Source organism: Aphidius gifuensis, linkage group LG6 (genome assembly GCF_014905175.1).
Source record: "Aphidius gifuensis isolate YNYX2018 linkage group LG6, ASM1490517v1, whole genome shotgun sequence".
NCBI classification, from domain to species: domain Eukaryota; kingdom Metazoa; phylum Arthropoda; class Insecta; order Hymenoptera; family Braconidae; genus Aphidius; species Aphidius gifuensis.
In genome coordinates, this window is record NC_057793.1 from 16,388,540 (window position 1) to 16,460,628 (window position 72,089).

At 29.9% G+C, this 72,089-nt stretch overlaps 4 protein-coding genes and 2 long non-coding RNA genes across 6 annotated transcripts in view; 4 read left to right on the forward strand and 2 right to left on the reverse strand.

The window, feature by feature from the left end:
* Positions 1-11,144: 11,144 nt before the first annotated feature.
* LOC122859895 (putative nuclease HARBI1) lies at positions 11,145-15,131 on the reverse strand. The gene is made up of 3 exons (XM_044163578.1): positions 15,126-15,131; positions 12,168-12,339; positions 11,145-12,077 (listed from the first exon to the last, which is right to left on the reverse strand). The coding sequence occupies exons 1-3, from the start codon at positions 15,129-15,131 to the stop codon at positions 11,164-11,166; spliced, it is 1,092 nt and encodes a 363-aa protein (XP_044019513.1). The 3' UTR covers positions 11,145-11,163.
* Positions 15,132-18,784: 3,653 nt separating this feature from the next.
* Positions 18,785-19,812, forward strand: LOC122859610. The gene is made up of 5 exons (XR_006374372.1): positions 18,785-18,918; positions 19,010-19,152; positions 19,229-19,334; positions 19,400-19,636; positions 19,713-19,812. It is a non-coding gene; the product is annotated as an uncharacterized LOC122859610 (long non-coding RNA).
* A 1,193-nt stretch (positions 19,813-21,005) lies between these two features.
* On the reverse strand, positions 21,006-22,352 carry LOC122859600. The gene is made up of 3 exons (XM_044163293.1): positions 22,258-22,352; positions 21,439-21,947; positions 21,006-21,203 (listed from the first exon to the last, which is right to left on the reverse strand). Exons 1-3 carry the CDS (start codon positions 22,273-22,275, stop codon positions 21,083-21,085), a joined length of 648 nt encoding a protein of 215 aa, XP_044019228.1. The 5' UTR covers positions 22,276-22,352; the 3' UTR covers positions 21,006-21,082.
* Positions 22,353-35,003: 12,651 nt separating this feature from the next.
* LOC122859606 lies at positions 35,004-38,419 on the forward strand. The gene is made up of 3 exons (XR_006374368.1): positions 35,004-36,091; positions 36,331-36,984; positions 37,334-38,419. It is a non-coding gene; the product is annotated as an uncharacterized LOC122859606 (long non-coding RNA).
* Positions 38,420-60,301: 21,882 nt separating this feature from the next.
* On the forward strand, positions 60,302-61,188 carry LOC122859896. The gene is made up of 2 exons (XM_044163579.1): positions 60,302-60,756; positions 60,954-61,188. The coding sequence occupies exons 1-2, from the start codon at positions 60,302-60,304 to the stop codon at positions 61,186-61,188; spliced, it is 690 nt and encodes a 229-aa protein (XP_044019514.1).
* A 10,661-nt stretch (positions 61,189-71,849) lies between these two features.
* LOC122859897 overlaps positions 71,850-72,089 on the forward strand; it is a 567-nt gene continuing 327 nt past the window's right edge. Inside the window, exon 1 of the mRNA XM_044163580.1 lies at positions 71,850-72,089. This exon is cut by the window's right edge and continues 327 nt beyond it. Within this exon, the coding sequence (XP_044019515.1) occupies positions 71,850-72,089 (240 nt within the window).

Sequence of the window (72,089 nt, forward strand, 5' to 3'; positions counted from 1 at the left end):
TTTTATGTTACAAGGGCAGTGGGAATAATGTGTGAATTTCCAAAGCGTAAGAGGGGTAGTGCGCTTTTTGGAAATTCACACATTATTACCACTGTCCCTAGTAACATAAAATATGGTTCGTTACATGTGCCCAATCAGAAAGCCCGCTTACAACTCATTTGGAGGGGAAACACTCGCCAAGGCTCGTGCTTGCCCCTCAAAATTCGTTGAGAGCACACTCTCTGAGTGGGCACTTGTAACGAAATATACTATTTTATTTTCAGTAATATATAAGGAGAAAATAATATATACAACAATTTTTTTTTTTTTTCATGTACATGATTTGATTTATTTATCTTTTTTTCTTTCTTTTACATATTATTTATGATTTATTTATGATTTATTTATCTTTTTTTCTTTCTTTTACATATAAATATGGGATTGGTAAGTTTACGGGCATATATTAAACGAGCTTGCGTACTGAACCACTAATTGGATTATATTCAACAATTCGATCATGTAAAATCAAGCAATAAGCTGATGTTTGAGCTGGAAATTGTGTTGTTGATTCAAATTCAAGTCGAATATCTACTGGTCCAGATGTGTTGTGGTGTTTCTGTGTAATAGTAGGAAACTTGGAAATATGCAAACATATCATATAATAACGAGAATTGATTATGAGCTAAATCAATATTTAAATTTCCATAAGGATATGATTGTGAATTTAAAAACAGCTTAACATCACGCAAGTTACAATGATCAAAAACACTTGAATTGTTTGTTACAGAGTTTTTTCGTCCTGTTTGGAAGCCTAAAATTATGTATCTCGGTTTTTCCAATTGTGTTGATGTTTTCACACTCCAATTTTGTTCTGTAGTTGCAGGTAATAGTGGATACTCGTACAATTCCCATGTACGAAAACTGATTGCTATGGATGGATCCTTGGCAATATAACTTAAAAGTTGAATTTTCTGCGTATCAGACACTTTGATATATGGAAGAAGCCATTCCACTTTTTGAAGTTTAATTTTTTCGCCACTTTTTCCTTCCGCAGGTTGTTCTTATAGACAGGCATTCACATCACTATTTGCTATTTCTAGGATGAGTTCTTCAGCCAATCCTAGCAGCAGGCTCAGTGGTATTGATATATCAAAATAACCACTCGAGTCGAATAATGATTCTTCATCAGACATTAACCATCCGGCATTCTCCAATAATGATTTTCGATTTGGACTTAAGGAAATATATCCTTTCATAAGATTCGTAAGACCTACATTTTTGCTCCGATCAATTTCAATAGCATTTATCTCATAGCGAATTCTTCAAACATGTGTGCTATTGCCATTTGTACTAATGAAGTTGTTTTTAGCACGGATTTTCCGTCACTTGTAAGAAATTGTACAGTAATATGTAGTGAACTTTTACTTGGTAGTACACATAAATCTTGATGTTGAATTCCAATCCGGATTTCATCGTTGTTATTGAATGTTGAAGAGCCATAAGGCTGATGAGCATGTAGCTCACAATGGGCAATCGATTCATCAAAAATGATCGGTTCTTGTATACTTAAAATTTCATCCATGGTATAATACAAAAAAAGCAACAAAATGACACTTTTATTTCTGTAGATGTTGTTGACGTGGACTGAGACCAAGACTCTCGAGAAACTGAATACTCTGATGTGTTATCGCTTTGCTTCCTTGCTTTTGACTGATTTTTTTTTGGCCTAATGTCTCGCATTTATAGCTTTGCCCAATTATTTTATTATTATGTTTATACTTTTTTTCTTTTTTTTTCTTAAAAAAGATGCCCATATTTTTTTTTCCTATTTGACACTTTTAATGTGCAGTCGAATTGTAATCGTTTCTCCACGGAAATTCACAATTTCACCATCCTGATCGACAATTTATAATTGCAATTAATGTATTGCTTGCATTGGACTGGCAGATAAATGACATGAGATGGTACTTCAACAATCTTATATCCAGGAGGCACATAATATCAGCTTCGAGGATTCGTTTTGTAAAGCCCAACAATCTTCTCATCGAGTCTTCTATTTCAAAATGAATACGTTTCATACATTTAACCTCACTATGTAGTTCATTGTTATTTGGTTTAATACTAATAGTAACGTCATTCTGACATATTGCTTTTTGGATATAAATTTCAATATCCTCAATTTCATACTTTCCTGTTGGAATTGTAATCAGTTTACAACCTTCAATGTAGACTTTATTGTTACCAACGTCAATATTCGGTATAGAATTCAATGTTGTAAACTCGACAAGCCCAGCAACGTAATTTTTATTTGCTGACAACTCAATCGGCGGGAAGTATTGTGTTTCAAGAGTCGATGACCTGCCCGACAATGTCAACGTAAATGAATCATCCATGACTAATGATTATTTTAGGATCTGTCAAGATTATTTATAGTCTCTTGCCAGCCAGAAATTTGAGACATAGATGACCGCAAACAATTGTATTATAATTTTGATATTTTTCATAATTATATTTAATGCTACCAACACCGAGATAATTAATAAGTTCTTGTGGAGGCTTCAAACCACCAAAGCTATCGAAATAAATGACATCATTGAGCCGTTTTTTGTATGCAACCCAATGTGTACCAGCACCATCTTTATCATCAAGATCTACAATTGCTGATTCATTTTTACGAGGACCAGTTATTGGTAAACAATTTCTCATGAAAACTCCTCGGAAATAAGGAAGTTTAAAAGCTTTGGCGTATTTGATGATATCAATATTTGTGACAGCTCGATGTGGTAGCATTGCAAGCTTTTTTTCTTATTTACATTTTTTGCGGGCTTTGAAAAGAGACCTAGTCCTTTTTTATGAGGAGATAAAAATAATCCTTTGCCCAATACAATTGATTCGATTTTCTTATTATGACGTTGATTTTCTCGTAGTAATTTTTTTGCTGCATGTACAACATTTATTGTCTTTAAAATTGTTGCTGCACCACCCGTCATAGCACCAGATGCACATAATCCAGCAAATAGTGGTATTAAAAATGGTAGTATACTACCATCACTGTTATTTTCTTTATTCAATGGAAGAGGTAAAATTCGTGGTGAACGAATTTTTTTTTTCCACCAACTTTTTTGACAGCAACACGTGTACTTTCCAGAACCGTCTTTATTGGATTAGTGGTTTCAGGCTTTATAGATTGTTTTGATATATCTATAATCCTGTTGAGACTTGTTAAATACTTTTTATATTTTTTTTTTGGGATGATTTTATCTCTTTATCATTCTTTTCAGTTGTTTGTATTTTCTTGATTTTGAGGCTTAGAAAATCCAAAGCAATACGTATAAGGCTGGAAAGAAATTAAAACAATACGTATGAGGCTGAGAAAATACAAAGCAATACGTATGGGGCTGAAAAAAAATTAAAGCAATACGTATAAGGATCAGAAAATACAAAGCAATACGTATGAAGCTAAAAAGAATTGAAGCAATACGTATGGAGCTAAAAAAAAATTAAAGCAATACGTAGGAGGGTCAGAAAATCCAAAGCAATACGTATGGGCCTAAAAAAGACTTAAAGCAATACGTATGGGGATGGAAAAAATTAAAACAGTACGTATGAGGCTCAGAAAACTCAGAGCAATACGTATTAGGCTCTAAAAAATCAAAGCAATACGTATGAGGCTTAAAAAATACAAAGCAATACGTATGAGGCTCGATAAAATTAAAGCAATACGTATGAGGCTTAGAAAATCTGAAGCAATCTGTATGGGGCTAAAAGAAACCTAAAGCAATACGTATGAGGCTTAGAAAATCCAAAGCAATACGTAGAAGGCTGGAAAAAAATTAAAGGAATACGTATGAGGCTCAGAAAATACTAAGCAATACATATAGACCTAAAAAAATTAAAGCAATACGTATGGAGCTGAAAAAAATTAAAGCAATACGTAAAGTATGGGGCTAAAAGAAACCTGAAGCAATACGTATGGGGATGGAAAAAATTGAAACAGTACGTATGAGGCTTAGAAAACTCAAAGCAGTACGTATTGGGCTCAAAAAAATCAAAGCAATACGTATGGGGTGGAAGAAAATTAAAGCAATACATATGAGTCTTACAAAAATAATTATTTCTTATTGTTTTCTAAGTTTATAACCACTCCAATAAGTTCACGGTGCTCCGCAATACAAGTAAATTCTATCTATTTATTTTTAAATAGCCTCATACGTATTGCTTTATCGAATAAAAAAAAATCATATAAAATTATTTCATGCTATGAAATATTAATACAAAATAATTTTTTCTTATTGTTTTCTAAGTAAATCAACATTCTATAAAATTCAGTAACCAAAAAACCTATAGGCTTCCAGATACCCCTTATTCACCCCTGCCTATATTTAGCTATCCACAGTAGTTGAATTCACGAGGTAATAGGGTTTTTTTTGAATCCTTCCAATTCATTTGAATATCAACAAATTGAACAAATTGTCTGTATCATTATTTTGAGTATTATTTTGACTATAGTTTTTGGTTAAAAAAAACTCACAGAAAAAAGGGCGGGTATGCCCTAGTTGAAATAAAAAATCATGATATTTATGTGAAAGATAAAATTTATCCGGCTATTCAAGGTCTCTTGGAGTTATTATTTCAACAATCACCTGAAGCATCTATTATTCGGAAAGTTGATCGAGAAATTTTTATTGAAATTATAAAATTAACAAATGCACATCGTAAAAATTTCAAACCTGATGGTGCATTTCTGACAAACAGGACAGAAAAATATAAAAATAATGTAACACTGTTTGTCAAGTCTTTGAGAAAACAAAAAGTAGAGAGCAGAAAAGGTTCAGCACTTGTATTACCAAAATACAAAACACTACAAAAAAATAAGAAAATAAATAATACAAATTATATATACTGGGATGATCCTAATGAGCTTGTCAATTGTCTTCGATTACTTGTAGCTTCAGCTGATATTATTTGTTAATATATATGTTCATTCAGTCTTTAATGTACAGTCATTAAAATGACTTCGGAGTGGAATAATGTCTAGTGTTTATATATTCGGACGTCAATTATCAAATAAACAAAAATATTCTATCGGAGGAAAAAGTGATGGCGATGCAATAAGAGGACCACCTGGAGAAGGTTCCAAATTTACAGAAGACGGAAATTATGACATTGCAGAAAAAAAATTATGTCACATTGCCAATGCTCAAGACATGAATGATGCTGTTTCAAAAAAAGTAGCACTGATTCTGATTAAAAATGAAACTAATAATCTTCTCAGACTAATGCAAGAAGATAGTCAAAAATATAATACTGGAGTCATTAGTAAACTGACAATCAAAGTGGACACATTGCAAAAAAGTGTTGAAAAATCACGTCATACATTAGATGAGCTGAGTACAGAAGTTGCAAGTATATCTCACTATTTAATAAAAAATTTGAGAGTACGTTTAGAAAATCAAAAATAAAAATGAATAAAACAACAGAAAATAATAATAAAAAAGAAGACAATAACTATTTGAGAAGCGTTGTGGCACATGAGCTACACAAGCCTGCTCGCAGATATTATCAACGTAGACATGTTGGCATTAGAGCTCTCGATGAAACATGGCAATGTGATCTTGTTGATATGAGTGCATATGCTTCCGTAAATGGAAATTATAAGTTTATACTTACATGGGAAAATGAATCAGAATTATGAATGATTATATTTACAATGTATATAGGTATAAGAATTTTTTAATAAAAAATTATAACAAAATAAATTTTTTCAAATGTAATTTATTTATTGAATATTGTGTGTATAGGCTCAGGCCAATTTTTTAATAATACAACTTGATTATTTTCTCCAATACATTGTAATGTTAAAACTCTTCTTTTAATACCATCCTCTAATTCAAGGAACTTTTTTTTCTTATAAAAATAATATCCAGCATTATTTTTCGGTAAGAAAACAGTATATTTATTATTTATTTCGACTGATAGTCTTGCACCAGACTTTTTTTCACAGTAACTTTGAATTTTTGTCACAGCATAGTAAACATCTTTTGTCAAATCTTTCAATAATTTACAGTCGCTTAGTCTTGGTGTTTATCAGTTTTATATTATAATCGTTTTTTTTTGTCTAGATAATAATAATTACATTTGAAAAAGAGCTCACAAACTTTTTCTAATTTTTTTTGTTTTATGAGAAAATGAACTTACATTTGTTGTATTTTCCTCCCAAAAAAAGAAGATCCAAGCATCTATCGATCGCTGCTTTCTCGATTTTTGTAAAATAATCATTATTTTTCATAAACTTGGCGATTCTGCTGGGTAGAAAGACATTAAATTCATCATTAAATGTAGCCATAACTCCATTGTATTCATTATGAATCTTCTGTAGAGCTGTTACTTTGTACTCTCTATTAACCTCCAACTCAGACATTTTTTTGGCATCCAATTTGCTCTCTATTTTAGCAACATTATTCAATTGTTGTTCCATTTCTATTGAATGCTGTTTTTCTACAAACATTTTAATTTCAAGCAAATAAATATGTGTAAAATATAATACTGATAATCAATGTATATATAATATATATGTATATTATTAAATTGCTTTCTTACCTTTCCTTACAGTCTTCATATTCGAATGATAAAATTTCAGAAGAACTTCTCGTTTATATAGGGATAAATACAATAGTAGGAGTACGGGTTATTCAAATGACACGTATTTAGAGTCAGCAAATTCTCACGTGCATATTAATTATTTGCAATTAATATTTATTCTTTATCATAAACAATTAAATACTACGACAGCATTTTATTAGTTTATATTTGAAAAATTCCACGTATCGAGAGTCGGCAAATTTTTTTGCAAAGTTGTACTTATATATATGGGGCATTCCAGGTCAAATCACCGAGATGGTGCCTGGATTTCATTTCGGTGTATTTTGGACCAAAAAACGACCTTATTTTTGTTCAATTTTTTTCCACCATTTTTACACCATAAAATAATTTTTTTTTTTCTACTATCGAGTATTTCTCAAATTAGACCAGCTTTAAAATTCTGAAATTTTTCCCATATCATCTCGAGGTAAAAACAAGTCACCCATAAAAATTTGGGAATGAGCCGAGAATAATAACTAATTTTTTTATAACTGATTAAAAAAAAAATTTTTTACCAATTTTAAAATAATCTAATTTTAGAATAATCTAATAATGGTTTCTTGTAGAGAAATCAAAAATAAAAATAAATGATATCTGGGCAAATTTAGGTTCTTTCCATATTTCGAGGGTAAAAGCTTCAAAAATTGAATTTTAAGCATCGCAGTTTTTCTATCTTTCCATCCTTAAATATAGGGAAAAACAAAATTCATCGAGATATCATTTATTTTTATTTTTGATTTCTCTACAAGAAACCATTATTAAATTTTTCTATTTTTAAAATTCGTAAAAAAAATTTTTTTCAATCAGTTATAAAAAAATTAGTAATTATTATCGGCACATTCCCAAAATTTTATGGGTGACTTGTTTTTACCTCGAGATGATATGGGAAAAATTTCAGAATTTTAAACCTGGTCTAATTTGAGAAATACTCGATAGTAGGAAAAAAAAAATTATTTTATGGTGTAAAAATGGTGGAAAAAAATTCGAAAAAAAATAAGTTCGTTTTTTGGTCCAAAATACACCTAGAAAAAAATTTCCAAGTGAATCGGTAGGGGTCAGGCCGATGACTCGGTGATTTGACTTGGAATGCCCCATATATACATCGGTCGATTTGAAAAAAATAACACGTATGGAGAGTCACTATTTTTTTTTGGAAAATTGTATTTTATATATCTTCATACATGAGTCATGAGACATGAGACTTGAGCTATGCCCCAGGACATGGGACATGATAAATTGCATGTTAAAATAACAAAATTGAATTTTTATCGGTCAAGTCTGTATACTGACACATGACAATTGGGAATTTACACCATCAATGATATATGGGACATAAAACATATGACATGAGGCATGAGACATGAAAAATCACACGTTAAAATAACAAAATTGTTCCAAAACTGTATTACTTACACATGGCAATTGGGAATTTTCACCATCAAATGATAAATTTTTTTACCATCTCTGCATTATCAACAACTGGGAATTCAAATAACAAATTTCTTTATCATCCCTGTTTTACCGACAGAGTTGCAGTCCCCTGTCCCCTCGCCGATCTACCTTTTTTCGACCTCCCTCTGGTCTAGAACTCTGGTTGATACACTACTTGCTCCTATTCACGATCGTGAAGATTCAGTAACTCATTGTACCTCTACCATCATCAACATCAGTGGTAATTATTGAATAATAAAATCCCTAACTTGTAGACTTTGGGATTTTGGCAATAATGTTAATGGATGTTAATTTTATTAAACAGTAAGCTCAAACGACCACAGCTTTGATTCGGATAATTAGTGATACAAATCATAATTTTCAACTTCAGAAGCATCATCCATTAAGAGTGATTCTGATGACAATGATGATAATGAAGGTGATAATAACGAGGATTTTATCAATAGTGATTCATCTGATGACAATGTTTATAATGAAGGTGATAATAACAAGGAACCAGAACAGGAGTCACCGTTGTATCCTGCTGCAAGATTGACTTCATCTGAAAGTATAGTGGCAATACTTATTTTTTGATTACGTCACAGCTTAGCAGGAGTTGCACTCGTTGATTTATTGGAACTCATAGACTGGCACTGTTTAGTTCCGAATCGTTGTAAAACTTCTCTATATTTCTTTAAACAACATCTCAAACATACTAAGACACCTGCATTCAACATTTTTATTTTTCTAACTTCTTTTGTCCATTAGAAAATTCAGCTTTATCTTGTGTCCAGTCAATGAAAAACAAATTAGCTATTTTATTTTAATTTAAACTATCCACCGCGAAGTATTTTGCACTGAAAGTATTTAAGAAAATTAACCGTCCAACTCGTGCGGTTTTGTATGCATACAACCAGGTATGCATAACATGAAGTTTCAGTGTTAAATCAAATAGAACTTGAAGTTTATTAGTTTTTGAAATTTCCATATGTCGTAGTTTCATAATTGCTTGATTTTTTTTTCTTTCCAATTAGCTGATTTTATAAATATTATAATTTTTTCGTTTATTCACATTCAACAATTGAGTTTTGTCTGAATAGTATTCAATAATGATCATAAGATTAACTAATTAAAATTTCGAGGTTGACTTACTTGTTATATGGTTAACAGGATATAATTTTTTACAATAACTTACAAGAAAAAAAGAGGACTTTTTTAAAAAATGCACTCGTTTATATAGTGCTCTATAGTTAAATGATTTTTTATGTGAATGTTGTAGTAATATATAGGTAATATCTTTTTCAAGGATTACCAGCCTCACGGATTATAAAGTAGTATTTTTTTAGTTAAATGTTCAGTTTTATTACATTATTAATATCATCAGCTTTCTGTAGTTCTTCAAGATTGTCAGGATTTTTTGCGTAGCTTATATAGTGCTCACGACAATGTTCATCCAATGGATCAACATCAACATCGTTCTAGGGCTACAAAGATTATACTGCGGAACGTGTAGTTCGAATAGTAAGCTATTCATTGTAGTATTTAAAAGTCCTTTTTTTTATTTTTTTATTTCAATCGTACGTCATTGCTCAATTATTGTGACTAATGGAATAACTTAGTTAAATAAAATCCCAGGTATTTATATTATAATATACAGCATCTCTTTTCGGTAAGAAAACAGTATATTCATCATTCATTTCAACTGATAGTTTTGCACCAAACTTTTTTTGGGTGTACTTTTTTATGTTCCGTGGAGCATACCCAAAGTAAAGTCTGCTTGCGCAAAGTGTACCCGCTGAAGTTAGCCCCGCATGACCTGAATTTTTTTAAATTTGTTATTTTCTATTTTCCCAATTGGTCAAATTAAATTTATTTCTTGATGATCTTTATTTAGTATTTTACACAACAAAAAAAAAAAAAAAACAAAGTTTTTTTCTACAAAAAATATTTAAGTGTTCGAAATTGTCACTATGCTATGTAGTTGTAAGTATAGTTGCTTTCTTTCACTAAAAAGGAGCAGAGCTCCAGATAAACGCCATCTGTTGGATTAGAAAGCGTCATCTACCAGTGAATATATAAAGTATAATTTCTGAAATAAAAAATGGCTGTACATGGTCAATTTTTTTTTAACTTAAGATAATATTTATGTGATATGTATACATATATGTTTATACATATACATATATATTTAATGTCTTTAAAAAAAAGAATTTATGTCTGGTACACTCTACAACTTTAAAAAAAGTAGTGTACTTGAAAGTACATTGTTAGAAATTAAGTGTTTAAGTGATGTTTAGAAACATTTATATCTTGTTGGAAAAACCAACTTGGTAAGAAAGAAGACTATTTATTCATTACACATAGTAGAAAGAAAAATATACATTTCCCAAAGTTATTATTATTATTATTATTCATGTTATTTTTTTGCTTTTGAATAATTTACTTTTGTATAATTATGCTGTTTTTCGTTGATGAGCCAGTTACTGAGAAATCATTAGTTTCTTATTTTTTTTTTTCTAAACATTTTGAATATTTGTCTTCATCATTGATGAGATATTTAATGAAAAATTATTAGTTTTTTCTTTTCTTTCAATATCAATAAGTATTATTTTGTTTTTTTTTTTTTTATAAATATTTTGAATATTTGTATTTATCATTAATCGGATGATTAATAGAAAATTATTAGATTTTTTATTTTTTTTTTTCAATATTATTAATTATTATTTTTCGTTTTTTTTTTTTCTAAATATTTTGAATATTGGTATTCATCATTAATCGAATGATTAATAGAAAATTATTAGATTTTTTATTTTTTTTTTCAATATTATTAATTATTTTTTGTTTTTTTTTTTCTAAATATTTTGAATATTTGTATTCATCATTAATCAGATGATTAATAGAAAATTATTAGATTTTTTATTTTTTTTTTCAATATTATTAATTATTATTTTTCGTTTTTTTATCTTTTTTAAATTTTCCTTGATTGAAAAAATGTGATCAAAACAAAGCAATTGATTATTAATTAAGTAATAGTATAGAAAATAAAACTAGTGACTTTTATGATGTATTTATATTGTTTATTTTAACCAACTTTCCTTAAACACATAATGACTATTCTCTGTCAACAAACATGTTTTGAAAAATATATTGACGTCTATCTTCAACAAAGACTCTTTCGTTATCATTATAATCATCATTGTCATTATTATTGTCATCATCACTATCGTCATCAATATTAATATTGTTTATTCGAGCTATAGTTAAAATATTATGGAGAATACATGAAGCCATGGTACATCTAATTATTATATCCAATAGTAAGTTATTGAATTTATTTAATCTTCTAAATCTGCATTTTAATAAACCAAAAGTGTGTTCAATTCTAACACGAGTTGATGAGTGCCTGTAATTAAACTCGCGTTCTTTATCAGTCAAATGTCCATTATCTCTAAATGGAGGAACAAGCCAGGGTAAATTAGCGTAAGCTGAATCACCGAGTAAAAAATATCCATCAAAAAAATCAGGGTTATCATGAGCTGCTGCATAAATAGGTGATCTTCTCAGCACTCGTGAATCATGCATTGACCTTGGCTCACCAATGTGCACATCTGTAATTATATTATTACTGGTTGCAACTGCTTGTATTACAATACTGTGAAACTGTTTCCTGCTGAAATAATCACGTTGTTGCTCCATTGGTCTTTTGATACGGATGTGACAGCCATTAATTGCACCAATTACTCCATGAATATTTTGTATTTTGCTAAACCTTTGACTTATTTCTCTCTTATCTTCTCGATTATGTGGCCATACAAGATACTCATCTTGTAAAGAGATAATAAAATCTAATGTGTTTTGCAAAACGCGGTGAGCAGAACTCATTGACAAATCGAACCGATCAGAAATCTCAAGAAAAGTTTCAGTATTAGCCAAATAATATAAAGTTAATAGAAAAGCTTTTTCATGAGTAATTGCTGTTTCATTTGAATCATTGTTTACTAAATAATTGGTTTGTTGATATCGTTCTAATAAAATGATTTACAACTTTTTTTATATTTTTATTATATTTATGATAATCAAGTATAGAGATCTATCAAGAAATATTGTAAATTTACCAATTAATCTATATACTTCAGGCCTTTGAAGTCTGAAGTGACTTTGAAATGTCTCATTATCATACAAAGGGATAGTGTGTTCAACGTAATTTTGAATTTTATGAATATGTTGACGTTCACGTACATCATCATCATCATCAGAAGTATCTGATTCATTATCACCTATTACACCCTATATATAACAATTATGAACATCAATTATTTGTCAACAGAATGAAAACAAAAAAAAAAAAACATTTGAAAATTGCTCCAAATTATGGTCTTACGTTAAATATAATGTCCACAAGTTCCCCAGCTATTTCGCGGGTACTCTACCAGCTTCTTCAATATTATTATTGTCAACTTCCATTTATTTAAAAAACTTTGGTATTATTGCTCAATGACATTGATGTAAACAAGTGTTATTCAGGTGTTTCTAGGTTAATCCTTGTCAAATGACGACCACAACAATAACAAATAAACACAAATAAATAACAGCGTTGACGCCTATGTACAGCCATTTTTTATTTCAGAAATTATACTTTATATATTCACTGGTAGATGACGCTTTCTAATCCAACAGATGGCGTTTATCTGGAGCTCCGCTTGAAGATTTTAGTGAAAGGAAGCAACTTATATTAATTTAGACATGACACTAAAAATTCAAGAAAGAAATATATATTTTTGGCGCATGTAATTGAGTCTAAACTATTAAAAAAATTTAAACTTGACCCCACCAGGTTTTTCCTAAATAAGATTTTAGTATTTGAGACATATATGTTACATCAGGTGGGATCAAGTTTAAATTTTTTTTTTTTTTACGTAAAGTAGTCCGTATGAGGCTTAGAAAACTCGAAGTAATACGTATTGGGCTCAAAAAAATAAAGGCAACACGTATAGGCCTGAAAAAAATAAAAGCAATACGTATGGAGCTGGAAAAAATTGAAGCTATACGTATGAGGCTCAGAAAATACAAAGCAATATGTATGAGGCTTAGAAAATCCAAAGCAATACGTATAAGGCTGGAAAGAAATTAAAACAATACGTATGAGGCTGAGAAAATACAAAGCAATACGTATGGGGCTGAGAAAAAATTAAAGCAATACGTATAAGGATCAGAAAATACAAAGCAATACGTATAAGGATCAGAAAATACAAAGCAATACGTATGGAGCTAAAAAAAATTAAAGCAATACGTATGAGGCTTAGAAAATCCAAAGAAATATGTATGAGGCTCAGAAAACTCAAAGCAATACGTATTGGGCTCAAAAAAATCAAAGCAATACGTATGAGGCTGAAAAAAAAAATTACAGCAGTACGTATGAGGCTTAAAAAAGTTAGAGCATTACGTATGAGGCTTAGAAAATACAGAGCAATACGTATGAGGCTCAGAAAATTCAAAGCAATACGTATGAGGCTTAAAAGAATTAAAGCAATACGTATGGGGCTAAAAAAATTAAAGCAATACAAATGAGCCTTACAAAATAATTATTTCTTATTGTTTCTATCTATTTTAAATAGCCTCATACCTATTTCTTCATTGAAAAAAACAAAAACCTAATAAAATTAGTTCATGCTATGAAATATTAATACAAAATAATTATTCCTTATTGTTTTCTAAGTAAATCAACATTCTATAAAATTCAGTAACCAAAAAACCTAGGCCCCCAGAGACCTCTTATTCGTCCCTGCCTGTATTTAGCTATCATCAGTAGTTGAATTCACGAGGTTATAGGGTTTTTTGTGAATTCTCTCAATTTATTTAAATATTAACTAATTAAACAAATTATCTGTATCATTATCTTTAGAATTATTTTGACTATAATTTTTGGTTAAAAAAAAACTCACGGAAAAAACCGCACGAAGCGCGGGTATGCTCTAGTTTAATAAAAAAAATATTTTGAAAAAAACCATAATTTTTTTTCGGAAGAGAAAATATATTTTATTTTAATCGTACATGTTGTTGGTTAATTAATGAATTAAATATTTTAACCTCTGCTGAATTAATTCAAACAAGAAAGCTACATCTATTCATTTATTGAAATAAATTAAAAGCTATTGACAAATGGCTAAGGAATGGATGTAGCTCTCGTGTTTATTTTTTAATAAATTAATTTAGACAAAGAAATTAACAAGTAAGCTCAATCTTTTTCCTAGCCATTAGTAATTAATTTTAATTATTATTTTGCAGTGTTGCGCTCGTGCTGGTATAACGTCTTAAGCTACTAACTTGGCATCAATATATTATAAAATTCAATTATTAATCAAATATTAAATGTTTAATTCACCTAATAGTTTAAATCAAACCAGTAATAAGCCTTAATAAATAATCAATTAAATTTCTTGTGATAATATTATTGCTTGACAGTTAAATTAAATTTCCAATTTTCTACTTGGCAACCTAGCCTCTAAATCAACATTCATCAATATCCGAATAGTGTATTGACTTGGAAATTAATGAGATTTATCTATTGTTGAGTGATTTTACCCAAGACATATATTTATATAATTATCTAGATTGAATAAGTAAATTGATTGTGAATTAGTGTCCAACATAACATGTGCTTCTTGTCACTCTAAAGTGTACTATTCAAATTTTAAATTCAAATGATCTCCTCGAGAGATAAAACAGTATAAGTGATCTACTAATTTATCATCATTATTATATAGACTAATTACTACGTGAGTGACGCATAAATTGCATCATTTGACGACTTGGCTCCATTTTGTCATCTAATTGTCAGTGGCGCCATTTCTCGTATATTCTAAGTGCCGATTCCGGAACCTCAATCCGACTCGGCTGATCATACAGGAGCGTACTTTACCGACTCTCATCTTATATTTCTTTGACACATCTCTCATACATTCTACACCATAATGGATTCAGGCTCCAATAACACCAGTATTACATGTGGACGATGTAAATCTTAAATTACTGGAGACAATATCAAATGTGGGAATGCTGTTTGCAACACTTACTTCCATCCTGGATGTGCAAAACGTGCAATGAATGCTGACTACACTATCAGCGCCTCAACAACTCCTACAGTCACTGATAAAAATATTAAAAATTTTCAATTTGATACTGCTAAATATCAAATTAACTTTGATACAAAAATAAATAAGCTTACTAAAAACCTTAACTCCAGAATATCTGTCATGAGAGAAGATAACATAAAAATATCTAACGAGATGAAGCAAATCTGAGACATTCTCCGACTCTCTATTGGCAGTTGTCAATGCCCATACTGAGGCTATCGGTAAATGATATTGCTAACGTCTCTGATGACCTTTAAAAGAACATGAGGTTAACTATTTCTGAGATTGAGGATAGAATCCAGCGTAAAAAAATTTACTCATCTTTAATCTTGCTGAATCTCAATCACCTACTGTTGCTGAACGTCAAGCTGATGATTATCGTAATATTAGCCAACTGATTCACGCTACTGGCTCTGCTCCTATTATCAATGCTACTGACAACAGAGTTGGTAAAATTAAAAGTCCTGGTAACCCTAGACCTTTTCGGCTAATTTGTAACAACCCTGCAGACAGCCAAATGTTGTTACAGGAGCTAGTTAAGTTGAAATCAAGGCCTCAGATATTTAATCACTTGGTGAATGCAGTATTTACCAAAAACAAAACTGTGATGCAGCAGAAAAATTACCAGCAAATAAAAATCATGATGAATCAACAATTGGCTTCAGGGGAAATTGATCTTTGTGTAAGAGAGGTTAATGGATTTCACGTTATCGGATCCAAACATAAAAGGTCCAACTCTTCACCTCGTCAAGGTCAAATTGATCAACACTTGCTGGCTCATCAACAACAACATCAACAACAAACTAAAAACATCCCTATGAACATTTAGAATCATGCAGTGTCATTTGCTTAACATAATTATATTCTTTGATGCTAAATATTGTTATACACCCATTTGCTTCAACTAGTAAATACGTATTTGAATTGATTTTAGTAAATTTAAATTGATTAATAGTCTATACATTTATATATGTTTGATGCTGGTATACATATTGAATTATTGTGCTGGCCTGTACTGCAATTGTCACCTCCCACTGGACATTATAAGATCTATTCTACATAAAATTGCTACATATCCTATACTCTTTATGAACTCAAACTTTCTACTCTCCAACTTCAAACTGATCTACAAAACATTAGATTTTGTTCCCTTGCTGAATAATATAATGCCCTACGATTGGAATGGTGTTCTTAAATAATTCACCCAATAGCCATAATAATAATCAGTATACATATGGATTATGAATTTATCATAAATAATTTAATATAAATGAACTTTGTTTATATATTCTTCCCGGGGAAAAATCGTCAGATCAAATTTGATCTGGCTCAGATAAGATTTTATCTTATCTGACCACATCTGACTAGATCAAACTAGCTTAAACTTGATCTGGACCCAGATCAAATCGTAACTGACTAGATCAGACTTGACCTGCAACAAGATTAACTGTTACCTGACCAGATCAAACTTGATCTAACCAGATCTGACTAGATCAAACTGGATCACGGGCAATCGAATCATTTATCGTGAAAATATAGAACTCTTAATTGTATTTTATTAAAATTATAAGAAGGAAAACCAAATTCTTCAATCGAGCATTGACTAATTTGAAATTATTTTTATTAAATTAATAAATTTTTATCCAGATCAAGTCAGTATATAAATAATTATATAATATACTACTATAATATATGTTAACCTACTTACATCGAACACTAACGTCAGCTTCAACTGAGCTGCCTGGTCTGTTTGAAATAAAAATAAAATAAAATAAAATTATTGTGGACAAATGGCAAGTGAACGCCCGAACAGCGTTGCCAACTCTAAAAACAGCAATATGGTATGAAGGAGGGGAAAATATGGTAAAATGGATACCATTATGGTAAAAAAGGAAATTTTAAATTTTTTATTGAAATAAATTAAATGAAACCATGCAATTAATTTTTTTTTTTTATTATTTATTTATTTATTCATATTTACTTATTTTTATTAATATAATTATTTATTAATAATGACATTTTTCATATTAATTTTTTTTAATTTTTATCATATGAATTTTAGTACTCTTTAATGTAAAATATATTTTTAATTAAAAAACAATGGGTGCATTCCTTTAATAAAAAATTTTTTTTCGTTTTGCAATTTCGCCCTGTAATACCGGCCAAAATTTTATAGGAAAAAGCTGTTTCGTGTAGTGGCAGTACTGGCACATGACATTATTTTTTTTGGCTTCCAATTATTAGATGGATAACTGTTCAATGTTTATATCAAACTGAAATCAATAGAAAATTGACTTGTTGTGATTGTTTGTTATTGTCACATAGCTCATACCACACATTATCGTAAACTGTAAAGGCTGGAATATTGCATAGAGAAATTTATCACTTTTGTCGTTTTTTCTGTTTTTAGTTTTTAGTCGGTATTACAGGGCGAAATTGCAAAACGAAAAAAAATTTTTTATTAAAGGAATGCACCCAATATATATTGTTTAATTTTTTTTTTAATTATAATATTTAGTTTGTATCAAACAAAACTCCCGATAACTCATCATCATCATCATTAATATAATTTTCTTTTTCTTTAACATTTGGTTTATAATATAAAGTACTTGTAGTCATACGTGAAAGCATTTCTTTGGATGGCTTAAATTTAATGCAATTTCAATTGGAAATAACATGTTGACTAGCTAATAATATTCCACGCATTGTTGGTACAGCTAATTTATTTCTTATTTTTGTTTTAGCCAAGTTAATTTTACTGAAAGTTCTCTCACTATCAGCATTACAACTAAATTATGGTATATGGTAAAGTCGTTATGGTATATGGTATGGAAGATCAAAATATGGTAAACATACCATAATTATGGTATGGTTGGCAACGCTGCGCCCGAAGGGCGTGAGCAGAGGGAGGCTTAGTAGAGACAAAATCGAAAAGTTTTTTAAAAAAAATTAACAGGTAAGTAATAAATTGAAAAATTTATAAAATCGTAAATTAAAAAATTTAATAAAATAATATTTTTAAAAGAACCGTAATTTTTTTAAAAAAAGATAATATTTTTCATTTTAATCGTACATGTTAGTTAATTTAATTTTTTTTCTTTCCTAAACACATATAATCGTGAGCAAAGGGGGCGTATTCATTTTTAATCAAGAGGCACGGTAGTGCCTCGAGTCAAGTATGAGAAAGAAAGTATGTGTGTGATGAGATTAACTACTACTACCGTGCCTTATTATACGTCAAATATTTTGTCTCCTTCCGTCGCGAATCTATTAGAAATTTAATTAAAATATGATAGAATTGAATGAGGATGCTGAGGTTTGGTAATGATCCCATAAATCGATGTCGACCTTTTTTTTAAAAAAAAAATCAGATTTTTCCGTTCCGTAATTATATTTAAAGCATAGTTTTGATATTTACGGTCTTTGCATCTTTCTCAAATCGACCAGATTTCTTCCGTTCAGTTGGTAATAAACTTTGCAATTATTTCTTTTTTCTTTTTTTGTGTTGCTATATTGGCTGCACTGCATAATTTTATTATTATTATTTTATTTTTTATAACCTCCAGAATATGTTGACTCTCACGTCAAATGCAGTTAAATGTTAGAAGAATAAACAACATAAATTTATAAATAAATAATATAAATAAATATTGTTTGTGATGGTGACAAATGGTGACAAATTATTATTTTCTAAATTTACAAGGATGAAAGTGTATTTCCATTTGATACACCGGTAAAATAATTGTTCAAAAATAATGAATTTATAAATACTTCTAAACATGAAAAAAAAACATCTATAAATTATTTAATTTATATTATTCAAGGAATCACCAAATGATTATCCATCAGTTTGAAAACATTTCTTGGTTTTAGTCGTGACTTTGTTGAATATGATGAAACTTATGAAATAATAATATTACCAAATTTCACAAGTATGAAATATACATCAGTTGATTTACCAGAACAGGTAGGTATAAATAAATAACGATAATAATAATATACAAATTGAAATATAAATAAATATATCAAAATTAATTTTACAGATAATAAAACAATTACTGGAATATTACAAGCTGAATCAGCAATTAAAATTGGTGAAAGAGAAGCATTAGCTGGTCCATGGGATGGTGAAGCAAGAATAATAACAAAGTAATTATAAAAAAAAAAATAATAAGTTTAAGTATGAATATTTATTTGTTTTTTTGAATTTTTAGACATGCAACAACATTGCCACAATTAAATAATGGTAAAAAAATACCACCAAGTAGTTGGAAATGTGAAAAATGTGATTTAACACAAAATTTAGGGTTAAATTTAACTGATGGTAGTATATTATGTGGACGTAAATTTTTTAATGGTACTGGTGGTAATGATTAATGATCATGTAAATAAACATTATCGTACAACTGGTTATCCACTTGTTGTTAAATTAGGTACAATAACAAAAAAAGGTAATGGTGATGTTTATTCATATGAAAATGATATGGTTGATGATCCAAATTTAATAATACATTTATATCACATTAGGGTATCAATATTTCAAATATGGAAAAAACTGAAAAATCAATGACTGAACTTGAGCTTGATTTAAATAAAAAATTTGGTGAATGGGTTGTATTACAAGAAGCATCAAGTAAATTAATACCAATTTATGGTGCTGGTTATACTGGTTTAAATAATCTTGGTAATTCATGTTATTTAAATTGTGATTTTTAACTATAGGTATATTATTTTTTTGACACATTCACATTCCACACACGCCAACAATAATATTATCAACGATAAACAAACTGACAAATGACAATGTCAACAACAGTGTCATGTGAGACTACCAACAATCATTGGATAATGTAAAATACAATACATAATAACAAATAAAATAGAACAAAAAGCTATATAGTTTTATCAGGAGAATCTCTAGGATCTGATGATGAAACTGTTGACATAAAAAGTGTATGTTAAATGATAATTTTTATTGTTTATTTCATTTGTTTACATAACTATTGATTTTTTGTATAAGAAACATTTTTATCAGCTTATCATCTAGACTTAGTTGTTATCAAATTTTTGAACTACAGTTTAATTTGTTTTTTCAAGGGGATATTTCAATAAAGTATCACACCAACTTGTCATAAACAATTGAACCAGCTGGTGAAGCAACTGAATCAGTTGATGATAGTATTTTTAAATAAAATACTTATTAATTAACACAAGTATTAATTTAATCAGATGAACATACTTAAGGAAGGTGCAAGTACAGCTATATATATTGATGCAATAGCATGTGCACCATACGTTGGATGAACCAGCAAATGCTAAAACACATTTCATCAAATACAACAACATATTCTCCACAACAATGTGTACAAAAAAAACAGCTGAACTAAATCGACAATCATTTGATACAAATAATACAATTATTAGACCACATATTAAATTATCATCATGTTTAAAATCATGTTCATATTTATAAAAAAAACAGCACTCACACTTTTTTTTAACGATAAACCTAGATGGAAAATTGGGGAATTAAAAAATTGACAATAAATACATTGTAAAAAAAGTTTCTTTTTGTTTGGTGTAATACAAATTATCTTTATTTAGTTTTAGTTTAGTCTTAATTCTTTTTTTAATATTTAAAAGGTTATTTTTTTTTTAGTTTTTCAGAACGTTTGTTTACTTATTTATTATTATTATTATCAAGTAATCTATACTTGTTAATAATTAATAATATATTATTTACTTTATTATTATTATAATAATATATATTTATTATTATTAAATTAACTTTGTACTTTTCACATCACCTTTTGTTAACCATATCACGTTTTTTTTTTTTTTTGATTAAGACTTCTTTATAAAATTTTTTATAAAAAAAAGACATTTTTCCCACTATTCTATGCACCTCCACCACCTCGTGTACTTCCTCGTCTACCTCGTGTACCTCCTCGTCCTTGTCTTCGTGATCCTCCATCACCACCACTGAGTATGGATTTGAAATATTGTTTACGCCAATATCTAGACAAAATGATTAAAAATTTATAGTTTATTATTGTTATTTATTTTTTTTATTGTTGATTAATTCGATAGTTTATTGTTGTTATTTATTTTTTTTAATTGTTGTTTAATTTGAAAGTTTATTGTTGTTACTTGTTGTTTATTTTTTTTATTTATACATATAGTATTTATTATTTATATATTATTTATATTTAGTATTTATTATTTATAAATACATATAGTATTCATTGTTTACCTGAAACGTTCAGAGTCATCGACTGGCATCTGGCCAGGATTGACAGCTACAGCACGACCTCCATAACCTCCATCAGCCCCAGCATTACCACGTCCAGTATTTTCCCCTCTCAATCTTCCATCACCACCACCACGACGACCAACACGAGCAATACGATGGACTGGTACCCCAGCAATACCGCCGACTGATATACCTCGTAACATCTCTTCACGACGAGTAATTGCATCACAAGGATCATCATTAAGCTTAACAGCAGCACCCAAATCACCACGATCATCAGCATTATCATCATCAGCATGTTGATCAATATTATTATTATTTTCAAAGATAACTTCGTCCAAAGCAGTACCTGGTACATCATAACCTTCCTGAATGAATTCTTCTTCAATTAAATAGAGCTGTGCTCGAGCTTGCTCGTGACGTCGAGCAAGATCAGCCCTGCGGCGTGTCCGATTTGCTTCCTCTTTTTCACGAGCAAGCTCGTTACTTCTCATTGTACTTATGATGTCCTGAAAATAATTAATTATATTGTTATTATTATAATCTTGTATTTAATTTAATAATTAACAGTCGTGAATAAATAAACTCGTAAGTTAGAATAATAAATATATAAATGTTATAATTATAAAAAAAAGTAAAATGAAGTTTATGTTATTTTTTGGTAGAGATATCTTACAATATTTTACTATTAGTACTGTTAGAAATTTTATTCATTATTTTAACCTAAAAGTTTATCTATTCACGACTATTAATTATTTATTGATATAAATAATAATTGAAATCTATTTTGTTAACAATAATTAATAAATATGAACTTACTCTTGGTCTTTGTGCCATGGTTTGTTTTTTTTTTTATTGCCACTGCGAAACAACGATAACGAGGGCTCGCCTTTGCAAACCGCTTACGGCGTTGTTTACAACAACCAAAAAGACTAGAGACCCTAGAGTCTCTAGTTTCCTCGATAAAAAGCTTTGTTTACAACGCGAAGTATAGTCAAAATAGTGATTGTACAATTGTATTGTAAAATTATTCCTTTAATAATTATAGCATAATTTTTTATAAATGCCAATGAATTAATTTATTATTTATTGTTGTGTAATAAAAAAAAAAATTTCGACAGTTGTGTAGTGGTGTAGATTAAATAAATGAGTAAGTTCATTACAAAAGAAAAAGAGGGCACTTTCAACTATCATACACTTTTGTAGTATCATCTGTATGATTGTCTAATAACCCAAAAATGGTGTGTTAATTAGTAATTAGGAATAGCATTACTGAGTGCATTCCTTTAATAAAAAATTTTTTTTTGCTCTGCAAATATTGCCCTGCAATACCGACCAAAATTTTATAGGAAAAAGCTGTTTTTTTGTGGTGGCAGTACTGGCACATGACATTTTTTTTTTTTTCTTGGCTCCGATTATTGAAGAAATAACCTGAATGATTGTTTAATGTTTATATCAAACTGAAATGAATAGAAAATAGACTTAATGTACTTGCTTGTTATTGTTACATAGGTCATACTAGACATTAGTAAAGTCTGGGATATTACATAGAGAATTTTATCACTTTTGTCGTTGTTTCTGTTTCTAGCTATTTGTCGGTATTACAGGGCGATATTGCAGAGCAAAAAAAATTTTTATTAAAGAAATGAGGGGGTGCATTCCTTTAATAAAAAATTTCTTTCGCTCTGCAATTTCGCCCTGTAATACTGACTAAAGGCTAGTCACAGAAAAAATGACAAAAGTGACAAAATCCTCTATGTAATTATCCAGACTTTAAACTTTTACGATAATATTTTGTGCCACCTATGTGATAATAACAAGCAAGTACAACAAGTCTATTTTCTATTTATTTCAGTTTGATATGAACATTAAACAGTCATTCAGGTTATTTCTTCAATAATTCGAGCCAAAAAAAAAAAAAAATGCCATGTGCCAGCAGTCCAATTCACAGGGCATTACAATTTAGGGCTTTTTTCCTCCACTGGCGGCGCTTGTAGAGCTTTTGTATGTGAAATCTATATAAAAAAAATTTTATAAGCGCCATCACTGGCAAAAAAAAGCCCTAAATTGTATAAAATTTTCCCTGTGAATTGGACTGCAGTACTGCCACTACAAGAAACAGCTTTTTCCTATAAAATTTTGGTCAGTATTATAGGGTGTCATAAGGTAAAATTGCAGAGTGGCGAAAAAATTTTATTAAAAGAAAGCACCCAGGAAGTTAATTCAAAATATTTATTTAATTATTAATTGAAAAAAAGTTGACCTCTGAGAGGTGTTACAAATGATTTATCTTAAATACAAGCCATGATGTATGATACGTGTACGATTCCTACGTATAATACAGTTGTATGATACTTTCCTAACCCTGACGTTTGTCAATCGGACCACACCTTTTTTCCTTGTCGCCATTGACATAAATGTTGTAACACTCGAGACAAAGTTTTGACATTTGTGTGTGATATTTAATGTGTTTTATTGTTTCTAAAATAGTTCAAATATATTAAAGTGATTCATAATCATCTATCAAAATATTATTTTATGTTAAAAACTTTTCAATTTAATTTTGATGACCGCTATTTTTTTTTTGTAAATTATTCCTCGTTTGACGTTTACCTAACCTATCTTTTTTTTGTCCCTTTTACCTTCTTCCTTTCTTTATATTATATTTCAGGATTTTACTTCTTTCAAGAAAGTATTATTGGCCTTGTCAAGAGTTTTTTCTCTTTCTAGAAGAATTCATTTCCTTGATAAGAGTATTTTTTCTTCTTTCGAGAAAGTATTATTGGCCTTTTACCTTCTTCCTTTCTTTATATTATATTTCAGGATTTTACTTCTTTCAAGAAAGTATTATTGGCCTTGTCAAGAGTTTTTTCTCTTTCCAGAAGAATTCATTTCCTTGACAAGAGTATATTTCAAAACGTCTCAATTTTATAAAAATTTTGAGTCGTGGTTCTTTTTATTTACATATAATTTTTATTACTAGATTTTATAACTAGAAAAAAAAATGTCTGAATTTGATCAATTCGAATTCGATCGTAGAATCATTTTAAATTCTGGTTCATTGCTGAGAGATAAAGAAATTGACTTTTTCGCCAATTTATTGCATGAAAAATTAAATTATGAGTTTATACGCTGTTGGGCTCTCCAACATCCTGATCTCGTAGTACAAATACCGGCTAATAGAAAACATATTCAAATTTTGCATACAGCAGCTTTAGATATTGCTCATAAGGACGCATATCTCATGGCTGGTGGTCATTGGATATGCAGTTATTATGATGGAGATTCGATTCATATTTATGATTCTGTAAACAATTCAAAATTGAGCGATGAAACTATAAAAAAGTTGCGGATGTTATATGGCAATGCATTTGATGAAGGAACTGTAGAATTTCACAGAGTACAGGAACAAACTAACGGTTCTGATTGTGGAGTATTTGCTATTGCAAATGCAGTAACTCTTGCATTACGCGGAAACCCCGAAATGACCACATATAAGCCATATAGAGTTCGAGACATGCGTACCCATTTATTATCAATGTTTGAACTTCGCGATATTTTACCTTTTCCTCGATCAAATATTCATAGTTCAACTAATAATAAGCTGAGAGATTACGAGAATACTTTAGAGAAAAAAAATATCAAAATACCTACTTTTCTGCCAAATATCCAAACTTCTAAAAGAAAATGCCCGACTAATGGTGACGTTTTGTTAAATACTAAAGGATATGATTGTGGCCAAAAGCGCATTTGTAAACGAAAGATTATACAGATTCCAAGTATTTCAGAAGAATCTAAAAACAGAATTGGAGGGAATCAAAGATTAAACGGAGACGACATACTGTTCTTTGGAAAGTTGCTATCCGGTTGTTCTGATTATGTACCGCAAGATACTTTATATATCCAAAACTTAGATAAAATTCAAGCCATTCCAAAAACTAAAAAACATATACAAATCCTCCATAGCAGAGGCGCTTCTGGCCCAATGACTGATCACTGGGTTTGCAGTTATTACGATGGTAAAAATATTCATATTTATGATTCATTAAACATTCATATACTCCATAATGATTATCAAATGTATTTACAACGTTTATCTCCATTTTATTCAGTTGAACAGAACAATGTGCGGTTTCCAAGAGTTCATCAACAACAAAATGCTGATGATTGTGGTGTGCTGGCTATTGCATTTGGAGTTTCTTTATTATTTCGTCATAAACCTGAAACTATCGAATACGAGTATGACAATTTGAGAAAGCATTTGCTCAATATGTTCGAAACCCAGATAATAACTCCTTTTCCAATGACTAAGCATAGCGATCCACCACTTCCACTACCACTGGAAGAGATAGTAAAAAAAGAACATAAAGTATATTTGGAACGAATACGCTTAGACAACAATGTTCAAACAGCGACCATTCAAAGTAAAAAAAAAAACGTATCGAAACAGCCTCAAATAAATCTTTGAAAGTGAGCTACCAAAAGACGATAATACATATGTTCCGTTGAAATCTTCAATAGAAATATATATTCAAAATCTTACATATGAAATTCTGGTTGAGTCTATCGACAATCTTACAAACGAAACAGAAGCCAGGCTCAGAGCTGAAAAAATGGTCAAGTGGTGTATGCAAGCAAGGAAAAATTATTATTCTGTCCAATTTAAAACTCTTTAAAGAATAATAAAAATGGCAGATTCACGTTTAAAAAATATGATTGATGATTCTGACATTGAGAATTTATGTGGAGACTCAGAGCATACCTCGTCTTCTGAACCATATTTTTTTGATCGATCATACAGTTTTAATTATGAATCAGAAAAACCAAAACAAGTAAATGCTATATCAGTAAAAAGAAGGCATGAAGACGACGAACACAATGAAATGATAATGGAAATCATAAAGCAAAAAAAGTTTTCAGAGACTTTTGTTATAAATCCACAAGGTCAAGCAGTCAATATATTACTAATTGACACAAATAAACAGGGTGTAAAATTTTGGAGCTGTGATTCTATTTGCACAGTATTAAAAGACCAAAAACTTTTTAATCTCTATAAAAATTTTCTCCAAATTTTAGTAACTCAGACGTTGTCAAGTTGTCCAAAATTTCTGCAACAATGTTTTTCTACGCATTCAGAAGATAAGTTAGGTCATTCATTTAGCTGTTATAGCAGTGAATATCCATGTAAATCAATCAGCTTCTCGCTGCATCTTTTATCACCTCATTTCTCATCAATAAGGTCAATGTTACGATGTTTATACAGATTAAAGAATATTATAGAAAATTACTGAAATTGAGCCATGATTTAGATATGTCAAATATAAAATCATCATTAGAAGTTGAAAACGAAATGAAAAAACAAAATGTAGAATTTAGCACAAGTCATGAGATGGATTGCTTGAATGAAGATTCGATTATTGCAGAGAATAGTGCAGCGTTCAAAATTTACACAAAAAAAATGATGGATTTACCTAGAAATCATTGTAGATCTTGCCAACGATTACTTTTTGAACGTTCCTTAAAGAATATCAATAACTTCTATTTGCCAATTGTAAATCCATACTGGGATCAGATGGAAGAATTCTTCATCAATCATCCTGATGAAAAAGATAGCGATTATATTTGTGATAATTGTCTAAAATATTTCCGAAAATCAGATATTCCTCCAACATGTATACTGAACAATTTTCAGGACGGTAATGTTCCCGAAGAAATTAGAGAGTCATCAAACTATGAAGTAATGTTGATTCAACAAGCAAAAGCTTTTCAAGTAGTTCAAAGAGCTGGGACTGTACAAAAAAAAGATATGCCACATTCTTCAAGATATCAAATATCTAAGGGACAGTGTTTTCATTTACCTCTACCACTTTCAGAAACTTTGGGAAAACTAGCTTCAAAATTCGACCCAATCAATACAAACCATGAGCTATATATACTAGTACGAAGTATTCCTACAAAAGCTAAAATTGTTTGGCAAAATTTAGTAAATTTAGAGAAAGTATTCAAAGCTTTACAATGGTTACGTTTAAACAATCTATTATATAAAGACATTGTATTGCCAGAATCTGCTGAAGAGTTAATTCAATATTTAGAAAAAAAGGATGTTGAATATTTTGTTGAAACGAATGTCTCAGAAAACTTTGAAAATAATGAAGAAGCATTGAAAAACAATACTAGTACTGAAAAAAATAATATCGAAAATCCAGCTGAAGCTAATGCTCTCATTCAAAGTTCTAAAAGTAGAGAAACTACTTTAACTGCCAGTGATGTTTTACAAAGCTCTAGCCAACATGTAGATGAGCAAAATTCTCAATCTCTTGACAGTGTAGAAACTACATTAACTGTCCGTGATATTTTACACAGTTCTAGTCAACGTGTACCTAAACAAAATTCTCAATCTCTTGACAGTGTAGAAACTACACTAACAGTCAGTGATATTTTACATAGTTCTAGTCAACGTGTACCTAAACAAAATTCCCAGTCTTCTACATGTTCTACATGTTCTACATGTTCTAAAAGTTCTAAAAGTTCTAAAAGTTCTAAAAGTGGAAAAACAGCATCAACTGCCAGTGATGTTTCACAGGATTGTCTAGATAAACAAGGTGCTTTTCAGTGTTCTAAAAGTGCTTATATTAATGACAGCAAAACAAAATCTGAACAAGATGAAATCATACACTCTAATCATAGTTTATCGAAATACTTAGAAAATGATAATGATGAACTCCTTCTCTTAGCGAACGCCTATGATTGTGGTCAGAATGATAAAACTGCTATAAAAACTCAACATAGTTCCAATGATGACGAAACTGATAATGAAAGCCTAGGTGCACTTATTTCTGGTAAGAAAATTGAAAAAATTATCACCGAGTATGCAAACAAAAGTTTTAAGCCAGATCTGAATGCAGAGGATAAAAATGAAACAGAGAATTTGAAGAAACGAGCTATGCTTACTCAAATAGATCATTCAGAATTAAACCACGAACAATATACAATATATCCTTTGTACGATAAACGAATAAATCAATCAGCTACAGACATTTATCAAATGTTGAAAATTCAAGACGATTCATTGGATTCACGAGTAAAAACTTTAGATTTGCAGTGCTTTCCAAACCTATATCCTCGAGGGATAAATGGACAGTGCCAAGACCAAGCTAAGCAGGTTCGCGATCATGATTTTATAAAGCAAAAACTCTGTTCCCTCAAGCCACGATTCAGACTAGACCAGCAATATATATTTTATTTATTACAAAATGATAGTATTCGAAAATTAAAGTCAGGAATTTATCACATGTTAAATGTTACAAATCCACGTGACAGTTATACTGTAAAAAATTATTTAAACAAATTGAGTGAGGGTCTGTTAGAAAGTGAGTTAAGCTCTATATTTGAGCGTCTCCCAAACACAGAACAATTTTGGAAAAAGCCAAGAAATAATCTTAGGTGTATGATAAGAGAATATGGTCCAGCTATATGGTTTCTTACTTTAAGTCCAGCAGAGTATTTATGTGATGATTTGATTCAATATGTTCGTGAGATTAATGCTCCATTCTTAGACAAGATGTTACCGGGTCAAGTAATTGCTGCAGATCCTGTGTCAGTTTCTCGCTACATGGATCAAAAATTTCATGCCATGTTAGATTTCCTTAACTCAGAAAGTAATCCACTTGGAAAAATTAATCATTATTTTTGGTGACGGGAATATCAAGGCCGTGGTATTCAACATTTCCATATATTATTATGGGTTGATAATGCGCCTATGATAGGTGCAAACGAAATTGAAGAAATAGTTGAGTTTATTCAAAAATATGTGACTTGCAAAATACCAAATAAAAATTTGGCACCATTATTGCATCGTAGGGTAACGACTCATCAAAATCATCATCATAATGGTTATTGTATGAGGTCATCAAAAAATAAATACGGAAAAACGATTAAACGCTGTCGATTTGGATTTCCTAGACCTGTTACCGAGGCATTTGTCTTACGTGATCCAGCAATCGCAATCGCAAATCACAGACATTCACGGTCTAACAATAAACTATATGATCTCCCTAGAACCGAAGATGAAGGGAATATTAATGATTATAATCCTGTTATTCTTTCAGTTTGGGAAGGGAATGTGGATATTCAATATGTAGGTGAAACTTCCTCAGCCCTAACAGAGTATGTTTCCAAAATATATAACGAAACATGAGCGATCAAAAACTCAAGCGATGGTCAATGATATTAACTCCACAGCACCATTGCTCACCAGATTATGGAATTTTGCTTTTCAAAGTTTAAATAATAGAGAAATTGGAGCTCTTGAAGCAGCAGATACATTATTAGGAACTTCTTTGAGTGGAACTGATAGTAATACAACAATAAAATGGTTGAATGTGAGACAAATTAGAGGGCGTAAAGTAAAACCGTTTGAGGAAATTAAAACATTGGATGAAGATTCAACCGATATTTTTGCCCCATCTTTAATTGATGACCATTATCCTTCACGTCCTGTTGTTTTGGAAAATCTCTGTCTATATGAGTTTTGCAAAGAGTGGGACGTTGTTAGATCTGAGCCTGTGTCTGATAAAGTCGGATATTATACACTCAAAATAAATGATCAAGGGAACCCTATATTATGGGTCAAAAAACGATCTCGAGGCTATTTAATCCATCATTGGATATACAATATAAAAACCCACCCTGAAGACTTTTACTTTTCATTACTATTTTTATTTAAACCTTGGAGAAACACTGATGAATTGAAAGATGGTTTTGAGACATTCGCTGATTCATTTAATGCTAAAAAAGATGAACTTCAAGAAGCGTGGAATTATTACAAGCGTCTAGATGATTTTCAAGAAGGATTAGATCATATGCAAAAACTAATTGAAGAAAAAGAAAATGAAATTATCGGAAATAAACCTGAGGATCAACTAGAAGATCCAATAAATGATGGTATTACGGAAAAAGCTGCTGGTGAAGCGATGAAAGATTTTAAAGATATTGGTAATGCAGATGCAGAAGAAGAAGTTGATTTAGATGAACTGATCAGCAAGTTGAATGCTGATCAGCTAAGAGTCTTCCAGAAAGTGACTGATGTTTTTACGGATGATAAAGATGAACCTTTAAAAATTTATATTAGTGGAGAAGGTGGAACAGGTAAAAGCTTTCTAATCTACGTTATTAAAACTTGGATTCGAAAAACATTAAATCGTCAAATTGCAATTGCCGCTCCTACAGGTCTTGCTGCATTTGGTATTAACGGTATGACGTTGCATAGAATTTTTTCACTGCCGGTTCAGCATGGAGGTACACCAAAGTACATGGCTTTATCTGACGGTGCTCTTAAGGTATTACGTGAACAGTTAAGAGGCATTGCACTAGTGATTGTTGACGAAATTTCAATGGTTTCTAATGTTACGTTCATGTATGTAAATCGCAGATTGAATGAAATTTTTAATACTTCTGATGAATTAAATGGATGGTCCGGTAAAAAACATATCCTATTTTTTGGAGATCTAATGCAACTTATGCCAGTTGCTCAAGACGCAGTTTACATGGATTTATCATCTGATGATATGAAAAAATGTCTTGAATCCATGGGACATTTTAATATTTGGAAACAATTGGTTGAATATGATGAACTTACTATAAATATGCGTCAGCGAAATGATGATGCCTATGGGAAACTTTTGTCTCGATTGAGAGTTGGATCTATGACGAAAGAAGATGTTCAGCTGTTAAGCACTCGGAATATAAATTTAGATATATTCCCTGTTGGTGACAGACTCGATGAACTGTGTAATCATATACAAAAATTGCCTTCATCTGCTGTATGCTTGTTACCAACTAATGAAATGTGTGATGCAATAAATTCTGCTATGTTAGACAAAATAAAAACACAAGAAGTATATAATCTCTGTGCAAATGATACCATCGATTGTAAGCCTATTTATCGAAAAAATGCAGAAAAAGACTTAGCTAACAATGAATATGATGCTAGTCGATCAGCTGGTTTAGCAAAAAATATAACAATTAAAATCGGTGCAAAAATCATGATTAGGCGAAATATTGACTACACATTAGGCATGGTCAATGGAGCACTTGGGACAGTTGTATCTGTTTCAAAGAGTATGGATAGTAAAAACTTGCAATTAATTGTCGTTAAATTAACTAAAAGAGGCCATGATTGTATAGTTGAAAGAATAGATGTGAAATTCCAGTTGTCTGATGGAGTGTTCGTAATACGTTCACAATTTCCTATTTGTGTTAGTTACGCAATGACAATACATAAGTCTCAGGGAGTTAGTTTAGAGTGCGCCATTGTTGACGTCGGTGAAAAGTCTTTTGCCAAAGGTATGACTTACGTTGCACTTTCGCGAGTTACAACATTAAATGGTTTGCATTTAATAAATTTCGACCCATCAAAAGCAATAGCAAGTCAGCAAGCAATCGAAGAATACAATCGTTTGCGGAAAATTTATAAACCTGATTTGAAAGAAATTCCAATTTCGAATAGAAGTTTTCCGAAAAACTTTGATACCAAGTGGTGTTTCAAATCATTTTTGGTTGATATAGAATGTAAAAAAAAATCCAAAGTTATCGACACGCTGTCTAATGTACATGGATTATCTAATGATAATCGTTCATCGAGCTATGTAAACTCTGTGATGCAATGTATATTACACTCAGAAGTTATAAATGAGTCATTAAAAAACATTAGTAACTCACACCATTCGGTAGTAGCTAAATTTTTCAATGAGTACATTTCAAAAATGACTTCTTCAGCAGATGAAATTAAAACATTTGTTGGTGAAGCGTTCAACCATAATAAAGAAGATGATCCTGCTAAATTTTTAACAGCACTCTGTACAAAAGATCATGTTCTTACCAAGCATTTAGGCCATGAAGAAAAGTATTTAGAAAAATGTAAATCCTGTTCATACGTAAATGTCTCATTGTCAAACCAGTACATTATAAATCTTTTAATACCAAATGAAAATAACACTTTCACATTACAAGAACTTATAAATCAATCGTTCTCATTGTGGCACGAAGGAACTGGTACATGTTTAGATTGTTTAACTTCAACGAAAATTCTTAGAAAATTAGAAATTCTTAAGACAAATGATGTTGTTGTTTTGAAGGTCAACTCTTTGTCAATGAATCAAAATGGTCGATTGCAAAACAATTATTGTTCGATAAGAGGGATACCCACATCTAAAATAGAAATTTGTAAATCTATATATAAAGTTAATTACGCTATATTCACTGATAGCGGTAGATCGAACCAACATTTCATAAGTTATATCCGTAATAAAAATCGTTGGATAAAAATTGATGATCAGTTTGTTACAAATGAATCTTGGCCAAGAAATGCAAAAAATTCTTATATTTTATTTTTAGAACGTACTCAAAAGGGTACAAAGCTCACTAAATAAATTTGAAATAACGATTCACGATCAGGAAGTATGATAGGTTGTTATTTTTTATTTGTGAACGATTAAAAGGCTTTACAAAAAAGATATGATATCACACAAAAAACAAAAATAAATTTTTGTACAAAAAGGAGAGTCAAGTATTCGAAATTAATTTTTATTTTGTTTTTTTAAACATACAAAAAAAGAGGATATCAAAAAAGTCAAGTACAAAAGTACTTATTTCTTTACAAATCATTGATCCATATGAATAGTCTTAACTTTTGACAAAATTTTATACTTGACCCCGCCCGGTTCTTCCCAAATAAAATTTCAAGTCTTTCACACAAATGTAGGCTCAATAAAAAGTGAAAGATAGAAGTAATTTAACTGTATCAAATTAATTAATACGCATATGAAAAATATGTATATAATACTGAACTATCATACTTAGCCAACTACTGGTGATAATATTTCTCCACGTATACTTTGATTTTCTCCATGATTAATCTAAATCTCTCGCAAATTGAACCATACGGAGAAATGTGTAAAAAAAAATTTCTCCAATTGTTTGTGAGCAGCCAAAAAATGACGTCAGTAAAATAGTTTAAAACGTCAAATGTAGGGGCGCTCGTGATGTGTATGAAACTACAGATGCTAGACTTCTAAATTCAATGCAAAATCTTGCATCACTATTCACTAGATATGACCAAAATATATTCAGTATAGTATAGAAGTTGAACAAGTTCTATGCCATAGTCCATTTATCACCAGAAACATCTAGATTATTCCCAGTTATCACTAAAAAAGTCAGTTTCTGGTAATAAATGGACTATGGCATAGAACTTGTTCGAAAAACTATGCTAGTGGCCACACGCCTTAAAATATAATAGTAACCAGTGATATGAATTTTTGCTACAAGAACTTGCATGAATAATCTAGCTTGTCGACACACCACCTTACAGGGTGAAATCCAGTAAAATCGTAGAGCATCAACATCATTAATGTCGTCAATATATTATAAACAATTATAAAAGTGTGTAGGCTTGAAATTTTATTTGGGAAGAACCGGGCGGGGTCAAGTATAAAATTTTGTCAAAAGTTAAGACTATTCATATGGATCAATGATTTGTAAAGAAATAAGTACTTTTGTACTTGACTTTTTTGATATCCTCTTTTTTTGTATGTTTAAAAAAACAAAATAAAAATTAATTTCGAATACTTGACTCTCCTTTTTGTACAAAAATTTATTTTTTTTTTTTTGTGTGATACATCTTTCAAAAAATATTTCCATTTACTACATTTTCTATCTCAAATTTTTTCATTATTATGTTTGAACAGGGTTACCAGTTTTTCAGAGCATCGTATCGCCATCTCCTTACCTTCAAATCGCCACATATCGCCATCTTTTATCCAACTTTATAAACATAAAAATGACCAATTTAATTCACAGTATTACATATATGTTTAAATTGTATGTATCATACAGTGATGGGTAAATGGTCGATTTTTGAGGTTTCATACACTTACAGTAAGATACTGTAAGATACTGTAAGATACCTCTGACGCCATTTTGAACATTCTTATTGACTGTCGACTCGACAATTAGTTCTTATTGCTCGATATATATTGGTACATGTAATTTATTTGTTATATAAATATAGATAAGATCAAGAAAAACCAGTTTTAAGGAATTAATGTTGCTTGAAACATAATTTTTTGGCAACATTAATTCCTTAGCTCCATCTTTTCCTTAGCTACTGCTTTTCCTCGGACATTCTCTATTTATTAAATAAATAATATACATGTCATTTTATTTTAAAAGATGGAAATGTCCAAGAAAAAGCAGTAGCTAAGGGAAAGATGTAGCTACCCTAACGGTACGACCCAACCCGTTTCGTCAGTTGGAATCGGGTTATTTTGGGGTTAAGTTTTTCTAAGGTTTGTTCGTGGTTGGATAACTGTTACCTGACGGTTGTAATGTGCGCAAAGACAACCGTCTCTAACCGCGTTGTCCCTAACGGTACGACCCAACCCGTTTCGTCAGTTGGAATCGGGTTTTTTTGGAGTTAAGTTTTTCTAAGGTTTGTTCGTGGTTGGATAACTGTTACCTGACGGTTGTAATGTGCGCAAAGACAACCGTCTCTAACCGCGTTGTATAATGGTTATTCTAAGGTTATATGAACCGAAGATTAGTTTGCTGTAACCGTTATTTAACCGTTCAATAACTTCGGTTGGATTTCGGTTACTTCGAGGTTGCCACAACGATATGACCCAATCAGTCTCGTGGATTGGAATCAGGTTATTCTGAGGTTTGAAGTTTTAATAGGGTTTGCTTGTGGTTGGATTACATCTACTAATACGACATATCCCTGGTAGAAATATTTCTCCGCCATGACTCCGGCATTACTCCGTTTTTAGCCCATTTCCGGAGAAATTACTCCAGCATAAGGTTGTTGGCGGAGAAATTACTCCGGCATGAGATTGATAGATGGGGGGGGGGGGATTACTTCGACACGAGATCGATGATGGGGAAATCACTCCGGCATGAGATTGATGGCGGAGAAATTTTTCTGGCATGAGATTGAAACTAGAAGTCTTTTTTTCATCGGTTGAATATTTTCATGATATGACAATCTATTCTTTTGTGTTTTTTTGATTCATGGAGAACCACATACAACCTCGCACATACAAATACTTAATTACAAAAAAAAATTGTCAAGTTCCATACTTCCATCACACATTTATAATCCAATACATATTTGATCACCGCTTGTTATATAATTGTTAGGCGTTTCTTTCCACGGCGAATGCCTGCCAGAAATACCACCTCCACTGCTCGCCGTCATTACTCCTATTGACTCCTAATGCGCCACTGTAACACTTACACATATATAAGAGTAGTGACGGTGAGCAGTACGGTGAGCAGTAGTCCGCCGTCAAAGAAAGCCCCTATTAATCGATGGAAGCAACGTAGTCTGTTTTTATACATTATCTTGTAAAAAGAAAAAAGTTAGAGTGTTGTGCCCTAGTGTATAAGACAATGGAAAATCATATAAATAAACAAATAAAATAATAAAAAAAGCAATATTGTGCCCGAGGCTTATACTAAAACACTGAGAATAAATAAATTTCGCTTGAATAAATTTGTGGTTGAAGAAATAATGGCAGCAGCCGACTCATTAACCAACGACAGCCTTTATCCAATTGCAGTTTTGATAGATGAATCATAAAATGAAAATTTACTAGTAAGTACAATAATTATTATTTTTGAAAATAGTACCAAAGTTTTTTATGTTTGAAAAAAAAAACAGCTTGATCTTAGTCAGCAAGTATTTGTAACAGTGAGGTTACAACTACGGCGGTTTTTTTTTGATTAATTTCATCATATCAGTTGATCGACAATTGTTTGAAACGATTGTTTAAAATGTAAATATGATAAAGAATTTATTTTATTTCAATTAATAAATATATTTTTATTTTATAGCTGCGATTTAATTCAATCGAAAAACTTTCAACGATTGCCTTGGCACTTGGTGCTGAACGTACTCGTAGTGAGTTGATGCCTTTTTTGACGTGGACAATGTATGATGGAGATGAAGTTTAAGGGATTACCATCACGAATCAAAAACGCAGATAGAGCCTTGAAATTTTTTGAGCAGATTAATGAAATAATAATACATACGCTCAAATTTTTTGATAATTTTCTTGTAGCTAATTACTTAGTAATTAATTACTAAAGTAGGCTACTTTTTTGAAGGTTATACATAGGTTCTTATGGAGAGTCCGGTTTAGTTCTTAGAAACCTGGTTAGTCATTTTATGGAAAACGCAGATAGCTTTTTCAAAAACTACAGATAGATAGAGGAAACAATAAGGAAAGTTTTGATATAAAAATTAATAGGGCTTACAATAAATAAAAATAAATTTTTGTCTTTGTCTAAATACTCAAGTTAAAGTGAGAAACAAGATTTTCTCTTTCTTTTTTATCTCGTTCGCACTCATAGAAATATTATGTTTCTAAATTTCATACGCAAGAGGTCTCTAGATATGCGGGGGTAATCCCTCAATTGGCACTCGCTGAACAACTTGTAACATTCACACCACTCGTAGGTGGACTTGATCATGTTTATTGTTAATTGGTAAGTGTTTGAAAAAAAACGATAATTATTTAAATTGACATTCAACAATTTAACATTATTGATTAGACCATATAGCTTGATTCATTAATAAAAAATAAATACAAGCAAACTTTAGGTATGTTTTTCACATGTTTAAATGAAAAAACTAACATACTCACTTTAACGTTAATTTGATTTTTTGTTTTTGTTCATAAAATCAATCATCTACTTGAAAAAATATTATTTAAACGTCAAAAAAAAAAAAGAAAAAAAAAGAAAATAAAATATTACATTCAAGTAAATAAGTCAGACAATAATAAACTTATCGATTACATTTACATCAATTGTAATTGAAAATAATGAATTTCAGCCACCACTTAAAGCATTGGCAGCTGTTGAAGAAACAGTTGTACGTGACAAAGCAGTTGAATTGTCGCGTAATATTGCGAGTCAACACAGTCCAGCATATCTTGAAGATCATTTTGTTCCATTTAGTGGTCTTCGATTTTTGCCGATGTATCGACAAGCCGATTTTAAATCGGAAAGTATCGAGTACTTTTACTCGATACTTTTTTTGGGCCGATGTATCGATTTCGAAATCAAGAATCGGAAAAATCGTGTACTGAACCAAGAAAAAATATGAAATCACTTGGTTAATTTTATTTTGATTTTTTTTCTATTTTTATTTGTTTGCAAACTATGGTTCTATTATATTAGAAAAAAATAGTGTTTTTACCATTTTTCACTAAAGTGATGATTTCTTTTACCTACTGAGTAACGTATGACCTAATGTGAAATGGAATTTTTTCAATTCAATAAAACAAATCAATAAATACTATATAAATAAATAAAATCATTTTTTTTAAATTTTCTGAATTTTCTCAAGAATATATAGTTAAAAAAAAATAAAAAATATTTTTCATAATCAGATGATAATTCATTCAAAAGTACTGATACTTAAGTATGAGACTATTTTTGGCCGATGATCGATTTTTGATTCTTAAAAAGTACGTACTCCGATTGATACTTTTTCAAGAATCGAAGACCACTAGTCCATTGGTAGAACGTTTGGCATCTGGTGATTAATTTACTAAGAACATCAGCATGTGGTTTAATAAGTTTATGTTATCCATGTAAGTGGTTCTGTGATGAGAATCATGTGTTGACAGAAAGAAGAAGGTCCTTTGAGAAATCAATCTATGGGAGATTCTGAAATAGATTCTGGAGATTCTGAATATATTCATCCATAATTATAGAATTTTTCTATCGCTCTATGTTTTTCTGTTCTTTTTATGTATTTTTCATTTGTATCGTCTATATACAATATTGTATGTTGTAACCATATTTATATGACTGAAATGATAAATTATTATTAAAACCTTGTTATTTATGCATATTTTCAGATTATTTTCAATATAAACGAATTTATACAGTCATTTTTTTACTGTGATATATAATCAGATAATTAACCGCTAACAAACCACAAATAAACTGAGTTGAATTAACCGCTAACGAACCCTAACAAACTCTAAATAAACTATGAGTAAGCCATAAATGCTGACCCGAAAAGTTAGTTTCTGGTTAGTTATTTTAATCTAAAATATTTGGGTTCGAACAAGGTTTATCAACGGTCAATTAACGGTTAGTTCTACTTTGTTTATATTTAGGTTTAAAAATGGTTTGTTTGCGGTTTTTTTTGCGCACATTCCAACCTTGAGACGACCGTTTAATAACGGTTCATAAGGGGTTGGGTCGTACCGTTAGGGTAAGGAATTAATGTTGCTTCAAAAAGGATTTCTTTGGCAACTGTAATTCCTTAGCTCCATCTTTTCCTTAGCTACTATTTTTCCTTGGAATTTTTTATTTATTTAAAAAATAAAATGCATGTAATTTTATTTATCAAATAAATTAAAATGTCCAAGGAAAAGCAGTAGCTAAGAAAAAGATGTAGCTAAGAAATTAATGTTGCCAAAAAATTATGTTTTAAGGAATTAATGTTGCTTTAATTTTAAATATCTAATTTTTTAAATAAATAAAAATCCCAAGGAAAAATAGTAGCTAAGGAAAAGATGGAGCTTAGGAATTACAGTTGCCAAAGAAATCTTTTTTAAGCAACATTAATTCCTTAGCTACATCTTTTCCTTAGCTACTGCTTGTTTTTGGAATTTTTATTTATTTAATAAATGAATTACATGTATTTATCGAATAAAAAAAAATTGTAGCACGAAGGTTCCACTTTTATTCGTAGGAGACGCTGGGAACGCAATTCAAGATACCTCGATGTATGAAACCGATGATGTAAGATAACCCATCTTACATGTTATCTTACACCAAGGTATATTGCCGGTAAAATACCAGTACATATTACCAAGATGTTGCAGAGTATGAAAGAGAAGAAATTTACCTACAAAATACCGGTACACTGTAGCGGTATTGAATTCCAGTATCATAACGGTATAATACCTGTCCTTTGTATAGACGCTAAGGATAACGATCTTTTAGCGTGATTATAGCTAGGGTACTCGTAGCTACATCGAATTTTTTTTTCCGTTATTATTATCGATGTAATTTTAACCCCCTACAAAAATTTCATTCCTCTACGTCGTGTTCTAGAGGGTTAAATTAAGGTACACACTATATTTATACAAAAAAATTAGACTCTCCGAAACTACCGGTAGCTACCTCAAAATTTTTTTTCCGTAATTAATATCGATGTAATTCTAACCCCCTACAAAAATTTTATCCCTCTACGTCGTGTTCTAGGGGGTGAAATTAAGGTACAAGTTCTGATATAAATAGAAAAAAAAAAAATTTTTCCTAAACTACTCGTAGATACCTCAAAATTTTTTTACCGAAATTGTTATCGACGTAATTCTAACCCCCTATAAAACTTTCATCCCTCTACGTCGTGTTCTAGAAGGGTGAAATTAAGGTACACACTATATTTATACAAAACAAAATTAATTTCTCCGAATTTACTGGTAGCTACCTCGAATATTCGTTTCCGTAATCATTATCGATGTAATTCTAACCCCCTACGGAAATTTTATCCCACTACGTCGTGATCTAGGGGGTGAAATTGTGGTACACACTATATTTATATAAAAATTAATTTCTCTGAAACTACTCGTAGCTACCTCGAAACTAGTTTTCCGTAATTATTATCAAAATAATTTTCACCTCCTACAAAAATTTCATCCCTCTACGTAGTGTTCGAGGGGTTGAAATTGAGGTACACACTATATTTATACAAAAAAAATTAATTCCTTCCAAACTACTTGTAGCTATCTCGAAATTTTTTTACCGTAATTGTTATGGATGTGATCCTAACCACCTACGAGGATTTTATCCCACTACGTCGTGTTCTAGGGGGTGAAATTAAGGTACACACTTAATTCATACGAAAAAATTATTTTCTCCGAAACTACTCGTCGCTACCTTGAAATTTGTTTTCCGTAATTATTATCGATGTAATTTTAAACTCCTACAAAAATTTCATCGCTCTACGTCGTGTTCGAGGGGTTGAAATTAAGGTACACACGATATTTATACAAAAAAAATTAATTTCCCCGAAACTATAAAAAGAGATAAATATACGGGATAATATTTCTGTAGGGGGTTGAAATTACATCAATATTAATAACGGTCGAAAAATTTCGAGGTAGTTTCGAGTAGTTTCGGAGAAAATGAGTTTTTTTGTATAAATATAGTGTATACTGTTTCGTACCAGGCTAATTAATTTGTATTATTTAGGAAATAACCAAAAAAAAAGAAAGAACGTTAAACAAGAAAAATAATAATATAATTCATTATAATAATATAATGAAAGTTTCATAGGGGGTTAGAATTACGTCGATAACAATTACGGTAAAAAAATTTTGAGGTACCTACGAGTAGTTTCGGAGAAATTTTTTTTTTTTTCATCCATATCAGAACGTGTACCTTAATTTCACCCCGCAGAACACGACGTTGAGGGATAAAATTTTTGTAGGAGGTTAAAATTACATCGATAATAATTACGGAAAGATAATTTCAAGTTAGCTACGCGTAGTTTCGGAGAAATCAATTTTTTTTGTATAAATATAGTGTGTACTTTAATTTCACCCCCTAGAACACGACGTAGAGAAATGAAATTCTTGTAGGGGGTTAGGATCTACGTCGTGTTCTGGGGGGTGAAATTAAGGTACACGTTTTGATAAAAATAAAAAAAAATTTATTTCTCCGAAACTACTCGTAGCTACCTCGAAATTTTTTTACCGTAATTGTTATCGCTGTAATTCTATCCCCCTACCAAAATTTCATCCCTCTACATCGGCAAAATTACGATAATAAAATTAAAATTAATTTTTCTTTATTTTTACTAAGATATCCTTTTTCTTATTTTCACTACTCAGAATATGGTCTACAGTGGCTAAACTCATTAGGGTACTTTAAGGGAAATCGATTTTGCATAGTTACGTGAAACCCTAACAAAGTCTAGAAAAAAAACAAAAAAAGTTTCAGTTCGGGGCACCGGTTCTTCTACGCCCCTGATTCGGACGCCAGCTTCAGCGTCATATTGTATTTTCGGTATTTTTTATTTATTAAATAAATAAAATACATGTCATTGTATTCAAAAAAAATAATAATGTCTAAAGAAAAGCAGTAGCTGAGGAACAAATTTAGCTAAGGAATTACGGTGGCCAGAAAACTTATGTTTTAAGCAACATTAATTCCTTAGCTGCATCTTCTCCTTAGCTACTGCTCTTTTTCGGGGATTTTCATTCACTTAAATTGAAACTACATGTTATAAGGTGTAGAATCCTCACTTTACTTATTTTATAATTTAATTTAATTTAAAACAATAATTTAAAACAGAGATACAAATTATATTTAATATTAATAATAATGAAACAATTTATTTAACAAGTAGAATATGTAATATGACAATTTAACACGACGCAATATGTATATATTTTAATGATTGTGATATGGCAAAGCCAAATCACAAATACAAATTTTAATTAATATTCTCAATGTTTTTCGGACGCACTCGATGGTGGCCGGACAAGAAGTGCCGTTTATATTTTTCTAGTTTTTCTACGTCGTCTCTACGACACGCAGACACATTTCCCCTCATACATACATCACTCAATAAATACAACAATTATACTGGTGTCACAGAGGCACCAATACATACATATATATACATTTTATATTTACAATATGGGTGTATCTGTTTTTACACGCTACAATGTATTTTATTAATTGGATAAATAAAAAATACCAAGGACAAGCAGTAGCTAAGGAAAAGATGCAGCTAAGAAATTAATGTTGCTTATAACATAATTTTTTTGGCAACTGTCATTCTTTAGCTACATCTTTTCGTTAGCTACACCTACAACCTACACCTACACCTACAACTGTAATTCCTTAGCTACACCTTTCCTTAGCTACTGCTTTCCCTTGGACTTTTTCTTATTGATTTAATTGATAGAATTTCCTTTTTGATAAATCACAAATTATTTATTATAAATTAATAATAATAACATAGTTTTTTTATATGGATACTGCATTTTTTTTTGCACCGAAACGTTTTCTACATCAAAACTAACACTTTTTATTTAAAAAATTTTTCGATAAAATCACTTTTTTTTCGGGCCGATTTTATCTGTTTATGGATTTTCCTGCAAAAATATAGCTTTAACTGAAGAATGATATTTAGAGAAGTTGTAGCGCCGAGGAAGACGAAAACGAAAAAAAAAAAAAATTCCGAAAAAAATTAAAAATGGCGGAGTTAGAAGCATGAACAAAGTTTTGAAAAAAAAAAATCGATTTTTCCGGAAAATTTTATTTAGAAAAAGTGTTAGCCTTGATGTGAACAAAAATTTTTTAATAAAAAAAACTTACACCTCACCTCGAAAAAAAAAATGTTCATACCGGAAACTCCGCCATTTTGAAATTAAAATTTTTTTTTTTTCGTTTTCGTCTTTTTCAGCGCTACAACTTTTCTAAATAACATTTTTTAATTAAAGCCATATTTTTTCAGGAAAATCCATAAACAAATAAAATCGGGCCGAAAAAAAAGTGATTTTATCAAAAAATTTTTCAACTAAAAAGTGTTAGTTTTGATGTAGAAAACGTTTTGGTGCAAAAAAAAATGCAGTATCCATTTAAAGAAAATATGTTTATACCGGAAACTTCGCCATTTTGGATTTTTCGAATTTTTTTTTTTTTTTTTCTTTGCCCCTTTCCAAACCCTACAACTTTTACTTGGAACATTTTACAATTTAAGCTATATTTTTCGAAAAAAATCCATTGATAAATTAAAATGAGACAGTCTGTATTTCAAAAACTTTTTTGCCATTCATGTATCGAAACCTCGATTTTCGATGCATGCGTTCAGCCTCGAAAACGGCATATTCCGGAACTTCTCCTGTCGGCGTAGTTTTAGACACTGCAAAAATTTTATACACTCTCAGCGTGGTAGAGAACTGTGTAGAAAATTTTCTACACACTTCGAGAATTTTGTGCACTCCCGGCGGTGGATTAGTACCGGGGAAATAACATTATTCAAAAGTCACGTTGGCTTGATATTTTATTGTCGTGTATGTGTTTGTGTGACGTGTGTTCGTTGGTCCTAAGTCAATAGACAACATTATAATGAATTCAACTGATTAATGTCATTATTAAATTTTAATTCAATGAATTGTTATTATTAATTGATTATAATTATCAATTCAATTGAATATTATTATAAACTAAATTAATTATTATTATTTATTGAACTAATTATTATTATTAATTAAATTGATTATTATTATTATTTATTAGATTGATTATTATTATTTATTGAACTGATTATTATTATTAATTAAATCGATTATTATTAGTATTATTTATTAAATTGATTATTATTATTTATTGAATTGATTATTATTTTTTATTGAATTGATTACTGATATTGATTTAATTAATTATTATTATTTATTTAATAATATGCTGCGCATCACTCATCCACAATTCTCAATTTTCTGCCCTTGTTACACAAAATACTATTTTTATTCACATTTTTCATTTTGAAATCCTTTTCCGTTTACTTGAGATTTTATATTTTTATAATAATATTCCATTGATAATATTATTTATCTTGTGTAGGTGCTTTTCTCTTTCGGTTAGGTTTTCCAGCTGCAATTCAAGAGTTTTGTTAATGTGTATTTTAATATTTAAAAACAAAAATTTTTATTTTTCTTCATAACTCTTGGCGATCATTCTGATACTTACTCATTATCTGTTGATCTTTTTAGTGATTGCAAAATGTTTGACGTTTTTTCATATTTTTCTCCTTGTTTTGTTTCTCTCTGTACTTGCACTGTTTTGTGTATGTCGTTACTTTCAACAAAGATGATGTTACGCATGTTATCTATTATTCATTTGTATACAGATATTAAAAAATTGGAAACTAAATGTTTTGTGTTCAAAATTAATTCATTTAAAAATTTTTATACTTACAAAAAAAATCTCTCAGTGATAGATGTTTTCCTTCAATTCTATCGAATAATGTTCGATTGAAAGTCTTGAAGTCGTTATTTGTCTTGGTAGTGTGGCCAAAGCATGTCAGTAATTCTGTTTTTCCACCCCATTGTTTTACTAAATGATCAAAGAATATTTTTAATGCAGGCCACTTGTTTACTTAAGTTTGTGAACGTGAACAATTTCTTCGTTTATTTTATTAGCTGGTAAGAGTGGAAAATTACGGCAAAGAAATAAAATTTCTTTGGGAGCTCGACGCTTTCAAATTCTTTCTTCGATCACTAGCGTCAGCTTCATTTATTTTTTCTACTAGTGGAAGTTCATCCCAATGATTTGTCACTGCCTTAAAAAGAAAAAAGAATATTATTTAAAAAGAAATTAAAATTTTCATGTCGTTATCATTAAATTCATCATAATGATAATAAGATTTTGTTTTTATCAGATTTTTATGATTTATAAATATATTTAAAATAAAAAAAAGTAATAGGACATACTTGCGAGTAATGAAACCAGCAGCCATGTAGCTTGTTCAAAATCTGTGAAAATTGTTTCCCCACTGCCGATTAAAAATGGAGCTCGTTCTTTTAATTAGTTTAAAAGAGCGAAATATGTACCATGGTTTTAATTCCTGCACCAGGCAAATCCTACTAAAGTCACCTGCAATATATAAAATATTCATTATTTATATTGCCAATAATTAAAACAAAATTTATCAACATTTACCACATGTTTTAAACATTAAAAATTTAATTTGTATGAATAGAATTATAACATTAAGTATTTATCATTTATCAATTTGTTAACATTTTAAAATATTATAATTTTCAAGACGAATTTTGTATAATATAGAACGTAAGTTATTGTTTTAATTCAATTTTAAAGTAACTAAATAAATAATGTATTTTCTTTCACCTCATTGGAGCCATGCTCTGTCATAAGCATATTCTATGTTTGCTGGTTTTTAGTTCTTTTGGTACAACCTTAAAATTACCGTCAAAGGAGAGATCTTGTGCAAAGTTTTATCGTTCTAAGACACTATTTTCTGCGAATATAATTCATCTTTTATCACTATCATCAGCAAACATAAAAGTTTGGAAGTATTTTTTAAGATGATCGTGTTTTTTTATAAATTCTGATAATTCTTCGAGCGATGAAGTTTCTGGAATATTCCACATTTTATTTCGCACACGGTTGATGGTATTCACATCTCGTTGTTACGAGATTGAGCAGCTTCTACATGTTTTAAAATTAAATTGTATTAAATATAAAATATGAAGAATTTAATCAGTGAATATTAAAATAAATAAATAAAAAATTCAAATAAATCCTTGAAAATTTCTGCCATGCACAATGACAATAATAAATGTGCTCATTTTTTTGAATATAATAATTTTTATAAGAGCCTGAAAATTCCATTTATATATTGTATTTTAGTCATTATTATCTAATTATTATCATATTATTTAGTTAATATCCATCTAAAAATTTCAATGAAAATAATAGTAACTAAAATCTAAAAAAGTGAATGGGAAGAATGAAGATAGAATTTATTTTTATTGAGTGCAAATCTACTTAATTCTCTTTATTTAATAATTATAAATGAAGAATTTTTGATTCTTTAAATAATTCATTAAAATAAATAATTGAAGAATAAAAAAATTAGTAGGAATAAAAACAAAATAAAACTTCATATAACATGTAAGATGAACGTTTCAAAAAAAAAAAAAAAATTTTTTTTTTTCTCTCCCACCCCTTAAAATCTTAGTATTCAACAAGACAAACAATCTTCTATTTTCAATTTTTTTTTTTTTTTTTTTTTAATGTCGTTCATCGACTTTGAATATTTTCCATTTAAAATACATGTAAGCAGAGTGCTCATTTCGTACTTTTGTTTATAACTTGATCAAATTTCAAGCTAGAGACTTGAAAATAGGACCATTTGAAAGCTTAAAAAAAAATCTTAAAAAAAAACATTGAAAAAAAAATTTTTGATCATCGATTTTTTAAATAAAAAATGTTATCAATGTTTATTTGTGAAAAAACGAAAATTTTTTTATTTATAGACTTTTAAATATTCATAAAAAAATAAAAATTCAACATATAATATATAATATCTCAAGCTTTTTAATGGAGCTCTCTAAATATTCAATTAGTTTTTAAATATATTAATTATTCTAAAAGTTATGATTATTTGTTTATAAAAAAATTGCACGAATAACTCTGTTTTTTCTTCAAGTATAGGAAAACTGATAAAAAAAAAAAAAAAAACTTTGTTATCCGTCATAAACTTGGTTTATATTTCGAAAATAATAATTTTTGATACTTTTTTTTTTTTTCCCCAAGAAATAATCAAGCAAACACAATAGTTTTTGCCCCCTTCATTTTGACCAATACCGTTCATTGTTATAGTCACGTTACATCTTTGTGTACGAATTTTCATGTACGTAGGGGGAATAAGCGAGTTCGGTTCCCCTTCTTTCATTTTTTTAAATTTTCTTTTGTCTTGGAGAAAAAAATACTTTTGTCTTTTCTGACAATATGTCAAAATCAAAACATAATAGTTTATATTTACTAAATAAAAAATTTGTAAAATTGATGGTCGCAAACTACCCACAAATGATCAAGTTTTGAGCTCTTGTGTTTTTGAGTGCAAAGCTTCAAAATTACCACGTTCTGAAAGTTTCAAAAATACGATTAAAGAAATAGAAACTATCTGGCATCGTGCAAATTTACCAACTGAGAGGACAGACCATAGCCTCGAAAAATTAAAAAAATTGTACAATGAGTGGGAAAAAATTTGTAAAAATAAAAATAGAAAATATTCTCTAGCTCAAAATAAAAGAAAAAATATATTTAGTTTAAAATTGAAGAATATATTTGACATTGCGTGTCATTTGACCTCTTCGTTCAACTCAACGTTGTGACAAAAGAAAATGTCTTTGATCTTCAGTTTGTACTTTTTTCAAACGAATTTAAACGCGATAATGAAGGTACGTGTTATTATTATTATTTATTGACAAATTATAAATTATAAAGATTATTATTTATTCATTCTACGTCCACAGTATTAGGTATAGAAAGTTCGATTAATGATAACGTAATAGACCAAAGGGAAGGTGAAGCTATCAAGGAAAATCAAGGTAACAACAATCATTAAATACCACAAATCATTTGACATAAACTAGTACTAAAAGGTGATATTCAGTATAATATTTACTGTAACAAGTTCTTTTTTTTTTCAAAAATAGCAATTGCTTCAATATTATATTCGTCTGAATATGCAGTATTTCTTATTATATAGCTATATCATATCACAACAAAATCATATAAAATTTTTGTGTGTAAATAGATTTTAAATGCTACTAAAAATAAATTAATGATTCACAATAATATAAGTTTTTTTTAATGATATTCTATTTTTTTTTCTGTTTAAAATTTATGAATAGAAATGAATTGTCTGGTCAGTCATACTATGAAGAGACAAATATCTGATTTCGAAGAAGCTTTGAATTTGCCTCGAAAAAAAATAAAAGTGATAACTTCTCAACTTGCATTTACTCTTGATAGAACATCAACTTTAAGTCGCGATGCAACTTTTATTATTGCTGAAACAGCCAAAGCTTTAGGCCATAATATCAATGATCTTTGTTTAAGTGCCAGCACGATTCACAGGAATCGCATTAATTATCGTATGCAATATACTACAGAATTAAAACGTTGACTACAAGTTGCTGAGAAATCAGTTGTCCATTTCGATGGTAAAATTTTTCAAGATATTATTGGAAATAATAAAGTTGATAGGATACCTATTGTAGTGACTGGCTCGAAAACTAGTCATTTGCTGGGTGCACCAAAAATTAAAACAGGGACTGCTCAATATCAACCTGAAGCTGTTATAGAAACACTAGATGAGAGGAATTTACTTGATCGTACTGCAAGAATGTGTTTCGATACGACGAATGTCAACAGTGGTAATTTTTACATATTAAATTACAAAATTTACAGTTTTATTCAATGAAGCATTTTCATTTATCCTATTGAAAGTCGTTGAAAAACTGAACTTATTTTGTGAATAATTGTTTTAGGATGGAAGAAAGGGACTGCAATGTTCATTGAAAAGGCTCTGCAACGAAAAATATTGTGGTTACCTTGTCGACATCACATATTAGAAATACTGTCAAAGAGTTAGTTTTTTAAAATTTTCTTTTGTAATTTATAGTTTCATTATTCATCTCAACAATTTTATTTTTATCAGAGGCTGTGGCTTTTGCTGAAATCTTTCATTTAAGCCTAATATGAACAGTCTATCTTTATTATTATAGAAACTATGAGTGGTTTTCTTAGAAAGTGTACAGAAAGCAATACTTTGGTGGGGCTCTTCGCGCCTATTCCACCTCCGTAATAACAAAAATAAGAGAAAGTGAACAGTCTGTCAAAATATTTGTAACGACTTTAATAATATCAACAATCAATTAATTGATGATGATATTATTGATGATATTAATAATTTTGATAATGTTCATAGTATAAATGATGATATCAATATATGATATTTATAATAATAATATCAATTATATTGATGATATTAAAAATATAAATATTCATAATACATATTATCAATATTATATCGTTATTGATATTATTATTATTATTATTATTATTATGATTATTAATAGCATTGATATTAAAATAGCATTGATATTTTGATATTATTGAAATTATTATCAATATTATTATTATTATTTATACTATGAATATATATAAATGATAATAATAACAACAATAATTTCAATGATATTATCAATTATTTACAGTATTATTGATATAAATAACAATATCTATAATAATAATATTCGAAATATAAATAATAATAACAATAATAATAATTAATAATAACTAATAATTACTAATATTTATATTTGAATATTACTAACAGTACTATTATTATTCTTGATATTATTATTCATACTATGAATTAATATATATATCAATAATACTATTATTAAAAACAATTACTTCATTAATATTATTCAGATCAATAATGTCAATAATAATATTAATAACATTATAAATTATATTAATTGTATTAATAATCACATTTATAATAATAATTTTTGACATATGAATACTAACAATTATCAATACGTATATTTGAATATAAATGTCCGTATTGATTTTATCATTATCAATATTATATCGATATTATTATTATCATTATTATTATTAATATGATTCATACCATTAATATTATATTGGTAATACTATTGTCGATGATATTATTGAAATTATTGTTGTTATTTTTATCAAAACTATGGTTATAGATATTAATATCATTGAAAAAATAATAATTTCAATAATATTATGAAGAATAATAATATCAATTCAATATTAGAAATAATATCAATGGTATTCATCAATTACCATATAAATAATAAAATAATAATTATAATAATAATATCAATAATAATAATATACTAATAATAATTTTTAATTGAGCTCAATTCCCAATATACTAGTATATTCATGTATAATTTTTTAATTCATCATTTTCATAAACGCTGCAAACCGATCAGATATACTATTGGCAACACACACACACTTACACACACACACACACACATTCATTTGAAGCATATCTCCTTTCTTGCTCGTAGCCACTCACTCACTCTCATTAGTTATATGGGCAAACGCTTGCTTCAGATCTTTCAAAAAACAACAACAGTGTCGAATAATCCAATATTTATTATACAATCTACATTTTGTGACAAGTTGACCAGCAATTTAACTGTCGAAAAACCAACCACATCAACAATTACATCTGGTACTATCAATCAACAACAATTTACAGCCACTACAAATACTTCAATACCAACAAATTTTGTTACACCACAAGTTTCAGTTCCAGCTCCAGTATATCAATTTAATAATTGTCAAGTAAATTTTACACAACCATAAAAACATGAAAAATTTGGATTTTTTTTTTTTTTTTTTTCAAAACATTTATGATCAACAAATGATAATTTATAAGTTTAAAAAAATTAATTCTATTTTTATGTTTAAATAATTTATTGTTTAAATTTATTAAATTTTTTCAAATTCAAATTGTTTTTCTTTGTGTACTATTTAATACTCTTAGAAAATAAATTAAGTACAATTAAATTGATTTTTTTTTTTTGTCATGCTTACTATAATAAAAAAAATACAATATATCTTCATACATTTGTTGTTGTAATTTTTGTTGTAATAATTGTAGTAATTGTTTGTGTTGTTGTTGTTGAAGTTTGTTGAATCTCTGTTGTTGTTACAGTTGACGTTGAAACAACTGATGATTTCCCAACATCAACTGGACAAGGATTTTTATATTTTATTGGTACAAAATCTTTAGTACTTTTAATTATGTTTTTTATGTATCCAGCTGGTTTTTTTTCAGGTGACCAATTAAATAAATTTGCACCAACAAATTTTGATGTATTTTTTAAATTATTATCTACACCATAAAAATAAATATTATTAATTAAAGTAATAAAAAATTAATATAATTAAAATAAATAAATATAGTTAACCTGGTTCTGATTTCACAAAGGAACTTTCCATCATATCATCACACATCATGTGATATGTAGTTGGACGCCGCACGGTACGCATCGTCTCTTGCTCATACTAATAATGGTTTGGATTTTTTATTATAATTAAACTAATTTAATTAATTAATTTGCTAATAAACAAGCAGTTACTCTATCTAATTCAAATATTGTAAACTCTATTTTACCTTCACCTTCACTTTTACCTCCTGCTAATGCACCTCTTTCTTTCAGTTCAACACAGGCTACAAATTCTACTATGGACTCTTTGGTACTCTCTGATTCATCATTTAATATTCATTACCAAAATGCTAGGAGCATTGAAAATAAATTCATAGATACATATGCAAACTCTCTTTTACTTGATCATGATATCTACATTATCACCGAAACATGGCTTGATCCTAGCATTTCCTCTTATCACTACTTTGACAGTCAGTATTTTGTTGTTTTTAGAGCAGATAGAAGTATTAATTATAAATCCAAAGGGGTGGGGTGTTGTGTGCGGTAAGACTCACTAAATTTAACAATGTTCACATAATTAATTTACCAGATGTTATCAAAGATATTATAGAAATTGATACACTTGGTATCTATTTAGACTATCTTGGTGTGTCTTACCGTATCATAGCAACCTACATTCCACCGGATATAGTCAATGGTAGATGTGCCATATTTACAAAATTCATTAAATTACTTCAAGAACATCTAGCAAAATTTCATGGTAACTTAATTATTGTTGGTGATTTTAACCTCCCTAATTATAACTCAACGTTGCCCTCTACAAACAGCAAAATATATTCTAATATTTCAATGTTCATAAATGCACTCAATCTATTACAGTTGAACTCAATCCCTAACTCTTATGGCAAGCTCCTTGATCTCATACTCGTTTCTCGTGCTACATGTCTGGTCTCTCAGGCTCAGGCCTTAGTTAAACAGGATGAATACCATCCGCCTTTACTACTACATATTGTAAACTCTACCTCTCATCATACAGAGGCTATACCTTCATCTAGTTCATTCTCAAAGTACAATATAAAATACTTAGATTTAGATAAATTTAAGCTAGCATTAAGGTCTTTAAACTGGGACAATCTTCTCGGGCTGGGTGACGGTGTGGTTACCGTGGATCACCTTTGTGAGATCTTTTACGATACATTTTTTAAACTAGTGAGCGATAATTACTCCCCTAAACTACAAAACCACAAGGCCCCGAGGTTTCCATACTGGTATTCAGCTGAGCTGATTGCCCTGATTAAAAACACGCATAAATATCTGAGGATTAATAAAACCAAAGATTCAGCAGCCATCAAAACTAGAATTAGGTCAATCAATTTAGCTATTAAAGATATATCTCGTAGAGATCTTGATTTATATAATAATAAAATAGAGAATAACATTAGTAGTAATCCAAAAAAGTTTTGGCAATATATTAACAACAAGAAAAATCAAACCAGTAATATAAATTGTCTTCTAATTGACCACAATTAATATCTGGGGCATTTGCAGCACATTTTTCTAGCGTATTTAACAAACTGAATATTGATGCAATGTCTGGTTTTGACTCACTCATGTCGGGGTTTTCCTGAGTGATCTGGGTTGTCAGGATGTTATTGTAATCTCTGAGGATGTTGCCCGTGAAATACTACTAGTAAAAAATAACAACGTTAGTGGTTTTGATAACCTGCCTGGGTCGCTTATAAGGGTTTGTCCAGATGCTTTAATACAATCACTGAAAATTATCTTTAACGTAGCTATATCTTCAGGTACTTATCCTACCTGTTGAAAAAACTCAGTAGTTAAACCACTATTTAAGTCAGGCAATCCATTACTTGTATCTAACTATAGACAGATACAAGTAATTCTGTTTGTTCGAAACTTTTTGAAAAAATAATCTACAAGGTTATCATGTCATATTTCTCACCTTTCTTATCTAGCTACCAGCATGGTTTTACACCAAGGCGTAGCACCTGTTCTAACCTTGTAGAATTTAGTCAATACGTAACGTCTCACTTAAACAAGAACATTCAGGTAGATGTGATATATACAGACATGACAAAGGCATTTGATAGGATAAACTGGTTAACTCTTGTCACTAAATAAATTGCAATTAATCTACCACTCACTCTTATAAACCTTATCTGGTCTTATCTTGTCAATCGCTGCTGTTATGTCTACATTAATGGAACTTTATCAGCACCGTACTCACCAACATCTGGAGTACCACAGGGCTCTAACTTAGGTCCCTTATTATTTAATATCTACATAAATGACCTATCTGATAAACTGTCATGTTACTCACTATTGTATGCTGATGATGTTAAGCTGTACTTGCTTATTAAATCATTGAATGACTGTCACTACTTGCAAACAAATATAAATAAGTTTGCAAACTGGTGTCTAGTTAATGACCTTCAGGTCAACATAGCTAAGTGCAGCGTGATGTCTTTCAGTAAATCTCGTCGCCCTCTCGTATTTAACTACACAGTACATGGAGAATTGTTAAGTAGGACTAGACAAAAAACAGATCTTGGTGTTGTATTTGACGACAAGCTCTTGTTTCACTCCCAGGTTGAACAGGTTGTTAAATCGGCAATGTTTTCATTGGGCATGGTATTTCGTCTGGCCAGGTCATTAAGGAACCCGTCTACGATAAAGGCATTATATAATGCATTCGTCAGGTCAAGACTGGACTATTGTACAGCAGCTTATGCTTTAAGGACCAACAAACAACTCAGGTTAATAAACAAGGTACAAAGAAAGTTTTGCAAGTACTTGCTACATCGAACTCAGGCTCTGGTTGTTGATAGAGGATGTGATGATGACACTCTGATCCAGCTGGCTGATTTGACAAACATCTCAGTACATCGTGATACATTAACAATTATCTTCTTTATCAAATTACTAACTGGTGCTGTTGACTGTCCCGACCTCTTATCTGACGTCAGGATAAGAACACTTGCAACAAAACTTCGTAGTGTATCAGCGTTTTATACCACAGCTGGACCATGCGTGCCATCAATTATTCCACCTTTAGACAATATGATAAATCTTACTAATAATGTATGCCGTAAAACATCACTGTTCAATAATATTATGTCATTAAACTCAATCTCACCTAGTTTCATACTGGATTGCATTAAAATATCTAGACATTAATTAGAAATTAAATAAATATATAAATATAAGCCATACTACGATATATTGATCTGTATTTTAAATTTAATTTAGCTATAATTTCAATTACATCTCAACACAATAACACATTCTGTATATATAATTTTTACTTGTAATATTATGTACTATGTAGAAATCGCTTATTGGTAATTTCAACCTGTATCCCTAAAATGGCCTCTCGCCGCTGGGAACTAATACCTTAAATAAATAAATAAATAAATTTCCATCAGCTTCTATCAAACTAGATATAGTTCTAAGTTCTTCATCACTTATTGTTTCATTATTATTCATTTTCATTTTTTTTGGAACATGACAATCTGTAGAATATTTTTTTGTTATATTTAAAAAATCACTACTGTCTTCGAAATGTTTTGTCACTTTATCATCTTCGTCAACAGCTTTTTTTGCTATTGTCATAGCCTCTTCAGAAATGACAATGGCTTGTCCATTTCCCTTTGTAAATGAAGATGAAGCCATGTTTATTTATTTATTATTAATATAATTATAATAATATAATATTATATAATTATTAATAATTTATATAATATTCTTTTGATATAAACAAATATACATATATTATATGTATTCTTTTTTTTATGTTGATATGTTTTTGTTTTTGTTTTTTTTTTGGTCGCCTCATTCGACATATACTGTATTATATAGTTAACTACGTAACTTATGTGGAATTGCAGTTAGTTCAATCGCGCCAAATGTGTTGCTCTCGGAGACACTCGTGTCTTGCCGATGTTTGGCCGCCTCCGCCAAACATCAGCAAGCCACTCGGTCTACTCGAGCGCAACATTTGGCACTCGTTGAACTAAACTGCAAACTCACAACTCGTTACGTATAATACTAATATATGTTATGAGTTTGAGAGGCGGCAAAGCGACGTCACCAATACAATTTAATAAATATTTTCGGTCTCTCCGTCATTTCTACGACACACATACACACCCAAACTCTCTTCGTCTAGTGTCACGGACACTCAGACATACATATTATAGACATATATTTTGATTATTTACTGTCTAATATTGTTACACGCTACCCCAGGTAGAAAAATACGCGAAAATCGACGTCGGATTGACATTATATCGACATAAGCTATCTCAGTAAATCAGGTCTACGGTCGATGCGACGTCGATATCGCCGTAAGATCGACATTGTGAAAAACCGAAAATATAAAAATACTCGCATTTACCAGAGAATTGTAAGTGTTGAAAATTATAAATAATTGTATTACAATACCCATGGTAGAAATACTACAGGTATGGCAGTGCGCAGCCTGGTTTGGCCGCTGTGAATCGACCAGTCAAAAGATCGCCTTCTCGCCACAAAAATGGAAGACTTTATGCGCGCGCGATACAAATTTGTTAAAAAAAATTTTCAAGTTTTTTTTAAATTTTTCAAAAGTTATCATATTTATTCAACTAGATTTGGTATATTTTATAATGATTCACATACATCAAAAATAAAAATCAATTATTTATATTAAATAAATAAATCCAAGTATAATAAATACAACACAACCTCCATTGTTTGTGGCATAAAAAAAACAACAATATTGAAAATATTATAATTTATTTGTTAAACTGTCTTGGTTTTTTTATTTTTCTGATTTTTTATAAACATGCTCCGCATATATTTATTAGTATTTACAACAATATAAAAAATAGTTGTCAAAACAGTATGTTAGAGAGAGAGGCTCTTATAATAGAAATTGCGTGTTAGAAAGAAAAGCAAAACAGCTCGATGGCGCGTTGTTGATTGGTTGAAAAAATAAGGCTGCGCAGAACGCGACGAAAAAAGCATGGACTACTGCCATACCTGTAGTACTTCTACCATGTACAATACCCTTATTGGTATCATTCTTTCTTTCCTTGATAACATTTGTTTAATTTGTTGTTTTTAATTTTTTTTATCAAAATGTCATAAAAGATTATAGTACTTATATAGGGCCGGTTCTAGATATAGACGAGGGGGTGAAGGGGGCAGGGGACGGGAACGGGGGGGTCAAGGGGACAGAATTCTCGAAACTTCTAAATGACGTCATCGAACATTCTGGAAAGTTCTAGAACTGATGACGTCATCGATCTTTCTGGAAAGTTCTAGAACTTTCTAGAATTGATGACGTCATCGATTTTTCTAAAATATTCCCTGATGACGTCACTTCCATGGTCTAATTTGGCAAGATGGTGATGTACCATACAAAAAAATACATCAGAAATTTAACCAAATCTTGGATTCAGCAGAATACATATATGTTAAGGGATATGAGAGGAAAAAATGGTTAGAAAAAATAATCAATTATTCCAAACCAGTCGTTGACCTGTATGATATGGGTTGTCCAGCTTTAAAAAATTCGAAAATATTTCCCCGTAAAAAACATAAATATATGAATAATATCATCAACGCACACTGTGCTAAGAAAAATGTTTTACACTTGAAACAATGGCTTACGGCAAAGTAAGTATATATTGAGAAATAATATTTTAAAGAAAAAAAATATTCTATTCGATTTATAATCTAATTTTATTCCTTTCAGATTGATGGAAAAGTAAAACAAATGACTTTATTATTTCTTTTCTTATATGCTACCCAGTGAGTACCAGAGCCATCTTTGTCATCAAGATTTATAATGGCTGATCCATATTTCCATGGTTTAGTAGTTGGTAAATTATTTCTCATGAAAACTCCTCTAAAGTATGGAATATTCAGCTTTAGCATATTTTATAAGATCGATATTTGTGAGTGCTCGATGAGATAGCTTTACATGTTTTTTGCCGGTTTTAAAAATAAACTCATTCCTTTTTTATGTGGCTGAAGATATAAGCCTTTACCCAATGCGATTTCTTCCATTTTTGTATTGTGACGTTTATTTTCTTCAAATTGACCAGCAAAACGTGGCATTATAAATGGTAAAAAATCACCTATTTTTGAAGGTAATGGTAAAATACGTGGCATTCGTATTTTTTCTCGTCCTCCGGCTTTTCTTACAGCATCACGTGCACATTCAAGCGCACACTTTATAGGATTTCCACCTGGTTTAATGAATTCTTTCGATATCTTCATAATTTTTTTGAATGATGTTTTTTTTCCTGTTTTTTTAGGTTTTCTTTTTAGACCCATACCCAAATTTAATTTAGCTTTCATTGTATTAGCTATACTCCAAGCAGCTGTTTTTTCACCTATGGAAGAATCTCTTGCAGTCACACGTTTCCAAGCTCTCTCAGCAAGGTCTCGATCAGCTTGATTTCTTTCACTGATATTGTTTTGATTCTTAGAATAAGCAATATCGTGCTGTTTACAAGCAGCGTCTAATGGATTTATACCAGAATCACCTCGAGCAAACCTTTTTGATAATTTAGTACCTGGTCCACAGAATTGATAACCCGGAAATGTGAAGTTCAACAGGTAGTTTATTGATTAAAGTATTTATGAGATCTTTACCAGTTTTTTTCTGATGTCTGTATACAATCATTGCGTTTTCAAGACTGAAGTCATGGCTATAAAAACCTCGTGTTTATAGGAAAATAGTCAGTCGTGAACATGGAGTTTGCTGAGCAGAATGTAAAATTACCAGTGGTTTATTTTGATGGCGTTGTTCAACAAAGTTCAAGTAAAAAAAAAAATCAAAAATGACATGGGAAACTTTTACCTAACAGTGTACGAAGAATTTTCTGTGGTCCCTCAAACTGTGGTAAAACAAATGCTCTTTTAGCTATAATTACTCATCCAAATGGGTTACGTTTTGAAAATGTATATGTTTATTCAAAATCTTTAAATCAACCGAAGTATCAGTTCCTAGAGAAATTACTCGAATCTACGAAATGTATCGGCTATTATCCATTTAATGAAAACAAAAGTGTTATTGAACCTCAAGCAGCTCATCCAAATTCAATAATGATTTTCGATGATGTTATGTGTGAAAAACAAAATAATATTAGAGCTTTTTTTTGTATGGGACGTCATCAAAATGTTGATTGTTTTTATCTTTTTCAAGCTTATGCACGTATACCAAAACATTTAGTGCGTGATAATGCAAACTTTCTTGTACTTTTTCGACAAGACGAGATGAATTTAAAACATATTTATAATGATCACGTTAATACTGACATGTCGTATACTCAATTCCGAAATTTATGTTTAGCTTGTTGGGATAATAATAAACATGGATTCGTTGTTATCGATAAAGACAGTGATATTAACGATGGACGATATCGTAAAGGATATGACTGTTTTGTGATTATAAATACAAAAGAACTTTTAAAATAAAAAATAGTTATTCAGTGAGTGTGAATGCATCAACATGACAAGTAGGATGTTTGATGAAGAAAAAAATGTTCTTTACCAGATCACAAAAGCTAGCGATGCAATACGACGTAAACATAAAATGTTGAAGATAGGACAAGAGGCTTCTGATAAATATGCAAGTGATATATTTGAGCCTATTGTAACACCCTTAGAAAAATTGTTAGAAAAACACCCTTAAAAAAAATAACCGAATCTTCGTTGGAGATGGAATTTTATCAAGAGACACCAGGCTTATCGGAACTTCTTTTCAATTACAAAGTTGATGACTCATTAATAATTAATGATGATATAAATAATTTCATAAAAATTATTAAATCAACGAATGCTCAGTATAGATATTTTAAACCTAATGGTGGACTGAGAAAAGAAACAACTGCTAAGTATGAAAAATATATTTTACCATTTATGGAATCTCCAACGAAAACTGGTACATCGTTACCTCATTCTAAAGTTACAAACAAAACTAACAGATTTAGTTTATTGATTACGTTTATTAGGATGATCCTAACGAGCTTGTTGATCGTCTCCGATTAATATTATCATCTCAAGCAGCTAGTAATCCAGACCATACTAATGAAATAATTTCAATAATTGAAGAATTGAGAGAAGCTGGAATCATCTATTAATTTATATACATCTGTGGCTTAAGCTCAGTTGCTCATCAGCTGTCAAGATGAGTATAGATATTTTTGGTCGACAATCAAAAAATAAAAATTCAATACAAAGTGTTCGAGGTCCACCAGGAGATGGTTTTAAACGAACATTAGATGGACAATATGATATAAATAATACACGATTATGCAATATTGCTGATGCATTAGAATTTGTTTTGTCGTGACTAAGTTAATATTCACCACATAGTTCATGGGGGTTTAAATGAATCTTGTTGACACAATCAATAATTAATTAGTTAGAATTTATTCATGAAATATTAAAACATTAATTCAAATGTCAAATTTACCACTCAAATGCAAGAGATTTCTTATTCAGTTGCAAGTTAAATTATAGACGAATCTATCAGGCAGTGAAACTGCTACAACTGAATCAGCCCTTTCGGGTTGTTATGTCTTACTCGAGCTCGAGAAAAAGACTGACTTGATTCCTCTTTGGTGAGGGAAATCTATGGACCTCTGGGCTGGTGGCAAGTTGACCTTAAGAAAATACAAAGAAAATTCTACATGTTTGCAAACAGTCCAGGGGTCCATCAAATAGTTGGGTGAGCGCTCATCCCTGTAGAAATTCATCTACCAATTAGTTAAGGGTACAAGGCGTCAGCTGAACGTCAGCCTTGGTTAAGGTTTTTAGAAATCTCTTGTATAAAAGTTCAAACGATGACATGTACATTTAGTTACTTTCGACGAAACAGAATTAAATGATGCAGCTTCTGTTAGAACTACCAAGGCAATAGTAAAAGAAGAAACACAAATTTTATATCAATTAACCACAATTACGGGATGATGTTGATAATAATAATATAATAGCCAACTCCCTCCAATCTCAAATTCAAGAGTTTATTAAGAATTATCGTCTTGAATTTGAAACAGCTAAAAGTCTTTCACTTCAAAATATAGAATCCAATCGAACATTAGATTCCAGACTGAATTCATTAAATGGAGCTTTTGAAAATTTCAAAATAAATACTGAAAAATCACTCAACACATTGAGCACTGAAATCGAAAATTTAGAAATTAAAATAATAAAGAAACCGGAAATCTTGGATAGTCATATCAGAATACTCGAAAATCGTTTGAATGGATCATCAAAAAGCAGCAGTTGCTCATGAGCTACACAGTCTTGCTCGAAGAAATTATACGGGTCGTCATGTTGATATTAGAGGATTGGATGAAACTTGGCAGGCGGATCTTGTTGATATGCAAGCATCTGTTAATCGCAACTATAAATATTTGCTCACAATTATTGATGTATTTTCGAAATTTGCATGGGCTATAACAATGAAATCAAAAACTGGAAAAGATGTAACAGCAGCCATAAAATCTGTTTTAGAAAAAGAACGAATTCTAAAAAATTTATATGTCGATCAAGGAAAAGAATTTTACAACAAGGAATTTGAAGCTCTCATGCGAAAATATAAAATAAACATGTATTCAACATATAGTAATCTCAAAGCATCAATTGTCGAACGTTTCAATAGAACACTAAGGAATAAAATGTGGGAAAAATTTACTTATCAAGGATCCTACAAGTGGTTAGAAATTTTAGCACATCTGCTTGAAAATTATAATAATTCAACACATAGAACAATAAAAATGAAATCACTTAATGTTAATCAAACAAATGAGAAATCTCTATTAGAAAATATTTATAAAAATTTTCAAGTGAAACAACATATCAAAAATAAATTTAAAGTTCGTATTAGTAAATATAAAAGTGTTTTTGAAAAAGTTATACACCAAACTTTACAACGGAAGTTTTTACAATCAAGGAAGTGAAAAATACGGATCCAGTCACATATAAACTCATCGATTATGAAGACCATCCAATTGAAGGAGGATTCTATGAAGAAGAATTAACAAAAGTTAAATATCCTGATATTTATTTGATTGAAAAGATAGTGAAAAAACGTGGCGATAAATTGTATGTGAAATGGTTAGGATTTGATGACACACACAATAGTTAGATAGATAAATCAGACCTGTAGAAAAAAAAAATGTATAATAATATCTGAATGAATAAATAAAACTTGTAAAAATATCTTTATTATCTTTTTATTTAATAACCCCATGGTACAGTATCCGTTGTATCTGGTAACAATTGTCTCTTATCATCTAACCAAATTAAAGCTATTTTCTTTTGTGCTATTGTATTGACTTTATGTATCTTACTTCTAATCAAATATTGAGTTTTTGTTAATAATGATCGAAAAGACAATTTTTATAATCCTCGAAAGTGATTTTTTTTAAAGTTGCACTTTTAACACCTTTGGCTTTTTTAGTATCTTTTTCTTCTCCAAGAACAGGAAATGTATAAAGTTTAGCTCTCAAACCAATAAACTCAATTATAATTTTTCCACAGCTTTCATTTTTCATAAGTCCAAGTACTTTTTTATTTACACAAGGCATTCCAAAAATATTGTCTTCAGAATAATCAGAAGTATCAAATTTTTCTAAACTTTTTTTCATTTCTTCATAAATATTAAAATTAAAATTATATACTAAACTATCTGTATCATGATACATTAATTTTGCATTATTACCGAATTTATATTTAATGTAATTATAATGAAAATCATAAAGACATGTTTTTGATATATCAAGTATAGAAAATTCTACGTAAACGGGTTTATTAAAATTAATTTTTGTTCGATTCATTTCAATAATTACAATATCTTCTCCAAATACTGTGAGACTATGAAAATTCGGTTGGTGAATATAATATTTAGCACCATATATGTTGTCCCATTTGGTAACCATTTTAACATCTTTCTGTTTTCTCACATTTTCAATACATTTTCCATATACAGCGTTATTGAGAAGTTTGTAATAATTTTTTTCAAATTGAGTTGTTGCCTCTTGTCTTTTTTTTGTATTTAAATCTATGTATTTCTTTAGCCAAGGTGATTGTTTGAATTTAAGAACTCGATGAATGTTCAATAATTTCATTCCTAGTTTTAGATATTGTTTGAGATTTGTATAGTGAATAATGTATTTTTGTTTTGGAAAAAATGTCGTCATGAGTTTGCATTGTTTGGAATTGGGTGGTATTCTATGTTCTGGACATAATGGAAGATCTTTATGAAGTTCGTGAAGCTCTTGAGGATATTCCAAGTCTACTTCATAAATATAGCCTGTAGAAGAGTCGTCAGGTGTTGATAAAATGTCTTCTACAAACCATTGATTATTATCCCATTCAAAGCTACCATATGGAAGATGTTGTGACATTGCCATTCCATATAAGTTGTTGACATCAAAGTACATGAGGTATGAATCCTCTCTGGTTGAATCATACTCATTACCCATGTATTGATTGTTGGCTTTTGCATATCTGTTAGAGCACACAGCTACTCCACCTCGTATTCCTTTTTCAATGAATAAAAGTTGTTCAACATCTGTTAATAGTTCCAACACTATACCAGTACATTTCAGCATACAATCCCATGAAAATCCAGGTATTGTGTAATAATGAAGTGGATCCAAGTTATATGATGACGAACAATTTTTACGGAAATTTTCGAAAATATCAGCCAATAACAAAGCATCGGTAGCTAAATAAAGATCTGAGTAGCCACCAAGTGTTTTAATTCCAAATTTATTCCAAACTATTTGAGCATGTTCATAATCATCATTTGAAATGTTACTATTGTTCAATCTTGAATAAAATTTCTCAATCGGAGGTAATTTTGTATCTTCCAGTCTTTCCCAGTTGCTCATGTATTTATATGGGAATACTCCTTTTCTTTTTAATAATTGAAATTTTTCTGGATCTTCACAATAATGTCTGGCGATTTTTTTATTGCAATCAGCTAAGTTGTAGAAAGTTTATCAAGACTAGTTGCCATGAATCTGTACGAGTCGATGAATCTTAAATTTACTAGTCGGCTACCACTTTTATTTAAACATGGATACTTGACTTCTTTTGTAAATGATATATATTTTTCTTTATTAATCGGAAAATTCTAATTAAACCTTCGAAAATGTTTGCTAGAGGTTTCAAAAAGGAATGTGAATCATAACCTGAGAGATTATGAAACACTACCGGTATTGTGTGTGAATCTGTATAGTTAACATTACATCCAGGATGAGCTGCTCCACGATAATGACCTGTGAAATGGCAGTGATCATAATGTTTAATGTCTGTAGGATTGAATTCTTTTTCACAAATATGACATCTTTTAGCTGATTGAAAATCTATGATTTGATCTTGAGTAAGAGGCTCCATTGGCACTGGATTATCTCGAATATTATTCACTTGTTGAGTTCTCTTTTGAAGTTCTTTGATAAACCATTCTATACAATCAGGACCACGACGAGTCATAAATTCTGACAGAAAATTATCATGTGTACAGTGGAAATAATATGCAGCACTGTATGGTACATGAATATCTGTTTCATTTTTTCCAGGTTCTAAAATACATTCAAGATCTGCATAGATGACAAATGGTGCTGGCTCTCTGAATCGGTGATTTTTAAATTTCAATATATTTTCACCTCCTTCAGGTGAAATCATTCTCACTTTATTATTATTTTCACAGTCAGTTAAATGTTTTTCATATGAATTTTGAATTTTAAAATGACAGAGACAACGATCACATAACCACTTTTTATGATTATTTTTTGAAATTTGTGAACTGACAAGTCGTGATAAATTTTGTATATATGCAAAGTGAAATATTGGTTCGTCAATGGATAATCCACTATTTATAATAAGTAAATGGATTGTAGGTTTTGATGATTCATGTTTACTTAAATACACTGGTGCTATTTTACATTTTTTATTATCATCAATACTGTAAATGTTCATTGACAGATCATTCATAAGCTCAAATTTTGAAATGTCACGTAACATTATTGGAAAATTTATCCCATCATAATTTAAAACATGACGAAAATCAGGATATGATGTAATGCAACAACTGTTTGATTTAGCTGGATACAAAGCTGCTGTGACAGCATACAAAAAACAGTACTCATCGTTATTTTTTATGGTTCATAACGATTAATATTGATCATCAAATTAATAATTGCTCGTAATTTCCAACCAGAATCCTTTTCTTGAAAATCTTCGATTTTTGTTAGAAATTTATTTGTTAAATTATTATCGAACCAATTATTCAAGTCAGTTGTTGGTAAAACTATTTGATTTTTCGTATTAAAATATTTTGTTTCATCAGCAGGTTCACTATTTATCACAATTATGAATTTACAAGCTAATACACCATTCACTTTTAAATTTTCATGATTACAAAGAATATTTTTCAAGCGACTCATTGTCATTTTTTTCGCATCCTCTAAAAATGAATTTATATCAGTATGTTTGATATTAACTATAGTTCCTGATCTTATTCGTCCTTGAAATGCTGAATCACCATCTAACCACTTTACTCGATCACTACGTTTTTTATTATGTCTGGCACCAGCACCATGTTTTCGTTCACTTTTGAATTTTTCACATAACGATCTTAGTTGAGAAATTGTTGTTTGAATCCTCATTTCATCACCAATTGTCTTTGCAGAAACTTTTAATGCTTTATTCAAAAGTCTGATGTTCTTAGATTCAAGCTTCAACCATTTTTCTATTTGTTCAGGTGTACGAGCTAACGCAAATCCTTTTTCCATAATCTCAATTAATTTTAAACACTCTTTAGACTCCATTTTATTACTATATCACTTCGACGATCACTATATTAATTCACTGACTGACTGATTAAATCTTCCGCAAATCCGGCTTTAGATACTAAAAATATGACCTTGATAAACATTCTAGAATATTATAGAAATTTCGGAAGCATTCGGAAACATTTTTCAACATTCCAAAACAATCAGGAACATTCCAGAACATTTCGGAAACATTCGGAAACATTTCAAAACAATTAGGAACATTCTAGTACATTTTAGAACATTTTAGAACATTATAGAACATTCCAGAATATTCCAGAACATTTGAGAATGTTCTGAAATATTTCAGCACATTTCAAGGACGTTCATTTAGTATAAAAGAGAAATGAGCTACGTCTGTAGCATCAGATACATTCTAACAGTCACAGAGTATCAATCGAAAGAAAAAAAAATAATTAAAAGTAAGTTTTATAATTTTAGGTTCTCATTTTTAATTTCAATAAAAAAATAAATAAAATAATTAAATTAATAAATTTTTTTTACAGAAAATGGATTCATTGATGAAAATAAATGAAGTTGCCTGCTTCAATAAACAATTACATTGAAGAAAGTGATTGATTTGACTCCTGCGGTTGATTATCAAATTACAAATTTAAGAAGAGCAAACACTAAATATGGAATGAAAGTAACTGCAGCAATCGGTAATGAATTCGAAGTTTTTCTACCAAACAGAATCTCAACATTCCTGGAAACCGAGCCTGAATTTGAAAAATTGAAACCTCTCGCTGAAGAAAATCATCTTTTCATACACACTTATGCACGAAATTCAAATATATGTCAATGTGAATTCATTATTAAAAAATATTGAATCCTTACTATATGATTGTAAAAAAAAAAAAAACTAAAATGTTGACTGTTTAAATGAATCATAAAAAATATTCATGATTAATCAATTGTTTTAATTATTAACAACCTTTTCAGAACAATTTAGAACATTGTAGAACAGTTTAGAACATTATAGAACAATTTAGAGTATTATAGAACAATTTAGAACATTGTAGAAGAATATAGAACAATTTAGAAGAATATAGAACAATTTAGAACATTTTATAACATTGTAGAATATTATAGAACAATTTAGAACATTATAGAACAATTCAGAACATTTTAAATCAATTTAGAACAATTTAGAACAATTTAGAACATTGGAGAACATTTTAGAACATTGAAGAACAATTTAGAATATATTAAAATAGTATTAAAAAAAATGCTTACCTTATATATATATATTTTTTTTAAATTTATTAATCGATTAATTTTTCATTTATCCAATTTATTCATAGAATAATAATAATAATAATCTATCAATGAAAACACGACTTGTTCTTATTTTATTTCGAATGTTTATTGAAATTTATTAGAAATATCGATTTAACAACGATTACGCGTTACAAATGTTTTTTTTTTTACATTAATAATGATAATAATAATAAATAAATAAATAAATAAATAAATAAAAAAATAAATAAATTTATTATCATTCATCGCCATTTATTATCATTCATCCATATTTATTCATCGCTTATCACTCATTCATCAAAAATCATAAACATTCATCAATTATCATTTATTCACTTTAATTAATATTCACTCATCAACTAACATTTGATCACTTCAATTCACTTCAAAGAACATTCATCAATCATCCATCAAAAAATCATAAACATTCATTAATTATCATTCATTCACTACAATTAATATTCGTCCATTCACTTCAATTCACTTCAATTCACTTTAATTCACATTCATTACTTCACATAATCCCTCCATCCTCGCTTATTTTTCTCAACGCTTTGGAATAACTGGAATATATATAAGCAGCTGTCAAAACACAATTGACGAATGACCGGAGCCGCATCACGTTGCTGCTTATATACTCCAGTTATTCCAGAAGCTACCCGAAAAAAAAAATTAATTCCACTAAACTATCCCTCTCCCTCTTACTGTTAAAAAAATCTGCTATCCTTTCTTACTTTAAATTTTGTAGCAAACGAGCCTGCTACACAATAGAGATTATTGCGTAGTAGCTTGTTCACTAAAATTTCAGTCAGAAAGCATAGCACATTCCAAAAGTAAGAAGGGGAAATATTGATTTTTAGAATGATGAAATGAGGGGTAGCAGCAACGTTACACATTCCAGGTCGCTGAGAAGGATATTTCCCTCTTTTACTTTTAGAATCTACCATGCTTCCTGACTCTGAAATTTTAGTAAACAAGCTACGCAATACTCTCCATTGTGTAGCAGGCTCGTTTGCTACAACATTTAAAGTAAAAAGGATAGCAGATTTCAAAAGTGAGAGGGAGAAATATCGATTTTTTTAGGATGATGAAATGACGAGTAGCAGCAACGTTCGACATTCCGGGTTACTGAAAAGGATATATCCCTCTCTCACTCTCGAAATACCCTATCCTTTTTTAATTTGAATATTATAGTAAACAACTCTCATACGCAATAAATAATATTCCCGATTCTTCCTTTTTTCAACGTCTTTAAAATTAAAAACCTTTGAAGAAAAAAATAATCTGGAATATTATTTATTGCGTATAAATACGTTTATTATAATATTCAAAGTAGAAAAAAATAGAGTATTTCAAGAGTAAGAGAGGGAAATATTAATTTTAAAAATAATGAAAGGTTGATCGATAACGAAATATTCTAGATCGTTCTATAATGTTCTAAATTATTCTAAATTGTTCTACCATGTTCTAAATTGTTCTATAATATTCTACAATGTTCTAAATTGTTCTACAATATTCTAAATTGTTATAAAATGTTCTAAATTGTTCTATAATCTTCTAAATTGTTCTAAGATGTTGTACATTGTTCTAAATTGTTCTATATTCTTTTAAAATGTTCTCAATCGTTTCAAATTGTTCTAATTTGTTCTAAATTGTTCTAAATTGTACTAATTTGTTCTACATTGTTCTACATTGTTCTACATTGTTCTAAATTGTTCTAAATTTTTCTAAATACGTTCTAAATTGTTTTGAGATGTTTGAGAATATTCTAAGTTGATGACGTCATTGTCTAACGTACAGAACCAGTGACTTCATCGGACATTCTAGAAAGTTCTCGAATATTCTAGAACTTTCGATGACGTCATTTAAAAGTCCCCTCGTTCCCGCATCGAATGTTCAAGAATTGATGACGTCATCGTCTAGGGTTAGTGACGTCATCACGGAATATTTTAGAAAAATCGATGACCAATTCATCAATTCTAGAAGGTTCTAGAACATTCCAAAAAGATTGATGACGTCATCAATTCTAGAAAGTTTTAGAACTTTCCAGAAAGATCGATGACGTCATCAATTCTAGAAAGTTCTAGAACTTTCCAGAAAGATCGATGACGTCATCAATTCTAGAAAGTTCTAGAACTTTCCAGAATATTCGAGAACTTTCGAGAATGTTTGATGACGTCATTTAGAAGTTTCGAGGATTCTGCCCCCTTGACCCCCCCGTTCCCGTCCCCTGCCCCCTTCACCCTCTCGTCTATATCTAGAACCGGCCATATATAACTACTGATTATAACCTAGAAAACAAATATTAGTAAAAGAAAAAAGTTACTAAGTAATGTCAAGTGACTTTACCAACAGAAATATAATATCTGAATAATTTTTTGAAAATGAATATGTCCACAGAAAAACAGTAACTAAGAAAAAGATTGAGCGAAAGGATTAATGTTGGTTGAAAAATAATTTTTCTAGACACATTAATTCCTTACCTCGATCTTTTCCTCAATTACTGCTTTTCCGTGGACATTTTTATCTTTTGAAATAGAAGTACATGTATTTTTTTTTCTGAAAAAATTCAAAAAACCAAGAAAAAGCAGAAGCTAAGAAAAAGATGTAGCTAATCCCAGCACAACACACACTCGAGGGGGGAGGGGTAACCGCATTCCACAAAGTCGCCCAGAAGAGCCACCTTCTACTATCGTGGATGCAATTTTCTGCCAAGACATTCAAAATTGCGGAATCTATGTAAACAAGTGATAGTTTTTTTTTTTGCAATTGTTAGAAATTTGTTGATTAACAAGAAAATGAAATTCCTTTTTTTTTATAACTCGTATAACTTCTTAAAAAATTAACTTATATACTTCCATTTAGTCTTAAATTGTTGGTCTTTTAATTACTGAGAGCCACAATGTTTTGTTAGAAAACGCTCCATATTCACGTTAAATAGTTATCAACAATTGTTTATAATAATAAGTAGTTTCTAGTATGTTCCAATAAAAAAATAGCCATAAAGGATTGCTTTTAACGATTTGTTAGAAGAAAGTGTGGTTCTCAGGAATTTAATCAGGAATTTTTTGGGCTTTACAAATTTTTTTATGTTTATTTGTTCAAAAGTTATTGAAAATATAAACAACTAACAATTCAAATTTCAACACTGTTTTTTGACAAAAAAAAGGATGCGCGTATGCGTAAAAGTTTTATCGATGTGGTTATAATTTGCTTGATCAATAAAATAATTGGTGGATAACTTTCAATTCCAATCGAAAATCGATTCTTAATTTTGTCACAAGATAAAATAGAGCGCCATTTTTTGTTTTTTTCGGGCTGCCATATTTTGAGTTATTATCAACATAGAGACTTTGTATTAGGCATAAAAAAAAGTTTTTTAAGAAGTCTAGTGTGTCCCAGGTAGAAATTCGCGGTAAGGAATCGACATAAGCTATCCCGATAATAAGTCGGGTAAACGGTCAATGCGACGTCGATATCGCCTTAATATCGACATTGTAAAAAACCAAAAATATGAAATTATTCACATTTACAAGGAAATTGGAAGTATAAAAAATTATAAAGAATTATATTTTGATACAATTATTGATAACATTTTTTCATTTCTTGATAACATTGTTAAATTCGTTGTTTTAAAATTTTTATATCGAGATGTCATTAAAAATTATAACCTAGAAAACAAATATTGAAAAAAAAAAAGTTACTAGGTAATGTTGAGTGGCTTTACCGACAGACGTATCCATTCTTTTTTTTTAAACTCTGAATTCTTGTCTAATAATAATTGTGGTTTAAATATTTGATAGATATGTCGGTATGTTGAATTTTATTATGTACAGTTTTGTCAATAAATAAGGCAGAAAAAAAAAAAAGATTAAAAAAAAAATTTAACATTTAACGTTTTTTAAGGCAACTTTTATGAGAACGAATGGCAAAGGTACAGTTCGCGTTTTTGAAAATTTACCGCAAGACGCAAAAATAAGACGCAAACGTAAAAATTATCTTAGTATGTTTATTTACTTAATGAATGAATTACATGTATTGGCAACGTTAATGTATTTTATGTATTAAATGTAAGAAAACACCGCAAGGACAAGCAGTAGCTAAGAAAATAATGTGGCCAGAAAAATTTTTTTTTTAAGAAACAATAATTTCCGAGCTCCATCTTTTCCTTAGATACTGCTTTTCCGTGAAAATTTTTATCTTTTAGAAAAAAAGTACATATATTTTCTTCATTGAAAAATCGAAAACTACCCCCTAAATATAGAGTAAACTCCAATTTGGACGTAAATTAACATTCTAATTTTTTGAGGGTGAATACTGTGACCCGGAATAAGAATTATGTAGAAATTTCAGAGTGGGCATTCCATGGGAACCTTGTTAATTCTGTATTCGCGTTTATTCATTTTCGTAGATTTTAGAGATTTTTTTATCGTGTAAATTTAAAAAAAAGTCAAGCAATGATAAAATTGCCATGGTGATGGTCATGAGTAAACTGAGGAGCAGGTTTCAAGCAGAAAAAAATGACTGATTTACAAATTTAATATCTCGAATGGTTTTCGAGATATCGAACAGCAAAGATTAGTTCTTTTTTTTTGTTTATCATATATTTACGATTATATTCGTGATAAAAAACAATAATTATATTCGATTTTTATAGTTTTTTTTTACGTAGAAAACGTTCCATTTTAAAACTTTTGTTGCAAATACAACTACAACTAGACCATGGTTCAGTATACTACCACAATTTAAAACAATTAATAATTGTTTAACACGAAACTTCCATGGTCTAATTGGGCAAGATGGTGATGTACCATACACAAAAATACATCAGAAACATTTTAAAGTGGAAGAACCAGGGAACAAGGAAAATTCATTCAATGATTGTTGTAGTCATGGTGAAGTCTCTCTTGAAGCTTTGCCAGGTGGTTATCTACTATCTAAACATTTTTTAGGAAAGATAAGATGCTATAATAGTTCATTTGCTTTTGCTTCATTCAATGCAAACTTAGTTCATTTTAACCCTAACAGTCGCCCTGGTCCTTATTGTTTAAAAATACATGGTCAAATTTATTATCAATTGAATACGTTTCTGTACCCCGAATCTAATGATTCACCAGCATATGGTCAACTATTTATTGTTGACCAGAATGAATCATCTAATATCCGATGTAATGAATCTTCACAGTTGAATAGACAAATTGTTGATGCCATTGATAAAGCTCTTCAAGAATGCAATATTTATGCTCGATCTTATCAAATGATGCATGAAGAAATACGTCAGGCCAAAAACAATAATCCATCAGAACCTGAACCTGAAATAAATTTGATTTTTTTGAACAGGCAAGGAATAGATGAGCGACGATACAATGATCAAAGAGTTAAAGAGGTTGCTGCTATTTTTACAACGACTGCTGATGGTGAGATACCAGAGTCTTATGTATCGATACGAAATAAACAGACTAGAATATTAGAAATAATTAGTTCAATGAACCCCAATTTTGAACCTTGGGTTTATCCAATGTATTACCCTCATGGTACAAGAGGGTGGCATGACAAATTATCGTGCGTGAATAAACAAAAACGCGTATCTCGAGCAGCATATACAAAACATAGAATGGCTACAAGAGGAAAGAACATTATTATAAAGGGCGGTAGATTATTTTAGCAATGGGTCGTTGATAGTTATGTCAAAATTGAAAAAGATCGAATGACTTTTTGTCGATTAAATCAACAAAAAATTCGTGCTGATAGTTATAGAGGATTGATTGATCATTTACAATGGACAGCCGAAGAATCAGATAATCACGTAGGAAAAATGGTGATTCTGCCATCATCATTTACAGGTTCTCCATGTAATATGTTGCAATATTATCAAGATGCAATGGCTATTGTTAGGAAATTTGGTAAACCTGATCTTTTTATAACTATGACGTGTAGTCCGAATTGG

Excerpts from the sequence above, each read along its gene's own strand:
- LOC122859895 (XM_044163578.1), bottom strand. Across the intron at positions 12,078-12,167 it reads TGAAGTATATAGATTAATTG|AACGATATCAACAAACCAAT; the intron begins GTAAATTTACAA and ends TCATTTTATTAG.
- LOC122859600 (XM_044163293.1), bottom strand. Across the intron at positions 21,204-21,438 it reads GATGACTCTGAACGTTTCAG|ATATTGGCGTAAACAATATT; the intron begins GTAAACAATGAA and ends CATTTTGTCTAG.
- LOC122859896 (XM_044163579.1), top strand. The coding sequence starts at position 60,302 with ATGGATCATCAAAAAGCAGCAGTTGCTCATGAGCTACACAGTCTTGCT. Across the intron at positions 60,757-60,953 it reads TATCAAGGATCCTACAAGTG|TTATACACCAAACTTTACAA; the intron begins GTTAGAAATTTT and ends TTTTTGAAAAAG.